This window comes from Nicotiana sylvestris, chromosome 8 (genome assembly GCF_000393655.2).
Source record: "Nicotiana sylvestris chromosome 8, ASM39365v2, whole genome shotgun sequence".
Classification (NCBI taxonomy): domain Eukaryota; kingdom Viridiplantae; phylum Streptophyta; class Magnoliopsida; order Solanales; family Solanaceae; genus Nicotiana; species Nicotiana sylvestris.
The window spans coordinates 182,102,025-182,174,113 of record NC_091064.1 but is presented as its reverse complement, the minus strand read 5'-3'; the positions used below and the strand labels follow the sequence as shown (position 1 = coordinate 182,174,113).

Genomic DNA, 72,089 nt, shown 5'->3' with positions numbered 1-72,089 from the left:
TTATCAATTCCGGCAAAAGACTTTTTTGATATTGACCAACACCGTAGACGCTATGGAGCGCTACTTTGGGACTATGCTAGAAAGAAGCAGGAGCATGGGGCAATTAGTGATAGTGAGGTGATAGGCAAATTGGCTAGGAGAAAAGGTGCACCAGCTTTGAATGAGAAAACACGAGTCCAGAGGAAGAAGAAGTAGTTGTAATGTTTTGTATGGAATATCTAGTACAATTGTTTAGTTGATGTTAGTTTAGAAGAAAGATGATAGACAAGTTTTTGAACAATTTTTGTTGTTTTAATTGTAGCTGACTTGCGCTACAACTATAGTAGCCTTTGTTTTTTTTTTCTTATCCAGTATAGTAGCTCAAATGGAAACATTCTGTTGGTTTTATATTAACTTGTTGAATCTTTACAGTACTTGATCTTCATTATTTTTAGCATATAAATCCTTTCCAACTGAATTTTTATACAGTTATTCTGTCAACGCAAAAATATGTAGTTATTTTGTTATTTTTTTGTAAATAAAGTGTAAAAAATAGTAACTAAACATTTTATTGCTTTTCAATTCAATTTGTTGAATGTATAAAGTACCTGATCTACATTATTTTTACCATATAGCTTTTTTCTAGCTGTATTATAATCTAGCTATTATATCAGCTACATATATTGTAGTTTTTTTGTAGTTGTATTTGTAGATAATATTTAACGGTGTGTTTTGTTTCTTTTATTATTTGTTGAATGTAAACAATATTTCATCTACAATATTTTAAGTTTTTAACTACTTTCCTACCGATTTATAATGTAGATACTCTGTAAATTCCAGTTAATGTATTTTTTTGTAGTTTTATCGTAGATAAACTGCAAAAACACATTAACAATTGTGTAAAGGATTCCAGAGATAGTAAAAAAGTTGTAGATTATATATATATATATAAATCATTCATAAACAAATCACTCATGAAAGTATTATCTCAACACAACAAAATCCTAACTAACTACATTATTAAAAAACCTCAACAATTACACATCAAAATCTGTTATCCTGAACTCGCCAACAATATTTATGAAATATTCTGTTAACTACATAAAATTTTATTTCTTTTTGGGTGCATACTTTCAAGATCTTTTGTTATGCCCTTCTCCTCCGTAGTTGCCGCATGAAACCTTATGTTTCTTTGAATTTATTTCATCATATGTTTTGTATCTTTCTTTTTGAGGTCTTCCTGGTTGCCTTTTCCCTCCTTTAGGTGGATTTACTACTTCTTCAGATATATGTTGTGGCACATTCCATTTGCTTTCATCAGGCAGGGAATTTACTGGTATTTCATAAGTACGCAAGAGATTCACCCTTGTGTAATAAGGAGAATAATATTGTTCAAAAGACTCATCCCTGCATCTTAAAGCAGCCAAAGCATGTGGACAAGGAAGTTCGTAAAGCTGGAATTGCCCACAACTACATCTCTTGTTTTTAAGACAAACAATATAGCGACTCACACTATCTAGTACTGTATGGATATAGTCTGTTAAAGCCCTCACCTGTGATTACATTACAAACAAAAAAACAATTCATATACGGTTAAACTCAAACTATATACAAAATATCTACAATATATCTACATTGTCCTGTATAAATTAATTTGATTTAATAAATGATTAGATCTTACTCTAAGCTTGTGCGACAATGTTCTGTTGTCATCCAACTCTTTGTTGAATTTGAACCCAAGGTATGTGAATGTACCCTTTACTTTCAATAACTTTTCCTTCGTCCAACATTCAAGAAGGGTCCCCATATACTCTAATAGTTCTACTATCGGTAGCTCTCTTGCATATTTTGTTACAACATTCAACGACTCTGCAATGTTTGATGTCATAGTCCAAGTTCTGTTCACCGTAGCATGTACTCGAGACCATCTATGATAGCCAATATCGTATAAGTATGCTTTAATACGGGGGTCAATCTCTTCAATCTTTGACATCCTTTCATTAAATTCATCAAGGGTATATGATCGTGCCGTGGCAAAGTATAATTCACTTAACTTTAGATGTCCCTTCTTGAACTTTGCCCGTATATTTGTCCAAATATGCCACATGAAAGAATAATGTGGCATGCCGGGATAAACAATAGGTGTTGCCTTCAAGATACTCTCATTCCAATACGAAACAACACACATATTTGGTCTTTCACCATATGCATGTTTGAACTGCTCAAAAACCATTTCCATGATGCGTCATTCTTTGAATCAACAACAGCATATGCCAATGGTAATATGGTACCTATATTATGTGGCAAAAGATAATTAATTGGCTGCAGAAAAAATACAGAAGAAGACATATATATACAAACTACAACTTTTCTACAATATATCTATAATAAATCTGCAAGTACTAAAAAAACATACATGCTACAATATTTCTACAATAAAACTTCAATACCTGTTGCATCTATTGTACTAGATGTTAGCATTATTTCCTTGTATGCTGACTTTAAGAATGTCCCATCAACTACTACAACTGGCCTACAATATTTCCAACCACTGATTGACGTACAAATCGCAACAAATATATACAAGAAGCAGCCGTCGTCCGTCTTCTTCAATTTAACTACGGACCTTGGATAAGTCTTCTCTAGAATATACAAATAACTAGGCAATTTGCTGTAGGAGTCCATAGGATGACCTTTCAAAAACTGTAAAGCCTTTTCCTTTGCTCTCCAAGCTTGCATGTAGGTTATATTCACGTCGTGTTCAGACAACATGTCAAATTGTATGTCTTTTGGTGTGTAAATTATCTTAGGATCAGAATATTTTGGAATAACCATGTTACCAATTACCATGCCAGTAGGTTTGCGTTGTATGAATGTATTGTCTATTAAAGAGCATGTGTGTTGGCTGTTGAAATTTCTGACCTTGAAAATTGTAGAATCATTTATGCTAGTTGCCTTGAAGTGCCATGTACAGTTTTCACCAACACATATCAGCCAGTAGCTACAACATAAATACAATTTAAACACTAGTTTAAAATGTAGATTTAAAAAGAAAAAAATTATTTTAGCTTAAACGATCACATTATACATCTATATACAACATAACTATAATTTATCTATAATTCTGATAAACATTATCACAAGAAAAAACTGAAGAAGTAAAAAATTACAAATAAACTACAAAATTAAAAAAATAATGATCTTTGACCATTCATATGCTCATACATTCTAGCACTAGATCTTTTAACCCTGAATTGGAACTTGTGCATGACAGAATAGTGCTTCATTGCAGTTGCAATTGTTTCCTTGTCTTGGTATACTTGTCCTACTTTAATAGAACTTGGTGTACTATCTGTTATTATTATACTTTCATATTTCTCTATAACGGGAGATGTTGGCATATTAAGTAACTTTAGTGTTCTAGACGAACCTGTATGAAAATAAATATAAATACTATTATGAACAGTTTGTAGATAATTTGTAGAAAGGTTGAAATTATGTATTTCATATTAATTTTTCAAATGATATGTAGTTTTATTGTAGAATAAATGTAGAAATTTTGTAGATATTATGAAAATCCATACTGATATATATTTACTCTGACATGTAGTTTATTTGTAGATAAAGTGTAGTACATTGGCATAAAACCAGAATTTGATAGAAAAATTAACATCACACACCTGCAGTTGTGTTCTCATTGGTGATATTCAATTCCATATTAAAATCGCGAACAGTTATACATAGCGGATATGATCCTAAGTTTTATTTTTCCCTTTTCGTCTCCATGTATACACGAACACCCATATCATTCCTAATTTCCATTGAAGGACAATGCTCGTTGACAATGTATTTGATTTCTATAATTTTTTTGGATGTATCGATCATTAATTGTTGTGCTATTGTAGAAATCAATAGACTATAACTCGCATCCTCATCGAATACAATGCCATCGACCTGAAATTCTCTAAATCTCTCATAGCTATCCCAATTCCATTCAGTTGTAGCCTAATTAGGATTTTGGACATAATTGCGTTTGTTGTAGAAGAATTGTAGAAGATTTGGTCGTTTTTGATTTGTGAAATCAGAAAAAAGCTTGAAACAGAGTGTGTCGCAAAAACAAAGTATGGAAAATTAGAAATGTGTGTGATTTACGTTGTAGAAGATCTGGAAGAATATTTAATTCTCCAATTTTAGCGCGCCTAAATAAGGAAATCTACAGCTACAATGATTCCTTATTTAATGAATTATCTATATTTTGTAGAAATACTATTAGTATGGTAGGTAATATACAAACTATGAACATATTTGGTAATATAGTTTCCTATATGGTATAGGAACGAAACTTTCCCTACTTTAAATATAGGCCGACAAGTCCATACAAATATCCATACACATGATGTATGTCTACAAGTCTCTAAGAGTAAACACTCATTACAAAGGTCGAGACTGACCCCGTCGTACCAACAAATACGTGTACTAATCATACTGACCAATTAAGCAACTCCGGAGCAATGAAGTGCATCAACATCTTCCGCTGAGCTGATAGCCTACTTGGAGGACTCTCGACCTATCTATCAGGACCTGCGGGCATAAAATGCAGTATCCCCAAGCAAAAGAGACGTCAGTACAAATATTGTACCGAGTATGCAAGGAATGAAAATCAGCAAATAATAGACATGAGAGAAACATGGAGTAAAAGACTCGATATGTAAGTCTGAATAACTCTGTAAATAATGAAATACTCATAGTGTCATGCATATGCATATGTATATCATGTCATGCATAAGTACATGTGTTTATAACATCATCAAGCCTCTGAGGGCATCCCATTATATCATCTCGGCCACTGTGGGCAAATCATTAACGTATACCAGCTGATCAGGTGGTGGTGCATATATAACACCGTAATCTTTTCTCATATCTTATACACACACACACACACACACACACACATATATATATATATATATATATATATATATATATATATATATATATATACACGTATATAACACCACCTGGTCATGGGTCAATGTACATAAATGCCATGCATGAGAAGTACGCCAATAAAATCTTTCGGAGTGTCGTAAAACCATTATGCTTCTGACCAATATCATAAAATCAATTTACATATTTTCTGAGACCCATGAACAGATGATAGAATAATATGACACATGAGAATTTAATAATACAGGCATCTCTAATGCTTCTATGAATAGAGTCATTTATGGAAATTATGCATTTGCTTATTTCGATTGTATCGTACGGATCATGCCAAATGGAAAGAAGGGTTAGCCTTAACATACATGAACCAATTCTCTTGACAATCCTTTTAACACACGTCAATTGCAACAACACGTAACGGCGAATAAGTAGGGGGAAAATCCGTATGCAATCTCCCTAAAACTCGATGTTGTATCTTCTAATCTTAAGGGGGGGGGGGGTAAGCAAACATTATTTGTATTGCTAAAGTGCCTATATGGTGAAACTTACATTTTTAAAAGGCTTACAGAATGCTGGAGTGCACATATTTTGTATCGATCATGTTCAAAAGGTTTAAATATATAGAAATCTTGTTAAATAGTCTAAAATGGTGACACCTTGCCATGTCTTATATTAGTCATTAGTAGCTTTTAAACTCATGGCTGCCACGTTAAAGGTAAGACTCTCAAACTTATCCAATTTTTTTAATTAATTAATAATTTATTAATCTCTCACTAATCAATAATTAACTGATTACCCATATAATTATCTCAAATTACTAAGAATACTACTTGCTTTTAATATACCTTATACACCTTATTATTATCGCCATGGGGTACCTTGTATGGTATTAGTTCATAAATATCGGGTATTTTAGTTCGGACCGTATTTTATCCCAAAATGCCAAACCTCGATGAAATTCATTTTCTTCGACTTTCTTTCCCTCTCAACTTCATGAATTTACTCATCATTTGTTTGAAATAGCATTATGTTTATAATCTCAAAAATAATCTCATTCCTGAACTTTCATTGATTAACTTACGACAAAACTTTAACGTACGAAAATGCGGGATGTGCTATCTCATATCCGAGCTTTCACCAATTTTCTTATGGCATACTTTTACGTACGAAAATATGGGGTGTAACATCATTCTCCCCTTTAGAACATTCGTCCTCGAATGTTGTCTGATGCACTTATCATTCTCATAACCCATAGCTTTTGCGAATACTTTAATACTCTTCTTGCCATTTAGGCAATTGTTCTTTGAATAAATCCAAAGTCCAGGGCATTCCACCCTTTAGGCCTCTTTCTCACACCACGATCTGGGGTTGGAATTTATCTAATCTCGTAACTCTTGCTATCTTCTATCATGCAGCATGTACGATTTTTTCCTTGTATGTGCGCCTATGCGACTATTCTCTCCTTTCTTCTCCAGTTGTTAGCCAATCTCTATGCCTCACTTTGTAAGCATATACAGAGCTTAATAATATGTCCCTCTAGGTATCTATATTGAAGTTCTTCGCTCGATACAAATATTGTCATATCTTATTTTATAGACCTGGTTATTCATCCGTATGACTTTACTGTATCTAGGTAGGCTATACTATACCATAACTCTCACCTTGGTTTTATTATTATCGAGGTCTCCCACTTCTCATCATAGATGTATAAATTCAAGTCCTCCAATGCTTTCTTATTATTGTTTATCTAAAGGATGAAATCCTTAGCTCCTCTCATACGTTGGAACTTTATCCATCTTTTGTCGATTCACCTTAACATTTATCCATAATATACTACTAATAACTTAACCTCTTATGTAACACTGCCGCTAGGGCTCGCGTCTCATTGGGGAACATCTAAAATGATTGAACTGATCCGCCTGGGGCAATACCATGCTTTCATAACCGCATCTCACAACATCCCAATGTGATTCACCTTGCGTGGATATTTTAATTCTGTCCAATTCATGAAATCCCTTTCTTTTCTTTGTCAGACCATTACTCAATCGAAGGCCCAAACGTCGTCCTTTATCTATCACAATTACACCCTTATTCTACTTACTAGGGCAGCATTCCATCTCTTCTAAATGCTATTAGTCTTAGACTCATTTGAGTTCATTCAGGCTATAGTGAGCTTTGTATAACTTAGAGGAACCATCTGCTCTTCTTGTTTTCATGGACTTAATCTTGAGGACTTATTCATTTTTGTTACCTTTTCACTCAGCTTTTTTTATCCTTACTCCTATTTTCTAGAACCTTGTTGCTTCACCATACAATAGCTTGCGACCTACACATATCTATTATATTACTTGCATCCTTTCGACTTGCTTGCATCATAGATTACCTTATGCCATTCTGGAACATCACGCAAGATATCACATCATCTCTAACTCTTCTTTACTCTCTTAATAAGGCCTTCCGATACCTAGAAACCATAGGCTAGAAAACATGCCACTAACGACGCTGCTATCGTTCCTGGATATTGAATCCCACCCTTCTAGCCTTCTATCCAAAGTAAGGACTATTCACAACCTTCTGCATTTGAGTGTCTCGTACGTTAATTCACCTTTACCTTACTCACCTTAAAATCTCGCATCGTATCTTCTATCTCTTTCATGAACTCCCTTCCTCATAGGTATAATCCACGTTCATAACTTGAAGTCCTATTATAATACTTGTACCTCTAGTGCATACACAATCCGGTGGGAGCTTCGTACCGACTTCTTATGAGGCTGGTACTTTTCTAACTGACTTTATCGTAGGACCATTATAGAATATGGTTGTTTTACTATTCCTCTTGTACCTCTGGTATTAAGAGTGATCGTGTAATGTTCTCAATCACGATTTCTATAATTTTTCGGGTCCAATAATCAGATTACTAATTTACTTTGTTAATGTAACTCTTTAGTTTCATCTTCCTTCTGATCAACCCTTATATAGGCTTACGCTATGTTCCAATCTGCGGTGCATGATATTAGTTATTACTTTAGTCTTTCATGGGCGCTATGGAATATCCATGATACAATCTTCTAACAATTCAATCCTTTGCCTATGCCCTAGGCCCAATTCTTTCTTTTAACTTATATCGGAGTCTTCTACAGCTGTATGAATGTTAGTATATATATGTTGCATGGATAACATTCCGAAATCGTAAGTATGCTCATGACGTAACTAACTCTGGATCATTGATTGAATAATTCCTTCCATTCCTTATCAGCTTCCTTTAAACATAAGCAATTACTTTTCCTGTTCTTTCTGCCTCCTTGTTGCATGCCTACTTAGCTTATCTTAGTTCCCACGCATGCTGGAATTTTTGTGCAACTCATATGGTCTTGAATATTACCTTCGATCTTTCCCCCGTTCATTAGCCACGGTAGGTGTCACTTTCTTTTGGAGTGCATACAATTTTTGTTGTAAGACTGCTTTTACATGACCCTTTCTCCTTCAAGATACTATGTTTAGGTTGAAGCCTTCTTCCTTATTTCCTCAGCTAGTCTTCCATTGTAGTACTTAGGAAAGACTCTCTGACTCTTGCAAAGCCGTGAGCTTATTCCATTGTATAATCGACGGACCTCCTGATGTCCTTCCTTGCCTATACTTATCCGTAGTTACTTACCTCCATACCCTGGTGCTTGTGGGGTTGCTTTTGAACTGATATTTTGACTGTCTATCCAGTGGCACTCTCTTTTGTTCCCGTAACATTCATACGGTACCTTTAACTATCCCGACTCCTATCTGTATGTATCTCAAGTATTACAATGACAATACTGCAGGGCTGAATTCTCCATGTTGGGTTTAACTGTGTTTATTTTGCATGATCTGCTGATTTGTCTGTAACCTCTTGTCTAGCTATGACTAGGCTCTTCCTGAATCAACTACTAACTACTCGTTCGCCTATTCTCATATCAATATTCTGCGTAATCTTTCTTGGGTTATTTCTTTTGTCTTACCTTATCTTTTGCACTGGCTCCTTATTTATCAAAAATAACATCCCGGGTAGGAACCCTTACTTCCTTTCCTTGACGTTTGTGCTTGCGTAATGTTCTGAAATCGTAGCATATTTATAGGATTTGGATAAGTGTAATCTCATTCCTTTCTTATATTTTTTTTTTTGGAAATCTTCCTTTACCATCCCATAGTTACTGAACCACTTAATTTTGACTTAAATGCCATAGAACTCCATATTCCCCCTTTAGGGGAGTACTAAGATTTAGTGCTACAACGATCTACCTATATATATTTTACCACTTCATGTTTGGCGTCTTTTCACATCATCGATGACCCTTACTCGCCTTGCGGTAATCCTTATATACCAAGGATAACAAAATTCTTACTCACTAGGGTGACACTTAGCGTAACCGGCATACATAGTCCCTTAGGCTTAACTTTGCTCACATTGCTTGCTTAAGGAAGCATCTTCCTGAATGACATTTAAGGGTTATTCTACTGTCGTCAGTTCTATTAACACCGGAATGCAACCTCTGTATTTCTCATGATATCGACTATTATCAAATCATTCAGTCCCTAATTCATGTTTACTTTATCTCGTTCACCAACCCACACTGATCTCTATTATTTTGGGATCTAGCTTTTCCTACTAGTAATCACGTTAGAGTCACGAATTTATTTCTTGAAATGAGGATATGACTTCATGGCCTATACTCTTTTGTTGTCTTAAGGCCTATCACCTCTCATCTCTTCTTTCACCTGACTATGGACCCGGTAATACTGTCATCTTTTTGATCTACCGTGGTCATCCATGTATCGCATCTTACTCATAATTCTTCCTTATTTCTCTTCTCACTACTCTGCTAATATTTTTGCCTATCCCTTTCTTGTGAAAACTTCAACAAGATATTCTTTTGCTTTTTGCTCCCTTTGCTTCATCCATCGGCTCTTCGGGTTGCTCAACGTCCTCACTCTGCTAGGGACAAGAGTCACACTAAGGTAATATTTATTCCTTTCAGGCTTTTAGTGCCTATCTTCTGAGTTTTTATTTTATTTTTTATCATGCTAGTATTCACATCTAATTGTAATATTCTCGGGTGCACCATCTGGGTTCCTCATAAGAAGATCTATTAGTACATTTGTAATATCCTTCGGAAATGTCAACTAACACAAACAATACATTCACCATTTTCGGTTACTCTAACCCCAGCCGGATCCTAATGTTTTGTCCTTTTCTTAAACTACACCTGTTAGCCCCCATAGGGCATAACTGAGATGGGTGCAACCAATTGTACATACCTCTATTACTGTTGAATATAATTCAAAAGGCTTATATTCCTCTGCCTGAATTATAAAACTGTTAACCTTCATTAACTGGGCGCCTCGTACCCTTCTTCATCTTGCTTCTTTTGCTTGTTGAAACTTGTATTTATCTTATGAATCTCTCATTGTCTTTTACCATAAAGGTGGATAGGTATTTCTTGCCTTAAGGCTCCTTATCAAGAGGCTTACACCTTTCAGTACACACATGATCTGCTGAAGACCTCACATTTACTTATCATAAGCATGATGCAAAGTCGAGTTCCTCCGACTCAATTCTTCCATATCTATATCTTTTACCAATCGTCTTTCTGGATGTAGGTATCATCTTATTACGAATAAAATAAAAGTTAGGAATTTTAATTCTTACAAGTGAGCTCTACCACACAATCTAGAGTAAGAGGAAAGAGTGACAGTCCTAAATGCCTTGTAGCCTCCTGCTTATAAGTGTGGTGCATGACACACCCATAAACAAGACTCTACTAGACATGGCTTGTAGTCTCCCTAGGACAGAACTGCTATGATTCCACTTTTCTCACGACCCAAATCGATAAGCCGTGACGGGCACCCAGTATCATACTCAACCGAGTACCAACGTAATATATCTTTCTTATTACATCATCATAGATAGGTGGACTAGAAGACGTGTCATGATACAACCAGAGTAAACATGAGGGAATACCTGACATAGAATGTCCCAACCTGATATAGAAACTTGTAGCTGTGACATACGGGCGTATAAGGCTAACGTGATCCATTATATACTTTAAATATAGGCCGACAAGGCCATACAAATATTCGTACACATGATGTATGTCTACAAGCCTCAAAGAGTAAATACTCCTTACAAAGGTCGGGACTGACCCTGTCATACCAACCAATACGTGTATTAATCATACTGACCAATTAAGCAACTCCTGAGCAATGGAGTGCATCAACATCTTCCGCTGAGCTGATAGCCTACTTGGAGGACTATCGACCTGTCTATCAGGACCTGCGGGCATGAAACGCAGCATCCCCAAGCAAAAGGGACGTCAGTACAAATAATGTACCGAGTATGCAAGGAATGAAAATCAGCAAATAATAGATATAAGAGAAACATGGAGTAAAAGACTCGACATGTAAGTGCGAATAACTATGTAAATAATGAAATACTCATAGTGTCATGCATATGCATATGTATATCATGTCGTGCATAAGTACATGTGTTCATAACATCATCAAGCCTCTGAGAGCATCCCATCATATCATCTCGACCACTGTGGGCAAATCATCAACGTATACCAGCTAATTAGGTGGTGGTACGTATATAACGTCGTAACCTTTTCTCATATCCCATATACATATAAATACATATATACATGTATATAACGCCATCTAGTCATGGGTCAATGTACATGAATGCCATGCATGAGAAGTACGTCAATAAAATCTTTCGTAAAACCATTATGCTTCTGACCAATATCATAAAATCAATTTACATATTTTCTGAGATCCATGGACAGATGATAGAATAATATGACAAATGGGAATTTAAGAATGTAGGCATCTCTAATACTTTTATGAATAGAGTTATTTATGAAAATTGTGCATTTGCTCGTTTCGTTTGTATCGTACCGATCATGCCAAAAGGAAAGAAGGGTTAGCCTTAACATACCTGAGCCAATTCTCTTGACAATCCCCTAACACACGTCAATTGCGATAACACGTAACAAAAGATAAGTAGGGGGAAAATTCGTATGCAATATCTCTGAAACGTGATGTTGTATCTTCTAATCTTAAGGGGGGAGCAAGCAAACATTATTTGTTTTGCTAAAGTGCCTATATGGTGTAACTTGTGTTTTTAAAAGGGCTTACAAAATGCTGGAGTGCACATATTTTGTATAGATCATGTTCAAAAGGTTTAAATATATAGAAATCTTGTTAAATGCTCTAAAATGGTGATACCTTGCCATGTCTTATATTAGTCATTAGTAACTTTTAAACTCATGGCTGCCACGTTAAAGGTAAGACTCTCAAACTTATCCAATTTTTTTAATTAATTAATAATTTATAATCTCCCACTAACCAATAATTAAACAATTACCCACACAGTTATCTCAAATTACTAAGAATACTACTTACTTTTAACATACCTCATACAACTTATTATTATGACCATGGGGTACCTTGTATGGTACTAGTCCATAAATATCGGGTATTTTAGTTCGGGCCGTATTTTATCCCAAAATGTCAAACCTCGATGAAATTCATTTTCTTCGACTTTCTTTCTCTCTCAACTTCACGAATTTACTCATCACTTATTTGAAATAGCATAATGTTTATAATCTCAAAAATAATCTCATTCCCGAACTTATGTTGATTAACTTACGACGAAACTTTAATGTACGAAAATGCGGGATGTACTATCTCATATCCGAGTTTTCACCAATTTGCCTATGGCATACTTTTACGTACGAAAACATAGAGTGTAACAATATATGAGGAGAGAGAGCTCAGATAAGGGGGGGAGAAAGGAGATGTTACGCCCCGCAGTATTACGTCGATGTTATGCTCTGCGGTAATATATTACAATGATGTTACCCTCTGCAATAGTATATTACGATGATATTACGTCCTCCAGTATTACACTACGGTGATGTTATGCTTCGCAATATTAAGTTACGACAGTGTTGCACCCAGCAGTATTATATTACGATGACGTTATGCTTTGCAGTACTAAATTACGATGATGTTGCACCCTGTAGTATTGTACGTTGAATTTGTCATAAGGTAATTGACATCAGTCCAAATAAAAGATTATTTGGAGATCATAAGGATTATGATATTTCACAAGTGATTAGTAAATTCATGAAGGTGGAAGGGGGAGCAAGTCAAAGAAAATAAATTTTGTCCAAATTTGGCATTTTGGGGTAAAATACGGCCCGAGCTAAAATACCCAATATTTATGGATTAGTACCATGCAAGGTATCATATGACCATGGTAGTATAACACATAAAGTATATATGAAGTATTTTAGTAATAAATAGAATTTTAAGTAATTTGGGGTGATTTTAAATTATGCGGGTAATTGGTTAATTATCGGGTAACGGGACATTATCCGGTTAACTAATAATTGGATAAAATTAACAAGATCATACCAAGGGATGTGACATACCCTTCTTAGTTTTAAGGTGAGTCATAAATCACCTTTACATGTGTCAAGGCTAAATTACAAAGCCTTATCTATAAAGATTCTTATATAGAAAGAAAGAAAGAAAGATAAAACAACAATTTTTACAATCTGATTTTGAACCAAAAAAACGTGAGAACCAGAGAACATTCCATTTTGTCCAAAAGAACTACTAGCCAAAAAGTTCAAAGTGAAATTTCAAATATTCAACAATTAGATTAACCTCATTTCTGTTTTGTTCAAAAACGTTGGAAGCAAAGCAGAACAAGTTCGTCCAAGTATGAATTTCGTCCACATTTCGAAGAAGCAGATCCGTTCGAATAATTCTTGGAACAGGTATGTTAAGGCTAATCTCTTCCTTTATTTTGGCATGATCTCGTCATTATACAAGTTTGATAACGAGGCATAAAGAAAAATTCATATCCCGAAATTTACGTATATTTTGCTAGTCTCGAAAATTGCGTATATTTTCCTAGTTTTGTAAGTTATAATATTCTCCTTATTGGTACTTCATATTCAATTGAGTATTTTCTTATTCTAGTCAAGAGAGTAGAGAATTTACATATATACAGTATTAAAAGTATTTTCATTACCATCGAGCTATAATCGATGGGCAGGCCCCTATTGGGCAACCTCTGATAAGATGGTAAGTTATATACCGATCCTACTGTGGCCGAGCGCTTATGAGCGAGCCCAGTTAGTTGAGATACAGAGCCTAGTATGGACGATCGCTTATGAGCGAACCTACTACGGTAGAGTAGTTATATATACACCGAGCCTTATAGGGCCGGACAACTATTTTATTTACTATATTGAGAGAGTTGATTTAGTATCAGCGGGTAAGTATATCTTCAGATTATCTTTGACTTCCAGCTACTTGCAGTTATTATATTATCAGTTCAGTTTCAGCTTTCAGTATATTGCCTTACATACTCAGTACATTATTTCGTACTAACGTCCCTTTTCTGGGGGTGCTGCATTTCATGCGTGCAGGTCAGACAAACAGACGGGTAGGCCTCTTCAATAAGTGTTGCCCGAGTTCAGCTTGATCGGTAAGCTCCATGCCTTTCGGAGTTTTCGAGTCTAGAGCCCTATGTACATCGTGTATATATATGTATATAAGTTATGAGTAGGTCGGGGAGTTGTTCCGATCACAATATATCCATCAGTAGAGGCTTGTAGACATATCTTGTCAGTTAGTGCAATATGTTGGGCTTGCAGGCCTTGTATGTATATTTGGTTGGTTTGTCAGCTGTAATAGTTATGACGACCTTGTCGGCCCAGTTTTATATTGACATTTAGTCAGCATTCGCAGTTCTTGCAAAGTGGCCCATGGCCAAAGTATGGCATCATATGTTCAAAGTCTCTTAGTTGCAAGTTGATACACAAGAATAGGTAAGGCATTGGCTGCCAGTCTCGCCCCCAGGTTCGGGGCATGACAGGAGAGCAACCACAAAAGAGGAAAGAAGAGGAGTCTCTCGTCTATCATCGCTTACTTCTTTTTCCTTTCTTGGCTCCCTTATTTTGGATGCCTCTCTACTCTAGATGTAAGCTCATCCCTCATATTTGGTGTATGTTCATCTTATTAGTAAATATTATACATTTCTACTCTTGGTTATTTCGCACTTAATATTCTTGGATCTGAAACAAATTATGTTTAGCTAAGATTTGCCTTCTTTATTATCAATAATTAGTTTGACAAAAAGGACTTTAAACTTTTTGCCCAAATAATTTGGCACCGTCTATGAGGATTTCTTAGCCAAATTTCTTAGTTTCATTCAGATCTAAAACCGGTGAAATGTAACCATCCACTCGAAAGAGTGATAAATAAACCTCACATGCTAATCTAGATCAGGACATATTCACCTTGTATATTAACACTCCTATCAATGTGTTCCCACCCTTTGTGTGAGGACGGGTCTTGTTGTGTGGTCCGTTGAAAGAATGGGCACATCCTGCCCTACTTTCATATTCCCTCACATATTGGATGGTCCTTGAGCAAAGTATGACATGTCTCCCATGTTGTGGGTGCAAATTGAACGAGACCGGACCAGGACTTGATCTCAACGTTGCAGCAAGTGAGGTGGGCCCAACTCACGTAAAGCTTAGATGCTGCTAAAAAACGGGGAGCTGAACATTGCCACCAAATCTAAAACCACCATTCCATCAACCATTCAAACACCAGGCAGAGCAAGCAACGCTACTCCCTTTCGTCGACCTGTTGGATCGAGGTATGGAAAATTTCATTTTGGTTTACCCTCTGGTGTTGGTTTAAATAGGAACACGAGCGCCTACGCGGGCAAACGAGCAAAAGAGCATTCCAACTAGAAATAATGGAAGGAAAACTACTACCAAATAATTGAAATGCCGCCCACCTCAAGTATCTCAACTCATGAAAGAGGACGCCTCAGGTCATACTCTCTTTCCCTCACCCTTGGTTTTTCCCCAATCAGGTCCTCGGGGAAATTTCTAAGGGGTCGACGAGGGGGACGTCTCGAAGTTCAAAATATAATTTATCGCCTCGCCTGCCGATGACCTCTCTAGACCAAATGATGAAGGGACTAGATACATGGAAACTTCTCCAATATATGTATGAAACGAACATGTACGACACTCTCCAGTGAGCGAAGCATCAACATTTTATACTCCCTAGCATCGTGTTCTACAATGCAAGAAAAATTGAATGAATTGGGACTTACCTAGAAAACGCATCATATTCTCCAACGCAAGCAAAACTAAGAAAACTAGGACTCGCCCAAGAAGCAGAAGTTAAGCAAAACTTGGACTCCCCAGAGAACGCCCAAAAATTCTCCAAAAAAAAAATACAAAACCGAGTACGCCAGGATCCACTTCGACATATTCATAGAAAATATGATGACATGTGGTTCTCTAAAAGGTGACAATGAAACAACGGGTTAATATTTCGATCTTAGCTCGAAATAACACCCCTACGACCAAGGGTCATCACCAAAAGAATAATTCGACCTCACTCGAATCATAACGGGTTAACATTTCGACCATAGCTCGAAATAACACCCCTACGACCAAGAGCCATCACCAAAAGAATAATTCTACCTCGCTCGAATCACAAAGGGTTAACGTTTCGACCTTAGTTCGAAATAACACCCCTACGGCCAGCCATCGCCAAAGAAACAATTCGACCCCGCTCGAATTACACGGACTAGCATTTCGGTCTTACTCGAAATAACGCCTTTGCGGCCATCGGTCATTGTCAAGCAAAAACTTTTTATTTTCTCTCGAACTTGTCCGAATGAGTCAGAAATCAATTTCGCTCTAAGTCCCAAGTTCGACCTCGTTTGAATACACATGAAAGGGCCCACTTCGCCTAAATCAACAACAGTTCAATTCCCCTTGAATCATTCAAGTCGAAACTAACTTTGTCCAAAACGACGAATCTGAATTCATTCGCGTTTAAATCAAAGATGGTTCCGCCTAAGGCGACAAATCAAAAGTCAACCTCACCTAAATATGCAAATCAGAAGAAACTCCATTCAGACTCACACGACAAGATCCTACTAGCTCCGATTAAAATCAGATTCCCTGAATGAGAAATCAGGGATTTGCCGTACAAAAATTCGAAGGTCTACGCCAAAATAAAAAACGTAAAGCAAGGGGAATGGAGAGAAGCACAAAGGACGTACAACGACGAAACAACTTTTTTATTTATATACTGGCTCAACGGCCGCATCTTACACATGGCCAAAACTGGCCCAATACGAAACACACAAAAAAAATATATAAAAGCAAAACAAAAAACATAGACTAAGGCAACAACTTTTCACTCGGATCCATCGCCACTGTCCTCCCCATCATGTTCTCCATAAAACTCCCCCTCAACATCATCTTCGCCAGCCTCCGGTATCGCAGGGTCGTAGCCGCAGTTAACGCGGGCTTCTCGTGCCTTAGCCCGGGCTCCTTTATAAATAGCTTCAGAAACATTGTCCGTCTCCCACAAACTCTTATATATGTCTCGTTGGGCCTCGGCATGAACTCAGAGCTCATGCAAGTGGCGAGGAAAAGCGGCAGAGGCAGATTCAACTTGGGCCAGCAATTGCGCCTTTTTAGTGTGGTCGTTGCCCTCTCAGATTCCTTCTCGGACTGGAAGACGCGGATAATGTCCTCCAACGCCGCCGCCCTTGCCACAGCCTATGCCTGAGCATTCTCAGCACTCTCCAACTCGGACACTTTCCTCTCCAAATCGGCCAATTTCCCCATCCACTCAGCACTCAAAGCCTCCACTCGGCATTTTGATCAAGTTCAGACTACAACAATAACACCTTCGCCTGAAGATGCCCACACTCTGCAGCGACCCCTTTTCCCAACTTAAGTTCCTCGTCCTTTACACGAAGTAGCTCCTTGAGCTCACTATTCCTGCGAATGGACTGCATTAGCTCCTGGTCCCTTTTCTCCAGCTCCTCTCCGAGAGATTGATTATCGGTGCTTGCCCTGAGCAGCTCATGCATCTCGCGACACTTATTGCGGTAGCACCGATACTTTTCCAACATCATCAGAAAAATCTTGGCCCGATATCAGCCCTGCAAGCACTTTCGATCTCTAGCATGTAAGACTGAAAGACCAAAAAAACAACAAAAAGAAGAGAAGAGAAAAGAGTCGGTAAAGGCCAAGGACGCCAAAAACAAAAGGAACACAAAAAAGAAACAAAGAGGAGAAACTTACCCCCAGGTCCATAGTGGCCACTTCATGCATCAATTCAACGTCACTAACGTCCCGAAGAGCCTCGCACTCAGCCTTGGAGCATAAAAGGTCAAATTGTGGCACCAAACCCTTCGTGTCCCGCAAAAGATTAAGCTTTGATGGAATCTCAAGTATACGGGAGGGACCTCCCGCTCTCACCACAGTACGGATAAAGCCCCCCTCAAACATCCTGACATCATCAAGGTCGAGGTCGAAGTCAGACTCGTAGTCATCGACCACGACCTCATTTCCCCTCTCTGCAGCCGAAGAAGAAGCTCGTTCGGTCCGGAAGATGAAGGTCTGCCCAAAGCGGCAACAACAACCTGCTTTAGATGTAAACTCATACCTCATGTTTGGTGTATGTTCATCTTATTAGTAAATCTTATACATTTCTACTCTTGGTTATTTCGCACTTAATATGCTTGGATCTGAAACAAATTATGTTTGACTAAGATTTGTCTTCTTTATTATCAATAATTAGTTTGACAAAAGAGACTTTAAACTTTTTGCCCAAACACCAATTTGGCTGCCATTAAGTAAATAAAATGAAAAATAATGAAAATAGAAAAAAAGGTAAAAAGACCGAGAGAGAAGAAAAAGGATAGTGTTATAAAATAAAAGCAATGCAGTAAAATGTAAATAAGAAGAGATAAAAAGAAGGGAGAAATGTTTTCTTCTTTCACTTTGGTGTATCTTTCCATTGCAATTACATGGCCTTTTATAGGCACAAAAAGTAAAGATGATGGACATAAAGTAGGAGATTTAATCTTTAAGTTATTCACAACATGGGCATTCAATGTAGCATCCAATGTACAAACTATTTATAACACTCCCCCTTGGATGTCCATGTAAGATAATGTGCCTCATTAAAAACTTACAAAAAAAATATTGGGATGCACATAGTTATTTATAATATGCATTGCTTGCTGCCTCATTAAAAACCTTACCAGGAAAACCCAGTGGGACAAAACCTTGATTAAGGAAAAGAGTGCAGCGTGTAGTTACTCCCCCTGATGAAAAATCACTTAATGTCTCGAAGATGATGCATTCCAATCTTATATATCAACTTTTCAAATATTGAGGTTGGTAATGCCTTAGTGAACATATCAGCCAAATTATCACTTGAATGAACTTGTTGTACATCTATTTCACCATTCTTCTGAAGATCATGAGTGAAAAAGATTTTCGGTGAAATGTGTTTTGTTCTATCTCCTTTGATATATCCTCCTTTCAATTGAGCTATGCATGCAACATTGTCTTCATACAATATTATTGGAATATTCTCTTTCGAAGAAAGACCACATGTTTGCTGAATGTGTTGAGTTATAGATCTCAACCAAACGCATTCTCGACTTGCTTCGTGAATGACTATTATCTTTGCATGATTTGAAGAAGTAGCAACCATAGTTTGTTTTGTCAAACGCCATGATATGACTGTACCTCCACTTGTAAATAAATAGCCTGTCTGAGATCGACCTTTGTGTGGATCAGACAAATATTCTGCATCTGCATAACCAATCAATGATGGCTTGGATTCATTTGAATAAAATAAACCCATATCAATGGTCCCTTAGAGGTATCTGAATATATGTTTAATACCATTCCAGTGTGTTTGTGTTGGCGAAGAACTAAATCTTGCCAATAAGCTTACTGAGAAAGCTATATCTGGTCGGGAATTATTGGCAAGATACATTAATGCCCCAATTGCACTAAGATATGGTACTTCGGTACCAAGAAGCTCTTCATCATTTTCATGAGGTCGGAATGGATCTTTCTTTATATCAAGTGATCTCACAACCATCGGGGTACTCAATGGATGTGCTTTATCCATATAGAATCGCTTTAAAATCTTTTCGGTGTATGTTGATTGATGGACAAATATTCCATCTTTCATATACTCAATTTGTAGACCAAGACAAAATTTTGTCTTTCCAAGATCTTTCATTTCAAATTCTTTTTTCAAACAGTCTACTATTTTTGGAAGCTCCCCAGGAGTTTCAATGATATTTAAATAATCAACATATACGGCGATTATAATAAATTCAGATCCAGACCTTTTTATAAAGACACAAGGACAAATTGGATCATTCTTGTACCCTTCTTTCAACAGGTATTCACTCAGGCGATTGTACCACATACGACCTGATTGTTTCAATCCGTATAAAGATTTCTGAAGCTTTATTGAACAAGTTTCTCGAAAACTTTTATATGCTTCTGGCACTTTAAATCCCTCAGGTACTTTCATAAAAATTTCGTTGTCTAATGATCCATACAAATAGGCTGTAACAACATCCATTAGATGCATATCAAGTTTTTCTTGCACTGCCATATTTATGAGATACCTGAAGGTGATAGCATCCACTACAGGAGAATATGTCTCCATATAATCAATTCCAGGCCTTTGGGAAAACCCTTGTGCCACAAGTCGCGTTTTATATCTAACGACTTCATTTTTATCATTTCGTTTTCGCACAAAAACCCATTTATACCCTACTGCCTTTATGCCTTCAGGTGTTCGAACTATGGGTCCGAAGACTTCACGTTTTTCAAGTGAAGTTAACTCTTCATGGATAACGTCTTTACATTTTGGCCAATCATTTCTCTGTCTACATTCATTGACAGATTTTTGTTCAAGATCCTCATCTTGTTGCATTATTTCAATAGCAACATTATAAGCAAAAATGTTATCGATAACAATATTATTTCGGTTCCATTTTTTTCCGGTTGAGACGTAACTTATTGATATCGCTTCATCCTCATTATTTTCAGGTACCTGGACCTCTCCTAAGGTCTTATCATTTGTTACGTCTTGGGGCTCTTCTTGAGCCACTACCTCTGTGTTATGTTCACTTTGATCACTTGCTCCTTTCTTCTTCCAGGATTTTTATCTTTAGAACCGATTGGTCTACCACGTTTCAAGCATGACTTAGGCTCATTTGCTTTAATTAATTGTCCTGCCGGGATATCAACTCGAATTGGAGCATTAGCAGCTGGAATATGTGACTTAGTTACCCTTGGTAGGTCAGTGAATGCATCTGGCAATTGATTTGCAATATTTTGTAAATGAATAATCTTTTGAACCTCTTGTTCACATTGATTTGTTCGAGGATCTAAATGAGACAACGATAATGCATTCCAATTTATCTTCTTTTTCAACTGCTTATTTTCTCCCCCTAATGTTGGATATACTGATTCATCAAAATGGCAATCAGAAAATCTTGCCGTAAATAAATCTCCAGTCATTGGCTCTAGATATTTTATAATAGAAGGAGATTCATATCCAACATATACCCCCAACCTTCTTTGAGGATCCATCTTTGTGCGTTGTGGTAGAGCAATTGGAACAGATATCGCACAACCAAAGATCCTAAGATGGGATATATTTGGCTCCTGACCAAAAGCCAATTGTAATATGGAGACTTTATGATAACTTGTGGGCCTTCTCCCCACAAGTGCTGCTGCGTGCAAAATAGCATGACCCCATACTGAAATGAGAAGTTTTGTTCTTATAAGCATTGGTCTAGCAATTAATTAGAGGCGTTTGATCAATGATTCTGCTAGACCATTTTGTGTATGAGCATGAGCAACCGGATGCTCAATTGTTATCCAGTTGAAATACAATAATCACTAAAGGCTTGGGATGTAAAATCACCAGCATTATCAAGATGAATTGTCTTAATTGCATAATCTAGAAATTGTGCTCTTAGCTTTATTATTTGAGCCAACAATCTCGCAAATGCCATATTGCGAGTTGATAGTAAGCACACATGTGACCATCTTGTAGATGTATCTACCAAAACCATATAATATTTGAATGGTCCACATGGAGGGTGAATGGACCCACATATATCACCATGTATACGTTCTAGAAATGCAGGGGATTTCATCCTAACTTTAATAGTTGATGGTCTAATAATTAATTTTTCTTGAGAACATGCAGCACAAGAGAATTCCTTAAATTGAAGAATCTTTTGATTCTTCATTGCATGTCCATGTGAATTCTCAATTATTTTACGCATCATATTAGAACCAGAATGGCCCAACCGGTCATGCCAAATAATAAAATTATCTTGATTAGTAAACTTATTGTTTACTACGATATGTGTTTCAATCCTGCTAATACTTGTGTAATATAAGCCGGAGGAAAGAGCAGGTAACATTTCAAGCACATATTTCTTACCGGACATTATTGTAGTAATATAAAGATATTCAATCTTTTCATCATTTGTAGTCTCAATATGATAGCCATTTTGGCGAATATCTTTGAAACTTAATAAGTTTCTTTGAGATTTACTACAATATAGTGCTTCATCAATAGCCAAATTTGTTCCTCCTGGTAGTAATAAATTGGCTCTTCCAGAACCTTCAATTAATCTTGTACTACCGGATATTGTATTAACATTCGCTTCTTTCATTACCAAATAAGAGAAATATCTCTTATCTTTTAAAATAGTGTGTGTTGTAGCACTATCCAGAAGACATATATCATCTTTATTAATCTTGAGTCCAATTGAAGACTGGGGAATTTTCATATTCTTCATAAAAAAAGACAAATAATACATCATAAGAAATATGAAAGACAAGCAGGAAAAAAACATTAAGAAATACATTAGGAATGTAGAAACTAGCAACACGTGATGCATTAGGAAAATACACTCAAGAAAAATAAACTAGTTGCAAACATAAAAATAACAACTTTTATAGCTTCATTCCCCAGTAAGATGATTAGTTCTTCAGTCAATATCCTCAAAGAAGTCTCCAGCTTCTAAATGAGTAATATTTGTTAGGCCTTCAAAATCATCATCTTTATATGCAAGATGTGCCTTAGAATCATATTTGTTTGAGGGACCTGCTTCATCATCATTATTTTGAAAGGTCAAGTGTGCCTCCACATTATTTTCTTTTTTCCCGAGGGAGGCTTGATAAAGTTTGACAAAATGTTCTGGCGTACGACAAATGCATGCCCAATGACCTCTCATACCACATCGGTGATACATACTAGTTTTACCTTTTGAATGATTCATTTGAGAACCCTTATTGTTCTCCAATTTATTTCCACCATAATGACGATAATTGTTTCACCCCTTTCCACGTCCACGTTTACGACTATGTCCACGACCACGGTAATTATTTTGTTTTCTTTCAAACTTATCATATGTTGCTACAACATTCACTTCCGGAAATGGAGCTGACCCAGTGGGACGGGCTTCATGATTTTTCATTAATAGAGTATTATTCTGCTCAGCCACAAGTAGGCATGTGATTAACTCAGAATATTTCTTAAAACCTTTTTCACGGTATTGTTGTTGTAGCACCACATTTGAAGCGTGAAAAGTAGAAAATATTTTTTCCAATAAGTCCTCATCTGTGATAGTGTCTCCACATAATTTTAATAGAGAACTTACTTTAAAGATAGCAGAATTATACTCACTTACGGTTTTAAAGTCTTGCAACCTTAAATGTATCCACTCATACCGAGCTTTCGGTAATACCGTAAGTTTTAGGTGGTCATATCGATCCTTCAAATTAATCCATAATTCAAGTGGATCTTTTACGGTTAAATATTCAGTTTTTAACCCTTCATGTAGATGATGACGAAGGAAAATCATGGCCTTCGCTTTATCCTGATTTGATGCTTCATTTCCTTGTATAATAGTATTTCCAAGACCTTTAGCGTCAAGGTGAATTTCAGCATCAAGAACCCATGATAAATAGTTCCTCCCGGTGATGTCAAGTGCCACAAATTCAAGTTTTGATAAATTTGACATAGTGAAAACTATCATAAAAGATGAATAAGTTAGAGAAATAATTATAATAATAAACAATTAATGAAAACAAAATGATTAAGGTAAAAGAAATGAAAATAGAGCTATATCAGGTTAACAATCTACTATTTCATTTTATTCTTGCCATAAAGTAGAAATTACTTACTTGTTTCATTTTATTTTATATTATTGATTTATATGTGTTAATAGAATTGAATGTGACTAACATTATTTATATGTTCCAATAAATATAAAGTAATTAAACTATAAAATTATTGTTTGTCAATTCATTTCTCATAGTTTTTCAAAATGCCTTAAAGATATGTTTTGATCTAGGGAGTCCATGAATATTATAAGTATGACATTAGTGCATAGCTAGTTTGATGACTTTGAGGTCCTTTAAGAGTTGAGCACGGAAGGAAATAGTTATTTTATCACTACAATGTACTTAAACTATTTAAGATGCCCAAGCGCACAAGTAATCTGCAAACAGTGAGCATATGATATGTACTGTCATAAATAAAATGATTATAATGATACATACCTTAATAAAATATGGCTATTTCCAAGACCTTTAGCATCAAGGTAAATTTCAGCATCAAGGACCCATGATAAATAGTTCCTCCCGGTGATGTCAAGTGCCACAAATTCAAGTTTTGATAAATTTGACATAGTGAAAACTATAATAAAAGATGAATAAGTTAGAGAAATAATTATAATAATAAATAATTAATGAAAACAAAATGATTAAGGTAAAAGAAATGAAAATAGAGCTATATCAGGTTAACAATCTACTATTTCATTTTATTCTTGCCATAAAGTAGAAATTACTTACTTGTTTCATTTTATTTTATATTATTAATTTATATGTGTTAATAGAATTGAATGTGACTAACATTATTTATATGTTCCAATAAATATAAAGTAATTAAACTATAAAATTATTGTTTGTCAATTCATTTCTCATAGTTCTTCAAAATGCCTTAAAGATATGTTTTGATCCAGGGAGTCCATGAATATTATAAGTATGACATTAGTGCATAGCTAGTTTGATGACTTTGAGGTCCTTTAAGAGTTGAGCACGGAAGGAAATAGTTATTTTATCACTACAATGTACTTAAACTATTTAAGATGCCCAAGCGCACAAGTAATCTGCAAACAGTGAGCATATGATATGTACTGTCATAAATAAAATGATTATAATGATACATACCTTAATAAAATATGGCTATTTCCAAGACCTTTAGCATCAAGGTAAATTTCAGCATCAAGGACCCATGATAAATAGTTCCTCCCGGTGATGTCAAGTACCACAAATTCAAGTTTTGATAAATTTGACATAGTGAAAACTATAATAAAAGATGAATAAGTTAGAGAAATAATTATAATAATAAACAATTAATGAAAACAAAATGATTAAGGTAAAAGAAATGAAAATAGAGCTATATCAGGTTAACAATCTACTATTTCATTTTATTCTTGCCATAAAGTAGAAATTACTTACTTGTTTCATTTTATTTTATATTATTAATTTATATGTGTTAATAGAATTGAATGTGACTAACATTATTTATATGTTCCAATAAATATAAAGTAATTAAACTATAAAATTATTGTTTGTCAATTCATTTCTCATAGTTTTTCAAAATGCCTTAAAGATATGTTTTGATCTAGCGAGTCCATGAATATTATAAGTATGACATTAATGCATAGCTAGTTTGATGACTTTGAGGTCCTTTAAGAGTTGAGCACGAAAGGAAATAGTTATTTTATCACTACAATGTACTTAAACTATTTAAGATGCCCAAGCGCACAAGTAATCTGCAAACAGTGAGCATATGATATGTACTGTCATAAATAAAATAATTATAATGATAAATACCTTAATAAAATATGGCTCAACTTAACCGTGGTTAAGAATAACAGATAGACATTTACTCCGTTGATTTGAATAAAGAAATGCATATGGCACACATGCGTGTTAATGACCCATGTGAAGTGGAAGGATAACGTCTTAAAATATCTCACTCCAATCCTACGTACCACTACCTACCATTGGGAGGAAAAGTAAAAACCCTACCTACCAAGCTTCGTTACATGCTAACGAAATAGATCGAGTATGATCCCTTCAATTTGGAATTAGATTTACTCAGTAGGCGTTTGAACATAAAAATTATAACCTTTAGAAAAAATAGTATTTGAATTGAAATTATGTTTGGACATATATTTCACTTAAAAAAATATTGAGTTTTTTGAGTTGGATGTTTTTTGATTTTTTTTCCAAAAATCTCTAAAAACTTACAAAATTTCATGAATAAATATATATTTTTTTAAAAAAATCAACAAAGAAAAATCTATGGACAAACTATCCTTAATCTTTCCTATGGAACACCAAATTAAGCTCAAGTTTTGGTATAACTATTCAAGGGACTCGAGACTTTTAAGTATTTTTGATCATTGCTTGCGAGGATGTGACCAACACATTATATTTATAAGCTAATTATATATGCCTATTCCATAGCACCTAATAGCTAAACCGATTGACAGAAGATGAGTAGATAACTCCACCAAACTCGAGAAACAAGTTTCTCTATTTTTTTTTTAGTGTTTTAAGACCATTGTAGACCAGCGTATATAACTAATAAATTATTCTTAAAATACAAATACTAATGTCAAACATAAAAAATATGTCACCTAAAATCAGAATAGAGCACATAATCTTATCTTTAGGAACAAAATTACAGCAGTAATATTGACATGTAAGCAGCAGCCAACAAATCACAAGGATCAAATTAGCCATGTCCATGTGAATCGGCAACTTATTGGTTATATAGAAATAAACATAATTTTGGATCACACGTTTTATTCATTTCATTTCAACTAGTACGATTCCAATTCCACGTGTCATTATAAGCGTTGAATATTCACCCTGCACCACTACTATACATTTTCTTTTCTCTTTCCTCTCATCTGCATTTCTCTATTTCTCCGATTCCTACTCCGCCGGAGAAACAATGACGGCGAATATCCTCCGATTCTCCCTCTCACCTAATCACAAACTCACTTCCAGCTTCAGTCACTCCAATGTCAACCACCAACGACGTCGTATCAACGGCCATCACTTCAATCCTCTCATCCACCAACGACGTCGTAGCGGTCAGCTATTGCTGCGGCGCAATGCCGTATTCGCGAAGGCTGTTGAGTTTAAAGCTCCGGCGAGCGGAGCTGAACAGCAGCAGCAGTTGAAGAAAGATGAAACGATAGTACTACTCGACGTGAGCGGGATGATGTGTGGCGCGTGCGTCACACGCGTCAAGTCGATCCTCTCCGCCGACGACCGAGTTGACTCGGCCGTGGTCAACATGTTGACCGAGACAGCTGCGATAAAGTTGAAACCGGAGGCCGGTGAGAGTTTTGCGGCCGCTGAGGAGTTAGCTCAGAGGCTGACCGGATGTGGTTTTCCGACAAATAAGAGGTCGTCGGGGTTAGGAGTAGATGAGAAGGTGAAGAAGTGGAAGGAAATGGTAGAGAAAAAGGAGGCATTGCTTGTTGAGAGTCGAAACAGAGTGTTTTTTGCTTGGTCTCTGGTCGCTTTATGCTGTGGAACTCACGCTACTCATATATTGCACTCTCTTGGCATTCATATTGGTCACGGTAAACTAGCACAAAAATGCATTTCATTTCTTTTTACAATGAAAACTGAAGCTCAAAAAATTTAGAGCCTCTTCGTGAGTGAATGACATTCTTGCTAATTAAAAACAACTAGGATTTGAACACTTGATTTAACCGTTGCAAGAAATGTTAAAAAGGAAAAATGCAAATACTTTGTTTTTATGTTAAAAGATTTGGAAATGGTTACTGATTAAGTCATAGGAATACATCCGATACCATAATGCTCAATATTACATTGTTCTTTTTTTTTTCCCCTCGAAATTATGTCTTTCAGCTTGAAAACATCTGTAGGATAGTGTTGGATGAAATTTTCTGTTCTGGATAACCAAATTAATTGAGAAAAATTGGTACAGGTTCAGTGTTGGATGTACTGCATAATTCTTATGTCAAAGCTGGATTGGCAATAGGGGCTTTACTTGGACCTGGACGAGGTTAGTCGTTACTTGTTTATTAGATTCTCTTTCTTTTTCTTTCTTCATTAGCAGTTACTTTCTACTCTCTTTATGTTTTTCTTTTCTTATTTTCTTTTATTTTAGGTTACTTTATCTAGTTAACCATGGAAGTTGACTAAATCAAACAAGTGTGATTGTGATAAAATTGGCTCCAAATTTTGATTTTTTTTTCTTCTTCCTGCCGATTAAGTCTTTAACAAGACTCAATATCTTAAAGTTGTTGTGGGTACTATAAAGAACCCTTTTTCAGTTTGCAGGTAGTAGTGTATGTGGAAATAGAAAAACATTTCATTGACTTAATTAACAATGTACAACATTGAAAGTACAAGCAGAGGGGGAGGGGGGGGGGTGAATTGTAAAAATTCTTTAGTCGACTAGGTTACTTCTTAGTCAACTGCGATTATCCTGCAAGCAATAGTTAACACAACAGATATATATGTAATAAGATATGAGTTAGCACAACGATTATCCTGCGATTTTTATACTGGTTCGTGTACCGGCATGGCACCTACATCCAGTTCCCTTGGGTCACAAAGGTTCTCTTAGATCTTCAATCGAAATGAGTTACAGATGAGTGTGTGGTTTTCTTTCGTGCACCACCAACGAGTTACAATAGTTGTTCTTGACACAACCTTTTACTTTCTTTTTTTCTCTATCTTTTGAGACACTAGTAGACTTAGGAATACAATATTTTTGCAAAGAAGTGAAAAGACTGAAAACTATATGAAAGTTGCGTGACGGTCTTCAACTCTTCCTACTCTTTATATACTCGCCAATGTATTTGATGTGTTCTATCTTCCTTGTGTTGAGAGATTGAAAAACTCAAATCCCTTTGATTGTGTTTTTCCTTTTGAGGCAGTTATATTTTAAGAGTAGGCCCAAGAGATGCCTCTTGAATCCAGCATACGGATTGTGATTGTGACTGGATTCATTTAAAATCAATTTGCTCGTCAGATCCTCTTTGATAGAGACAATCTTGATCTTCACGATTTCTTGGCAATCTTCCTCTATGCATATAAATGCTGATTTGAGGTCCTTCTTGGCAATCTTCTTTTATGCTTATTTTTTTTTAAACCCCTCCCAAATTAGGAGGATCTATTGTGTTTCCACACTTCTCCTCCGGTGTGACTCGAACCCAGGACCAAACGTTCGTGGTTGAAGGTGCTTTTATCAACTGAGCAAGCCTTACTTGTCTCTTTTATGCTGATTTTGAAGCTCGTGATTGATCTTGCAATGTTGATTGATCTTTTTCCTTCTCTGCTACCCTGATTTGTGCCTTGATAATGGTCTATACTTAGCTGTTATCCAGTAGCAAGTTGGCTTCTTGTGTCGTTCTTTTTCATCCTGGTTTAGCTGCCCTGCACATGTATTTCTTGCATTAGTAGTATGCACTTGACTCATGTTTTGGTCATCATTAAAATTAAAAACCTGACAAACATGTGCTCCTTATATAGAAGTTTTAGGCTATATATTATATGATTGGTAATCAATCGCTATTCATATAAAATTTTATGTATATAAGGAAAATCATATAGAACATTTTATAGGATACCTTGGGATTAATAGCGATTGATTACCAAATATATAATTTATAGCCTAAGACTTCTATATGTGGGAATATTCATATACTACTTAAGTAATTAATTGTTTTACAGAATATCCTAAGATATTTATAGAATATTCTATATGATTTTGCTTATTCAAGTACAATGAACTTAGACATTTATGAACCTAGACACATATATAGTTGATATTCAACAGTGTCTGGTTAAAGAGTTTTTTCCTTCTTTTTTTTTTCATGTTAAGAGTTCACATGAGAGATTTTGGGATGTTCATAGATTATAAGCATTTGGCAATCTATCATAAACATAAAACATGATTCCGTGATCTTAGTACTTATGATTTGCAGAATAAATGTAATATGCTTTTATCAAGAAATGTAACTTGATCCATGTCAAATTGTTGAGTAGATGTTGAATATTGACGACTTTTTGTTCTTCATAAGCTGGGAAAAAATTGTGTTTTCCTCCCTTTGCCCATTTTCTTTCACGTAATGTTATAAGTGTGAAAAACAAAGAATAATAATGCCACTTATGTGGCATTGATACCTAAAAAGAAGGGTGCCAAGGAGTTGAGGGATTTTAGGTCAATTAGTCTCATAGGTAGCATTTATAAACCGAACTCTAAATTACTCACTGAAAGATTGAAAAGGTGGTGCACCAATCGGTAGATTCACAGCAAATGACATTTATAAAAGGAAGACAAATCACAGATGAAGTTTTGATTGCGAATGAGTGTGTAGATTCTAGAATCAAGGAGAAAGGCCAGGAATTATGTGCAAGTTAGACATTGAAAAGGTATATGGCCATGTTAATTGGGAATTTTTGCTTGGTATTCCCCAAAAGATGGGTTTTGCTTGGTGAAATTGGTACCATTCCAACCACTTATTTGGGGATGCCTTTGGGTGCAAAGAGCAAATCCAAAGATGTCTGGAATGGAGTCTTGGAAAGATGTGAGAAAAAGTTAGCAAGATGGAAATCAAATTACATCTCTATGGGTTATGGGTGGTAGATTGATTCTCATCAACTCTGTGCGAGATGCTCTCCGTACATATATGTTGCCCTTATTTCCTATACATGCAAATGTAGAGAAAAGGCTGGACACCTTGAGAAGAAATTTCCTTTGGCATGGAAATAAAGTGAAGGGTTTTCATTTAGTCAAATGGAAAGCTCTGACCTTCAGCAAACAACAGGGAGGTCTAAGGGTTAGGAACTTGAGAATGCAGAACAAAAGTCTCCTGATGAAGTGGCTTTGGAGGTTTACCAGGGAGGAACAAGCTTTGTGGGGCAAGGTGATAAAGGCTAAATATGAAAAGGAAGGATTTTAGATGACTAAACAGATGAACAATTCTTATGGTACCAGCTTGTGGAGAACTATAAGGAACCTGTGGCTAAATTTTGCTAACAGGCTGAAATTCATTGGAAGGATGGTAGGAAAATTCTTTTTTGGGAAGACAACTAGTTGGGAATTGGTTGTCTCAAGAATCTTTTTCCAGCCATTTATAACTTGAATCAACAGCATAGAGCTACAATAAATGAACTTTGGGGTGCATAAAGATGGAGTCTCTCATTCAGAAGATCTTTTTTTTTTTTGGGATAAGGTATTCAGAAGATCTTTATATTATTAGGAGTTGCCAAGAATAACAAATTTCTTTAACACTCGGGAGCTATGCAAAGGATGCAGGAGGGTGAAGATACACTTAGCTTGGAGTCAAAATTACAGTAGGAAGTACACAGTCAGTTCAGCCTATAAGCACCTAAACCAGGGTGGAGGACAAGGCAATTTATGGTGGGATTCCAATTTGCTTAAGATACTATTTATGTGGTCAAGAGGTAGAGACAATCAGCCATCTGTTTCTACATTGTAGGGTGACTAGTCAGCGGTGGGATTTATTCATCAACCTCATGGGTATTAGGTAGGGGTGGGCATAAAATCCGGAAAACTGAATTCCGAACCGAACCGAAATAATTCGGTATTTCGGTTTCGGATTTTTTCGGTATTTCGGTCTAATTCGGTATTGCAATTTCGGTATTTCGGTACGGTCCTCGGTATTAAAATTCTACCGAAATACCGATTTTTAAAAGACATTTTCTTAATAACCCAGCCCACTGCCCATCGCCCCAGCCCCAACGCCCAAGCCCAAACCTTTCTTTATTTAATTCCCAACCCCAGCCCATCTACCCAGCCCACTCTAATTTCTAATTTCTTAATAACCCAGCCCCATCCCATCGACCCTTTGGCCTATAATTCTAATTCCCAGCCCCAGCCCCAACGCCCAAAAATTTTCAGTTTGCACTTTGCAGTGCACTGGAGTTATTTGGTGTTTTAGCCTATACTTTGATTAATAACTCAATTCTCTATTCTTTATAGTTCGGAGCAGATTCTTTCACAATTCACAGTGAAAGTTTCAGTTGTGCATGTGCACTGTTAGCATTGATTATTCAGCGATTATTAAACCGAAACCGTACCGAACCAAATTAAGAAATACCGAACCGTACCGAAATATTTTGGTATGGTATTTGGTATATACAATTAATAAACCGAATACCGAAATACCGAACCGAAATTCGTAAATACCGAACCGAAATACCGAATGCCCACCCCTAGTATTAGGTGGACAATGCCAAGAACATATGAACTTTTGTCATGTTGGAATGTAGGGGGAAGTGCACTACTTCAAACAAAGACAAATGGAAAATTGTCCCTGCAACTATTTGGTGGACAGTTTGGAAGGAGAGAAATTCAAGATGCTTTGAGGATACAATTAGCTCTACCCAGAAAATTAAGACGAATTATATTCTTCTATTTTGTTTTTAGTGTAAAGCAAAATTTATTGATGATTTAGAGTCAATTTTACAAGCCCTAGACTCCTTGTAAGCAGATCAAGGATAGTAATAGTGAGACTTGTAGTTTTTTGTAAACTTCATCTTTTGGCTTCCAGCACAAGCTTTGTGCTGAAGAGTTATGAATATACTGATACATGTTACATTTTCAAAAAAAAAAGAAAGAAAAGAATAATAATGTTTTTTTTTCCTGGTAAGGTCAAAGAATAATAATGTATCCTGGAGTGGAGAGAAGAAGACCATTTATCTTTTTAAACTTTACTCTATCCAAAAAAAAAGACCATTTATCCTTACTTCCCTAACTTGCTTGGCATCGAGGCATAGTAGTTGTTGTAGTGGATAGTTACTTGCTAAAAACTATTTTTCCAAAAATGACATATGGCATTTGAGTTTTGATATTCAATTAAACAAATAAAATAATGGGGCAAACTAGGATAAGTGCAGTGGTACAATAACTAATGGATCACACCTAACATCTGGCTGGACCATGGTTTCTTGGCCTGCTAAATCTATTAATGCAGATTCTGCTGCAGGTTTTGACACCAAAGCGAGTGCTTATGTCATTTAGAAAAGTATAGGTTCGCTGCTAGCCTTTTTTGTTCATTATGTTTGGTGCTAGCGTGATGTCACTTCTCTATATCTCATTTCGTTGCTGTTAAATGTCTCGTTTTTGAATTCTTTATTGTTTCCTTGTTAGCACATTCTTGGGCATGCATTTTAATATCTTGGAAACTTTGGAGCACTGACACTGTTAGGTAAAGCTAGGAGAAAAACATGGAAGCACTCCACGAAATTCAGTGACAGCCTATCATAAAAAATAAAATATTGATTTTTGTGGGATTACACTGGGTTGTCGTTGTTGTACTATCACTAATATTATTAATCAAGTAGTTTCTCTCAGTTAATGCATCCAGCTTTTAGATCTTTCTCTGGTTTGGACCATACTAGGTCTTTATCATCCTAGTTCATTAACGACTGAATAAATTATGTACAGACCTGCTTTTTGATGGTATTCGGGCATTCACAAAGGGATCACCAAATATGAACTCTCTTGTTGGCTTTGGATCGATTGCTGCTTTTGCAATTAGTTCTGTAAGAATCAATTAAAGCTGGGCATTTTATCTTGTTAGGAGCTCTTAGTTTACGATTTCAATGCCTGTCTTCATAGTTTTTTGTGAAACTCATTACTTTCTTGAGTTAAGACTGGTGTGCTGACAAGTTCTTCTCTTTCTTAGGTCTCACTACTTAACCCTGCCCTTCAATGGGAAGCAACATTCTTTGATGAGCCGGTTTGTCTTTTCTCACTATCCTTTGTATTTCTCTGAAAGCTTAGATTTTTTTTTCCTTCCATTTTTTCTTTCTGTGTAGTTTTCATTTGCTTGCTCATATGTACTCCTGCTTTCTGCTGTTTAAGACGGTCAGCAGATTGTAATCTTTAACAGCAAGTTTCTCTGTCTTTATTATTTGTTTCTGAATTCTAAATTTGGCTTTTAGCTGAAAGGGTCTTCATTCCACAAAGTTCAAAATAATAGGTTGTTGCTTTGGTGCCACAGATTATTGAGCCTTATTGGGCTCAGGGGTCTTTTCTAGCATTTCAGAACCTCAAATTTCAACATAATGCCATCTGAAGTCCTAACAAAATTTGGATAATGTCATCAGGACTTCACATGGTTTTCTATTCCGAATCTTTAATCGTATTTGTCTTGACTGATCTGATGTTATTTTGAAATGTATAGCTAATCGGTGAGTCAATTTTCCTCCTGCAATGGCTTAATGGTGAAATTCCATAAACCTATTATAATTCTCCGTATAGCATTCATTAACTTTCATTATGTAGTTTTCATTTGTAGCTATTTTCCAATTCATTAAGAAATTGTCTCTGCTCTGTGATACTTTCTATACGTGCTTCTATGATGGTCTCTATTGAGCAAAATCTGTTCAGTATTATTAAACTGTTTGACTTTTTTTAGCAATGAATTCACTCATTGAGAAATGTTGATTTTAGTATGCAGGTCATGCTTCTTGGGTTTGTACTACTCGGACGTTCTTTGGAGGAAAGGGCAAGGCTGAAAGCATCTAGTGACATGAATGAGCTATTAGTAAGTTGTTTCCGTGTTATGTGATTTAATAGAGTTATTTTTCATTTGTCGGGGGCTCAAGAAGTGGACAAGAAAATCGCAAGCAAAATATGGGCTATAAGACTGTTCAGTATTTGATGCTCTCCAAAAGTTGAAAAATCTATTAACTACTGGAGTCTAGATGTTTTACATGTTGAAGTTTTCTGATACAGTAGCGTCAATGAATTTGTTGTAACCATTCGTGAGACTTCTAAGCTAAACCACCTATTTAATCTTGTTATTCAACAATACATTATCCCTGATAACATGAAATCTAAGTATTAAATGTTTTGTTTTTCCATTAGTCCTCAAGACTTTGAATTATGTGCATATACTAGTTAATACATTTGAGATAAGAAATGAAACATGCCCGTTATCAATTTTTCTCTTATTTTATTGATGCATTTAAGAGTTCCTTTTTCCAGAAAGCTGCTATTAGTTACTAGCAGTGCTACTTTTGGAGCATGTATATTACGGAAGATCTAGTTATAAGTGTTAGATAGTTATGTGTAAATAGTCCTGGTCCTATATGTAGTAGGAGTAGAATGTCCTAGTCCCATAAGTAGTAGGAGTATAATATGTCCTAGTCCCCATATGTATTAGGAATAGAATATGTATTATATATAAGGCTCATTGTATTATTGTTAAAAAAATAGATTTTTATCCCGTGCATTCTCACACAGGGTATCAGAGCTTCAGCGAGAACATTATCGTTGTGCGTCATTCCAGCGACATCGGGGAAGAAAGATCTCACTGCTGTGCAATTTTCCGGCAACTTCGTCTTGTTCCCAGGGTTCGTTACTGCTACAGTAGTACTGTACATATACCAGTACCACCATCAGATCCGAAACCCTTGTGCGACCAAACCCCAGAAATTCCAACAAAAAAGTTAGTCACCGTGCGTTTTTTCGGTTGACGACTCAAAATTGATTTGCGTTATCTCCTCATCGGTAAGTATTGTGCGAAAACCAACACTACCATCTTGTTCGAAAAAGTCAGGCAACAAAACCCCAATCAATCACTCCGGCAAAAAGTCATGCGCCTCCACGCGCCGCCAGAACTAGGGTTCCGACGAGCTATAGTAACTTTTCCGGCTCGTGTGAGCCGTTCCGGTTACTTTTCGACAGAACATTTTCAGGATAACTTATCCGTCTAGTGATTTCGAGCCTACCCATATAAATTACATCAAATTTTGATAACTTTTATTTTTTTCCGGCGTGAACAATGCACTTTTCCAGCATGAAAAATGATATTTCAGGGGAGACTAGTGGCCTTATATGTCGAATGATCAACTTGCAGATATTTTCACCAAGTTCCTCACTGGTCCTCGTATTAGTTACATATGTAACAAGCTCGGTACATATGATTTGTATGCACCGGCTTGAGGGGGAGTGTTAGATAGTTATGTGTAAATAGTCCTAGTCCTATATATAGTAGGAGTAGAATATGTCCTAGTCCCATATGTAGTAGGAGTAAAATATGTCCTAGTCCCATATGTATTAGTAATAGAATATGTATTATATATAAGGCTCATTGTATTATTGTTAAAAAAATAGATTTTTCTCCCGTGCATTCTCACAATAAGAGTTGCATAAAAGCTCTGATCTGTTATTTCTGGTGGCAGCGAGATTATTAGTTCTGAACTGCAATCTTGCTGCCTTTGTTTTCTGTTCATTCATTTATCAAGACACATCTATGGAGGAATTGCCATATGTTTAGTGGTGTGAAAATAATGCTACCTAATAGCTGCACTTAGCAAAGAATAATATTAGGTTACTTTCTGGCTACTTTTTTCTTACTTCGTTGAACACATCAAATAAAGGATACACATGGCTACTTTCTATTTTTTATCTAATGAACTAAAAATTCATTTACACTATTAAGACAAGATCCCCCAGAGCTTGGAATTGAAGTACATTTACTCCTTTGTCTTACAAAATATTGTTGTGGTTCTCTTGGCAGTCGCTTATATCCACTCAGTCTAGACTTGTGGTTACTTCTTCCGGCAGTGGTTCCTCAGCTGATGTTGTCGGCTCTGATGCAATATGTATTGAAGTTCCAACTGATGATATTCGAGTTGGTGATTCTTTGCTCGTTTTGCCTGGAGAAACTATACCTGTAGATGTAAGTCAAATTTTCGCATGAGTACTTTCTTTTATTTAGCTCTAGGACGAAGGTCTGAAGAGCTTCAGTAAAGCAGAATAGAACCCATGTGCTAATTTCCTCGGATTTCATTGCTCCAAGCATTTAGGATGCTAATGCTAACCTATCAGCTTCTAAAAGCACAATATGGAACCATTAGACAAGGAAAAAATTATTACCTTAGTCTATGTTGTGGGGACTCTCCAAAATGCTATCACACCCGTGTCGGATCCTCCAAAAATGCACTACCTTTGGAAGATCTGAGACGCACCCGGCGATATTTTTGGAGAGTCTGAGCAACATATACCTCAGTACTTCTTAATGGTGGTTTCTAGTACATTTTTTCTTTTGCACTTTCAGCAGATTTATGGCAATTTTAGATGCTGATCTCAAGAAACAAATGGAATATTTCTTTGTTTTTCCTAGGATTGAATAGGTAATTTTGGACAAATGAGAATTTTGTCCTGTTTGAACTAGTAACAATTAGTTAATACTAGTTTAAAACATTTGTGGTACCTTTTTCAGTCTTCAAAAGGAAGAAACTGATCCTCTTTTGCTTGAAATGTTGAAAATACAAATATCTGTCCAAGGATGTAGTGTTCTGTTTAAAATACTTGTTTCTCCTGTTATTTGGTAAAATGCAACATCTTAAATTCTCAAAAAAATAAATCAAATTGCCTCTGCAGGGAAGAGTCATTGCAGGTCGAAGTGTTGTGGATGAATCTATGCTTACTGGAGAGTCTCTTCCAGTGTTTAAAGAGAAGGGCTTTTCTGTCTCAGCTGGTACAATAAACTGGGTATGGTGATGTCAAGATTCAATAATCCATTAAATATGATAATCCCAAACTACTAGGGTTAAGCTATATGAATTCTCTACATCCATTATGCTCTCTTCAGACATGGTGCAAAGATATTACGTGTAAAGATATACTAAATGGTTTTTGCAGCTTTTCTGGAGTGAACTACATTTCTGTCCCTTTGTGTCACCTATAAAGAAATGAGGTTTGAATGGCCTTTTAGAACTAATATTCATTCTTATTGTTAAAAAACAAATACAGGACGGGCTATATATTAATTATATCCATTCTAATCCTGGTGAAACATTAGTAATCAGTTGCATCCTCTGGAAGCTACATATAATGGAATTTACTTTACCTGATCAAAAAAATCCTGGTGAGACATTACTTTATCGAAAAAGATAATCCTGGTGAGATATTAGGTTCAAATATTGACATGATCCTTGTTAAGGTTGCATGAACAATAGCACATTAGATTTGTGCCCCACATACCGATAACTTTAGTTGGTAAATACCTTATGATAGTAGAACTGGAATATTTGTAAGCAACAATGGTTGGAATTACATTTATTTTTGTACTTTTATATTCAAGTCTTTGTTCTTATGTTTCAGGACAGTCCTTTAAGGATTGAGGCCTCTTCCACTGGTTCCAACTCAACAATTTCCAAGATTGTTAACATGGTCAGCACACTGTTTCTTAGTGATGTTTTCTCTTCCAAGTAATAGATTGCTGCCTGGAACATTTTCTAGCACTTAGATATAGTGCCTTGAGGAGGGAAAACAGATATCTTAGAATGTTTCTTTATTGGGCTATTAAAACTACTGTTTTCTTCTTGATGTAATGCATAGAACTTGAGAGTGCAAACTTGATCGCAATATCTGGAAATTTATTAGAAATGATGTATAAGCTAAATTCCAGTGGGTTTTCATTGAGTTTAGTGGTGGAAAACCTGTAGACTGTGAACTTCCTTGTTTGGTCAAGTAAATATTATCCTTTGACCACTTGAATCTCACTGGAAATCTTTGAAAATTGAAATCCTGGCGGAAAAGTTTTGTTCAAAAGAATGGTCATTGAAAGAAGTCGCGACTTCACTAGAACAATCACCAAAAAGTGATCCTTGTCAAAATGGTTACCAAAAAGGTGCGGTACCACTGGAACAGTGACCAGAAAAAGAAAAAGGTACAGTGCCGTTAGAATGGTCATTGAAAGTAGTGTTGTCTCTAGAGATCACTGGAAAGTGGCAGTGTAACAGTCCCCAGAAAGAGGCGCAGGCTGCCATAATGAACAACTCAAATTAGCACGGTGATCAAGTACAGTTACCAAAAATAAGATTGGTATCACTAGAACACTCACCTTGAAAATGGAAGACTATTAATTCGAAGAAGATTGAAAACTTGGGCTAGACAAACAGCATAAGGCAGTGCTGGTAGGCAGAAGTTGTGTGATCTCCACCCAGATCATAGAGGTCTTGAACCATGTGAGAAAATAATATAGAGAAGAAATATATTTATAACCTGATGAGATGGAATAGACGACACCTATTTGTAGTTGTGGTACAATTCAAATTTTATATTTAATTGATAAGGGACCGACATAGTAATGGCACTTGACACTATTATATTCTAATAAAGTATCTCTTCTAACATCCTCCAAAGGTGCCAAAGTGGAATAATTTTTAACATGGGGAATATGGTCTATTACTTTTGACTCTCTCTTAGCAATTAAAGAGGACTTTGGGACTTCTAATGGAGATTATGATAACTGTTTGTGGAGTTATCTGACTCCCTTTTTGATGTTTGACATGTATTTTTCGTTGTTTGCAGCCTTTATTTCCTGAGAAAATATTATTTTCTCTATTTAGAAATTTCTACTTCTGAATAACCCTTTCTAATATGAGGGGGTGGACAAAAGTGTATTTGTACCCTTTTTTCACACAATGTGGCTACTGATCTTAAACTAGAATCAGCAGATATGTGTAGGGACACCGCCCTCTAATATTAATTTGTGAAAGTTTAGGAACTTATGAACTTCTACATAAATTTTCTAATCTTCCAGGTTGAGGATGCTCAAGGCCGTGAAGCACCAATTCAGCGACTAGCAGATACAATTGCTGGGCCATTTGTTTACAGTGTGATGACATTATCAGCTGCAACATTTGGGTTCTGGTAACACTATTGTTCTTTCCTTATGTATCACAAATATATTTAAGAAACAATTGACTGCTCCTTTAGGTTATTAGGTATAGGTAGACAAAGGATAGGCACACATGAACAAACTGGAAGAAGAGTTCTTACTGGGAGATCTGAACAACTACTTTTTAGCCTCTAAAATGAACGGAATAATGGTTTAGCAGTGGATTCTCATCGATATGATGTTAATGGAGTGTGGTGACTCATCGGTCAAAGTTTGCATGTTAATTTATGTGCCTAGATCTATTTCTTGAAGCCATATTTTCCTCCTCGCCATTCACAAGCTGCTATATTGTAAATCTATGTTCATCCATTCCTATGAGTTATAATTGCGTATAATTGCATGCATTTTCTATTACAAGGTGCACTTGGAGCACTGTCAAAAGTAATATAGCCTTATCATGTCACTTGGCATCGCATACGGCACTGATTCACTTCAATCCACCTCCCAGAATTGAGTCAAATCTGGATCAAGTTCAATCAGGTTATTTCCAGACACCTAGTTCACTCGACTATTCTGAAGAGGTCACTACTTCCATAATATTCAGATTATAACATTATAATCATTAATATAGTTGTCTTTTTTCCTTAGCACAGTTATTTTCTGGGATATCCAATTTTGTATTTGAAGACAAGGGAGGGAGAGTCTAGCAGTAAGGGCCTCCACCTCAACGATGAGGTTGGGGGGTCGACTCACTGGGGGAGCAAAGTAGGAAAATCACTGTTGTGCTCCTAGGTAGGATGGGTTTGAGGATGGTACTTACAATATCTGAAAAAAGAAAAACATCTGTGTTTGAAATAGTACACTAGTGAGTAAACTGCTACTTGCTTTGGGCAATGGAGTTGTTGATCTTCCTTTATTTTCTGCAAGTAACATATTATTTCCTTGAGACTGAGTGTTACAGAATTTACAGGGATTTCCTTGGAAATCCAGCACTCATGTTCCCTCAAAAGCTGTTTGAGAAAACCCAAGGCTCAAGTGAATTCTTAATTACAATGAAGTATTGGCAGAGTTCTACAGCTTGAAGCTCTAGATAAGTACAATGTTCATGGATTTGGCATTCAACGGTCTGATTCCTGTTTTCCAAAATACATTCATTCTGTCCTTCTGGTAAATAGGCGGTGTCTAGAGCAATCTTCACCAACCATTTCCTCCAGGTCTTTTCATATGCAACAAGATCCACAGAATCTCAAGACCTTTAAGGCATCATCTGATTAGGAGCAACTCTAAGCAGCAGCCATTACGAGCATTGGTATAAGCACTCAAAATATAGATGATCGATGATTCTGCAGCAATTTGGCTGCTGCAGCAATGAATCCTTGATACTCTTATTCGGTTACTTTAAGTCTCTCTAACAATGATAGCTTGGTCTGTTACTGCATATATTTCATGTTAATGAGTAATCGTATTTACTGCTAATTAGCTTGGTCTGTTACTTATAATTTTCTGTTGTTTTGTATTTACTGCTCATTATATAGGTATTATGTTGGATCACACATCTTCCCAGATGTTTTACTGAATGATATTGCCGGACCAGAAGGAGATCCTTTGCTTCTGAGCCTGAAACTTGCTGTAGATGTATTGGTGCGTCATGGTGAACTGATGATCCATCTTTTATATCGATGCCTTCCTATCTAATCTGAATTACCTCTCCATTTTCCTGCCATCTTTTGCCTAGAAAACATTTAGTTATTCTCTATTCTGTCAGATCTTGTTAGAGGCTGCTAGTTTATCAGAACTTATAAATGTCAAACTATAACTTTTGGGGTTAGGGAAAGCCACTAAAGTTGAGTGCGACATACCTCTGAGTTGTTACATTTTAACTTGTCCAAATCTTTGTGCTTTGTCTGCTGTCTACTCTGTGCTTCTCCATTTGCTCTTATGATATTACTGGTAATGGAAGGTTTGGCCTATTATTTTAGGGAGAAGGAACTTGTAGGAGTAGTTCACTTTTAGCGGAAGCTATGGGATGATCCAAGTAGAAATCAAGTTGTAAAGTTTAAAACAGAGGACATCTGTAGTATATTGGATTACGGCAGAAAGGCAGTTTTTTCACGTTGTTGCTTCATGGTGAACTGATGTATTGGTGCGTCATGGTGAACTGATGATCCATCTTTTATATCGATGCCTTCCTATCTAATCTGAATTACCTCTCCATTTTCCTGCCATCTTTTGCCTAGAAAAACATTTAGTTATTCTCTATTCTGTCAGATCTTGTTAGAGGCTGCTAGTTTATCAGAACTTATAAATGTCAAACTATAACTTTTGGGGTTAGGGAAAGCCACTAACGTTGAGTGCGACATACCTCTGAGTTGTTACATTTTAACTTGTCCAAATCTTTGTGCTTTGTCTGCTGTCTACTCTGTGCTTCTCCATTTGCTCTTATGATATTACTGGTAATGGAAGGTTTGGCCTATTATTTTAGGGAGAAGGAACTTGTAGGAGTAGTTCACTTTTAGCGGAAGCTATGGGATGATCCAAGTAGAAATCAAGTTGTAAAGTTTAAAACAGAGGACATCTGTAGTATATTGGATTACGGCAGAAAGGCAGTTTTTTCACGTTGTTGCTTCATTAATACCCTGGTATCATACTATCATTATTGGTAAAAGCACAACATAGCTTGGCTGCACGCAGAAGTTTGTGCTATTTGTGTATTGAGTAAATAATCTGTAGTGATTGTGATACCACTCGTCCAAGCTTACAGTGGTCAGCTAGTCCGTTCCTAATTCTAATGCCCTGGCTTGTTCTGGGACTTGAAAATTCGAGCATATGTTCCTCCACTTATAGATGTCCTAAAATGGCATGTTGTTTATTTGGATTGACAATATTGTCTTCTTTTTGACAGGTAGTCTCCTGCCCTTGCGCTTTAGGCCTTGCAACACCAACTGCAATTCTAGTTGGCACCTCACTAGGTACATAATCAGATTTAAATGCTTTTGCTGTAATTCTCGGTATTTCCTCCATTCTCCCTCATACGCAGCAATTCAAGACATACCTGTTACGTTCCTTATCCTCTTTTGGAGATTGCCCTTTCCTCACGACACCACTCTTCTTTTGATGCATCTTTTGCTTTATAAACTAAAATGCTAGACTGAGATTTAGATGTACCAATCAACAAGAAGAAAAGTGGGGTCTTCGGGTATCAGAGATACCAATACTACTAGCAATTCTATAAACTTTTCTGGCTGTCATCCGCTCATCCTAGACATATATTTAACAGTTGAAAACGAGAATATTTTTAGAATAATTTGGAAGCTAGGAGTCTACCTTGAGTATGTTATGCTAGCAGGATTATTGATGCTTAGGATCATCTTTGAAATAGTACATCTTTTGAACACTGAGCAAATTTGGGTCTAAAGAGCAGGTTAGTTAAGTCAAATTACTGACTGCAGAATTGCAGTTCCCCAATGAGGAGAGAGCGTAACTAATGTATCCCTTAATAGCTGCATTTCGCTGTTGCAAAGGTTGTGGTGTTGGGTCAGTGCTCTGAAAGGTGCACCCAAGGCTCTCTATAAACGCAAACAGCCGTAGTGGTGCATTCCCAGCCTCACCCAACACGCACTAATGCTTTGTGCCTTAGTTTATCCCTGAAATATCATCAATTATGCCTCAAAATCAATTCCATGTTGACTTTCAGAGATGAAGAGGAGCAATTGACATTTGTGATTAGAAATTTTAATGTTGTTGCATGTGAGGAATCCTACAACATGCAAGGGCTGTTACTTTTCATGATACTATTGTTATTATGTGATGAAATCCCCTTCAGAAGTGTCAAATCCTATATTGGTTTATGGGAATGGGTTGTGGTCTCCTTATATAGTCTTAGGCAATCCTCCCTTCATGAGCTAGCTTTTGGGGTTGAGATAAGTCCAAGGTCCATTTCTTCACATGGTATTAGAGCCAGGCCCATCGGCCTCTATTGTGTCATGTTTTTCAATGTTAGGCCCCCGTGTTATGTTTTATACGCTCCAGTTGTCTAGTCTTGGCGTCTGGGCATGTGGAGTGTCAAGTCCTAAAATTAGTTGAAGGAATGGGTTGTGGTCTCCTTATATGTTGTTGGTCAATCCTACCCTCATGAGCTGGCTTTTAGGATTCATTAGATTCAAAGTTCATTTCTTCAAAAAATGCAACTAAAAGAGAAGAGAATGTCAAACCTTCACCTTCCAAGATCGGTTAGGACTTGAATACTTCAAATTTAAGATGCCAAGAGACTCACCATGTGGTACGCAAATGCATTATGAGTACTGGGTGGTTGTGTAGAGATTAGAGAGTTTGCTGGATAACATGGAGATATTTGTAGAGCCTCCATGGCCCAAGTTTTTATGAGACCTCTGTGACACTTCTCATTTGGGGCATTAGGTTTATCTAGTATGGTTATTTATGGCTTCTTGCATAACTTTTACACCTTTTACTGCTTAGTCAGTAAAAAAGAGGAAGGAGCAAAGATAAAATAATACAAGATGAAGAAGAAGATAAAAGGATTAGTGGCAAGACTCATTAGATTTAGTTTTTAATGTAATGGAAAGTTCGGTCGCTCATTTGGCAAGAGCACTCCACTTCCAATCAAGACATTGGAAGTTCAAATTACCAAGAGAGCTAAGTGAAAAAGGGCCATTGTTGACTCACGGGCAAGAGGCTTGGGGAAATACATTAAAAACAGTAATATCGTGGGGCTTATGTTTAAGGTGCTTGGCATGAGTAAAGTTGGCCAGAGTTGAGGAGTCTCCTTCAGAGAGGACATTATCCTCTTGTTCAAAACATTCATGCAGACATTCAGCTTACATGTGCGATTCATCAAACGGTAGTCTGCTTTGGGTTCGGAAAGACTGGCACAACCAACATTCAGAAAACCACTTCTTGGATTATATACTCGCCTTTTTTGTTTTCCCCTAGTTTAATGGGCATTTTTTTTGTCATTATGTAACCTAATAGATTGTCAAATTACTGAACTAGTATTTTTCTGTTGAAACCAAACAGGAGCAAGACAGGGGCTTCTTATTAGAGGAGGAGATGTACTGGAGCGCTTGGCAAGCGTGGATCATGTCATGCTGGACAAGGTGCTCAATAGTTCTTCAATTGAGTAATTTGTTGCAATTTTTACTTCCACAGCTAAAATCAAAAGATCTGTAGTAATTTATTTGTAATAAAAACATGATCTCTGCCTGTAATTCTCAGACAGGAACTCTGACTGAAGGAAAACCTGCTGTCTCTGCTGTAGCGTCCTTGGTTCATGAGGAATTAGAGATTCTTCAAATAGCTGCTGCAGTGGAGAAAACAGCATCTCACCCCATTGCTCATGCTATTATAACCAAAGCAGAATCGTTGGATTTGAGTATCCCTGTCACACGTGGACAATTAGCTGAACCTGGCTCTGGAACCATGGCAGAAGTAAATGGGCTCTTGGTTGCAATTGGAAAGCTGAAATGGGTTCAAGAACGTTTCCAGCAAAAAGCAGACCTTTCTGATTTGAGGAGTCTTGAGCAATCTGTGATGCATAAATCATTAGAGGACAGGCAATCATCTAACCATTCAACCACAGTTGTATACGTTGGTCGGGAGGGAGAGGGTGTGATTGGGGCTATTGCGATCTCTGATAAATTACGCGAGGATGCTGAGTCTACCATAAGAAGGTACTCTCTGACGAAGATGATTTCAAATGTAAATTTTAGATGCATCTTAAAAACTACAATCATCATTAGTCCCCCATGACCCCACACTATTTTCTCCTTGCTACATATGTGTTACCATTGCTTCTTTAATGTGTGGTAGGTCATTAGCTTCGTCTTAATTCTATTCTTTTGAAGAAGTTACCGTAAAGTGGGAATTTGAGTTTATCATCCAGTTTTCACTTTTCAGCCTTTTGAAGAAGTTATATGTACCTTTAGATTGACTCGCCTCTCGCAGTTCTACAGACTCTAGACTTCTATGTACATTTTTTTATGTTGAAACTCAGATCATAAAGATTTTATAGATGTTTCCATGAGATTACATTTTCCATGGATTCAGTATGTAGAGCGTCACACCAAACCTGTTCCACCACCCTCCGATTGCGCATCCCTTATTCTTTTCTTCTAACTTTCTCTAGTAAAACATCGTAACTTTATTCTTCTTTAGTTTTCTCATATCTTTCTCATTTTTTCAAATTCTTACCAATTGAAGGCTTCAGGACAAGGGAATTGAAACAGTACTGTTATCGGGAGACAGGGAAGAGGCAGTTGCAACTGTAGCAAAGACGGTTGGCATAAAAGACAAATTTGTCAATGCATCTTTGACACCCCAGCAGAAATCTGCTGCCATCTCAGTTCTTCAAGCTTCAGGCCACCGTGTTGCCATGGTAAATGCAAATCTGGTGAAACCTGATATTTCTACTTGTTCCTCAAACATATATAAGTTATTTTGTCCATGATAGCATGTGCAATTGGCTGCTACCTTTCTCCCAAAAAAGCTCTGCTTATAATATACAAAAATTGACTTCTATATATATATATTTTTTTTGATGAAGTAATAATAGATTTCATTGCTGGCATCAAGAAGATGCATAATAATACAAAAGTTATGGAACCAAAAAAGACACTGTTAGCTCAATTACAAAAAGACTATTCTAGTACCAGGGAGCTAACGAAGTTCAAAAAGTTGTCAGGAGAATCTAAGTGGGAAAGGTAATGCCAACTATAAAGATACAAACACAGACTCTTTTAAGGAAACTACTTCATGGCACACATCATCCAGTAATTGGGCTGTCCTATTTGCCCCTCTAGCAAGTGTTGTCATAGTTCTTTTCTTTCTTTGGGGCTCTTCATTTCTCTATTCATCTCTCAATGAGTATTCGTTTTTTAACTGTATGAGCATATGATTTACTAAATCTCAGATACTATGCACAGCTATCTAACTGGAAATTCTTGCATACTGAAGGTTGGTGATGGCATTAATGATGCACCTTCTCTTGCTCTTGCTGATGTGGGGATTGCTTTGCGAGTTGAAGGACAGGAAACTGCTGCTTCAAATGCAGCATCTATTATACTCCTCGGAAATAGACTTTCACAGGTAATGTTCCATGTCATCATATTCATACAAAAAAAGTTTGTTCGATGTCATCACAGTGAGGCTTTTTTTTTTAAAAATTAAATGTTTAATCATCTCTTCACATATTAGTGTTGACCGTATAAATTGTGTAACCGTTACCAAGTCAGTTTTTATTTAATAAGTTTGTAAGGTGTAGTATGTCATATAAGAAGATACAACTATTTAATCACTATCCTCTTATATCTTGTTTCTGGTTTTCTTTTCACTGAATAGTCATGAGAATATGGATTCAGAATTTCCCTTATCAAGGGAAAAATAGATGGGTTCAAAACTTTTTGTTTGTAAAAGTGCTGTGTATCATAGCACAAAGAATAACATACAGAACGCTTATTTCACACTATAGTTCTGAGAATTAAGGTCAAGAAGCTATGGTTAGGTTCAGGGGAGTGAAAGCAGACTGTACCTACGTACTCTTTTCTCAAATAGAGTGAAAGCAGACTGTATCTCCCACTATGTGCATATCAGCATTTTCTATGTGATGAAAAATAACAATGTGCCTTCCTGCTAACAGAAATGCAAATTCAATCTGGATATCTTATAATTGGCTAATGCTTCCTTACTTTTTGGCAGGTGGTGGAAGCTCTTGATCTTGCACGGGCAACTATGGCAAAAGTTCATCAAAATTTGTCTTGGGCGGTTGCATATAATGTTGTCGCAATACCCATTGCAGCTGGGGTGCTACTTCCAAATTTTGATTTTGCAATGACACCATCTCTTTCAGGTAAATAGCATCCATATTGCTTGTTCAGCCTTCTTGGTCCAAAGGATTCAAGATGCCCTGTTACCTATCAATTATTTTCTGTCTTGGTGACAAATCTCTGGAGATTATAGCCAATATATATACTTTTCGTGAAAGATAATTAACAACTGTTACCTTTTTCCTGACAGGAGGATTAATGGCTTTGAGCTCAATATTTGTCGTCTCCAACTCACTGCTTTTACAATTCCACGGTTCTCAAAGGAAAAGAAAAGAGAACCTTACCTATAAACGCGCTCAAACAGAGCTATAACTCTTGCAAATTATGGAGCTGGCATGTAAGAATCTGAATCTGTGTAATCTTTTGTGCTACTCATTCTTCGACTTTGCTGTTATGTCAGCTTCATGGGGGAGAAATCTGGGAGGAGCTAGTGTCATAATATACTAGTATAGAGCATTGTCAAACTAGCTTCTATTTGAAAACCGGGACAATAGACAATGGTGTATTAACACGAAATAAACAAGTAAATAATTATTATTTGAATTATGAGTTCAAATCCAAAAAGAAAAGAAAAAAAAAACAGGCACAGGCACAGGCACAGGCACAAAAGATCAACAACGATAATGGTCCTTACTGATTTTACATTAAATCGTACTAATTACTTTTACTTCTGTTGCAAACACCTCGAGCAAACTAAGTGGTACTTAGAAGAAAGATAGGACTGTGAGGCCGAAGTTATGGGCCTCAACCTACTGCCTTGGTAGCGGCCCATGCTATATATTGGGGATGAAATAGGGAGAAATTCAAAAATAGCCAGATTTACAAGTGGTCATTCAAAAGTAGTCACAGTTTCAGAAGTAATCGAAATTTAACCACTTTTCATGTAAAGATAAATCTGAACAAAAACACTGTTCAAAATCCGAAAAATACTCCGGCATAATATACTGGAGTTCCAATATAAGTATACTGGAACTCCAACATATTATAATGGAGTTCCAGCATAAGTGTACTGGAACTCTAGCATTATATACTGGTCCAGTATAATATACCGGTCCAGTATAATATGCTGAAAGTTCATACATAGGTGCTCCAATCTCCAGTATATTATGCTGGAACTTTTCGCGTGTTGGAGTTCTATCATTATATGTTGGAAGTTCATACACAGGTCTACCGATCTCCAGTATATTATGCTGGACCGGTCCCTGTTGCAGCAAAATAATGACTATTTTTCAATGACTTTGCAAACGCTGGCTATTTTTAAATGACCAGTCCAAAAATTGGCTAGCCCGTGCTATTTTAACGATGAAATAGTTGATCCTGCAATACAACAACAACAACCCAGTAGAATTCCACTAGTGGAGTCTAGGGAAAGTAGGATGTATGCAAACCTTACCCCTACCCGAAGGGATAGAGAGGCTGTTTGCGGGAGACAAAATGATCCTGCAATATCTCTATAAAAATAAAGATCTTTTACTATTTAGGAGATTTGACACAAAACTAAACAAATATTAATGAGCTATAAAACCATTGACTACGATTAATGCTACTAATACTAGTACTAAGGCATCTCCACGCTTATCGAGTTTTGTTTTCCGCGTCAATTGGATTAGCTTTCCGTTGAAATTGGATGTGGATAAATTGTGATTTAAGCAGAAATTTTCACTATTAGGAATTGGAATATTTACCTCCTATGACAAAGATTAACACCTTATTTATTTTAAATAAATACCATTTAAAAAAATTATATTCTATAGATATCTTTTAATGTTTATAGCAAAATATTTAATTGGTTAACTCCTACTCCTAAGCCACTAAATACGCTATTCAGTTACAATATTTTCTTTCTCTCTCTACTTTGATACAACTTTTACCTCAAATTTTTCATAAAGAGCTCTACAATTGCAGAAGATCCTTACATCTCCAATAAGAGCAACAGTAGCGCCAAGCAAGAGAAATAGCTCTCCATATGAAATTCCCAGCATCTCTTTTTTCACTTTGTTTCTGTCGTATGTTTGAAGAGCAACGCGATAGGAGATCGTAAAAAAATGACCCGGCCTTATCGGAAATTTGGTCGGAGAATTTGTCAGGGAGTACCCCGTCGGTCCATGTTAGAAGGGAAACGAGCCATGACTTCCTGTTGTTGTTGCTGCTTCTGACGTTATTGTTGCAACTGCTGCAATAGGAGTAGCTGGAAATTAGGGTTTGTTCTTGAACAAGGCCGACGGATTTTGGGGCTGAACAACTTGATTTTCTATTAATATATTTCAATGTTTTTTCAACGTATCACGCTGTATTTTTATGTATTTCATTGTATTCGTTGTCTTTTTTTTTTTCCATTGTAATTCAATGTATCTTGTTGTATTCCATGTATTTCATTGTATTCACTGTTTTTTTTCTCATTGTATTTCAATTTTTCCGTTGTATTCTATGTATTTCATTGTATTCGCAGCCTCGCTATATGCCATGAATGTATTCATATATTTTTTTTAATTAATATAATTTATGTATTCAGATGTATTATATAATTTACACTATGTTTTTGGGGTATTTTTCGGTTGAGAATTTTTTTTATAACTGAAAATACAAAATTTGTGTGTTGTAATTGAGTTTGTTGAGTTATATTAGGAGTCTATTATGTTAATTGATTCAATTTCTATTTTAAAAACAGTGTAATCCCCTATTTCACGCTATGAATACAGTCGAATACAATAATCTGTCCAGCTGTAATCCCATGTTTCACTCCATGAATACAGTCGAATACACTTGAATACAATAACTGATTAGCTGGACTTCCCTCATTCACGCCTATTTTTGCTACTGTATTCATGAATACAATAGTTTAAATACATCAAATATATCTTATAACTACAGAAAAGGTATCTATAATCCGTAATATAGCAAATGGTATCTATAAATGACTAATTACTACTAAAAGATAGTGCTTTATGAAAATTTCTCTTAGAAATTCCATGATAACTACCCTTTCTGTTTTAGTTTATGTGAACCTTCTCTAGGTCAAACTGGTTAATTTTTTGTGTGAAGTCGGCGATAAAGTTTTCATAAAATTTACATATTTAGTGATTAAATAAAAAGTAAATTACAATAGTTAATAATTTAATATAATTACAAAAATTGTAAACATATGATGAAAGGAAATCCTGTTTGACTTATCAAATTGTAATAGTTTCACATTACGCTATCCAACCATGTAAAGACGACTCAGTGTTTTGGTTTACAAAAAGCAGCACTCTTAGGATTCGAGTTGCAGAACTTGGCCCTGTATCATGTAATTGTAAATTACAATTATATCGTTTCCTCTTGAAATAATTTTGTTTTTACAAAAATTAGAAGAAGAGAAAAAAGAGCGCCAACTAATTGTTCTTTGGAACAAAATTCGTAAAAAGAGAACAACGTTCTGATAACGTCACAATACGATAATTCAATTGCTGAATCTATTATTTTTTTTAAACGTTTATTTTTATGATTAATTAGCTAAAAAATATATTTAAGAGATCCTTGTTGCTGTACTTACCTTTTCTTTTAAAAAAATACGAAATTCTATTACATTGGAGGAAGAGGGGCAGTCCGATTCCAATCCACATCTATTATAGGAGACGCTTGCTAGTATCACTAGATTTTAAATTTTTGTAGACTTACTGTTTGTCTTTCATATTTTATATGAAACTTTAGAGAGTTACATAGTTTTTCTTCCCTGAAAAACAGGGGGAATGTTAGGGATATAGTAGATATGCCCTAGATCCAATATCATATTTGATGATTTGAACATATTTTTGTGAACGTTATTTGATATAAAATATATATGACATTTGATATTCTTTTATCATATTTATTATTAATTGTTTGATTAATTTGATAAGGTCCTTAATTAAATTTTGAGACTTGTCATCGTGATAGAGATCATGATAATGAGAGCAAAGTCTCTTACAATTTAATCTAAATTTATTCTTGATCGTAGGATTATTAATTTGGACATTAGTAATCCGGTTAGATCAATATTTATGTAATCGTCTTTATGGGATAAAGATTAGTTGATCTCATGAACTAAATCACATAGATAGATGATGCGTATAGAGATATGATCATTAACCGATTCATTGGATAATTCCTAATGGTTAGAATTACCATAAACTGTCAATAGGATATTCTCTTGAAGAATGTGATGTAAGAATTTCCTTTGACCTGAGATCGTCATAGTAATTGACAAGTTATTTGTTGTGCTTTAATACTAGACACCTATGGCCCTAGGGCGATAGTTGAAAGGATATTGAGTACGATTGAATACTTGTAGAATTAATGATTGATCAAGATGGAATCTGTCAACTCTTGGTAATGAGTTTAAGCTTCATGTTGTCATGAATTATAAACGGCCAAATTAAGACCTTGGCCAGGGCAATTGAATGAAAGAAGAAAAGAGTTTCTTAGGTCATTCAATGGTCGATTATATTTGACATGAACACATAGTTGGTCGCCTATTAAGATTTGACAGTTGAACCATATCCTAGGGTGATCCAGAGCTATAATGACTGAAGGAATTACTACATTATTCTTCTACGGGTTCTTGAGAATAAATTGTATACTTCATGCTATCCGGTCGTTAAGGAGTGTTGCTAGACGCCACCCTTGATTAGTATATTGATATGATCAATTTACTACCGGTTTAGTATTGAACCTATGGGGTCGCACACTAACGAGTGTTCTGATCTTTGCTAAAGGATTAATTAACTTATTATTTGATAATTGAATTAAAGAATTTAATTAGTCAAATAAATTTAGTTATTAGTCCAAATGAAATATTATTATATTCTTTGCTAGTACAGAGGATATAATTAATATTGTGAACAAATTGAAGTTTTCTATTTGGAATAGAAAATTAAATTATATCTCTTGGTTGAAATATATGCATATATATAATTAACATGGATTAAATATTAAGTTGCATATATAATATTAATTAGTTCTATAATCTAATTTAGAATTGGATTAGAAAGTGACGTGTGACTTTCATGAAACCCATTTGAAATGGGATTAAGTTTTCCTACAGGAAAATACTAATCCAATTATGAATTGGATTAGCAATTGAAAGTTCATAAGGACTAACCACGCCTACCGTCAATCCTTTTGATTGGAATTGAAATTTTCCTACGGAAATTTATGGTAAAGTTTATTATTGGAATAAACTTTTACCCAATAAATAATTACCTCAATCAAATAGGAATAGAGTTTATAGGTGATGCTATATAAAGGTTGATGGAGAAAAAAATTTGCTATTATTAATTTCTTGAGAAGAAAAACACTTTGTGAAAGTGATAGTGCAATACAAAGCCAAAAGAGAAAATACAATTACAAGAAATTGTTTCTTGTTCTTTTATCTTTGAGTTGAGATTTTGAGAAAAATTTCAACACAATATTCTTCGTTCAATTTGTTCGCGGGTTTCATTGATCAAAGAGTTGATAGCAAGGATCGGTCTTGGTGTGGATACGCACAGAGTCTTCGCACTATCGAAGAAATTAAAATTCTGAAACGAGGCTCTCTTCACCAGGTAGGTCTCAGATCCGATCTTTGATATGTAAATAAATTTTAAACACGAAAAGATATTCCTAGGATTGTTATTGTCTTCTACTGCGTGTTACGAACACCTAAACACAATCCTTCAGTGGTATCAGAGTCGTGGTTTATTGTGTCTAAAAGTTATTTACGAAATATTTTAAGATTATATTTAAAGAGTTCAAACCATAATACATGTGTCTTGTGCTATAGTCAAATTGTTTGAATGCATATGGATTGATATTATTTTATTGTGAATAAAATATGTATACATATAAGTTAAACTATTGAGATAGTTCGTAACTTAAATTTGAAATTTTGTATTAGATACGATGGTAATCTATAATAGGTTATTGGATTCTACTGTTATTTTAATTGTTATTAGTTCATGAGATGTTAATTAATAATAATATTCTGGCATGAATTCTTTTTATGTGATATATAAGATAAATATGTTAGAGGATGTTTTCGTTTTTATGTCATGTGCTTGTTCATTACATAATTTTGAATTATTTATTACATATGATGTAAATTAATTTAGGACTAAGCATGTAGACAACTTGAACTAATTCACATGTTATAAAAGATTTGATCTTCATGTTATTAAAAATTATTTTAGTTACAATTCCCTCTTACTAAAATTTGAGTTCTTAAATAATAAAATATAAGATATTTTATAAAATATAAGATATTTTATTATAGAGCTATCCATCAAGGTAAATAATTTTACTTATTTCTTGTTCATAAGGAGCGGCCTGACTACCAGGAGACTTATAGTTCGAGAATATATTAAAATTATTTATTGCATTAGATGTATGGATTGAAAGAATTATTCAATTTTACACTAGACGCCTGGACCACCCGGGGAGTATAAAATTTAATAAGTTCTTTGCTATCATGATGGTTGAACTCAACTATGCCAATAGGATCGACCTGACTACCAGGGGACTATTTGACATAAAGCTATTTAAGGAAATTGTATGGGGATACAATTGGTAAGAGTACCTACCTTTAAAATATATGTGAGAAACGACTTGACTTCCAAGGGGCTCATACATATTGTTAAAGGATTCCTTTACTCCACTAATATAAATAAAGATTTCGTAAACTATAATGAGGGTAAATAATTTAAAATAATTAGTGAAAATATCATTTAGATAAAAGTCCATGTCTTTATGATATATGCAAATATGTTCTTATATTATTGCCTTTTCTTTTCTATATTTTAGATTTCTCAATATGTCTGTTATATCACTGCGTGAAATACTTGAGACCAACAAGTTGGTAGGACCAAACTTTAATGACTGGTATAAAAATTTTGAGAATTATTCTCATGCATGAAAAGCTCATTGATGTGATCAATAAGCCTGCAAAGATAACCCCACCCGAGAATGATGTTCAAGGCACCAAGGTTTATCAGAAATACTTAGAAGAGTGCCTTGCTATTAAACACATCATTCTCGCTTCTATGAGTTCTGAACTCCAGAGGAAACATCAGAATATGGATCCAATTGCAATCATTGAATATCTTAAGAAGATGGTTGATACATAGTTGGACATTGAAAACTCTCTAGTTGGACCCCTTGTCAATCATATGATTGTTCTTACAGAAGAAAATGAGAAGTTGGGGTACAAGCTTGGTAAAGAGCTTTCTGAAGATTTGATCTTACAATCAGTATATGATGCTGAATGTTTTCACTGTAAGAAGAAAGGGCATTGGAAGAGAAACTGCCAGGAGTATCTTGCAACTCTAAAGGACAAAGACAAGATGAGATATTAATGAAAAATGTTTTCAAGGTTTCTTTAGCTATTACTAATTCTTCACTCTGGGTATTAGATACTGGCAGTGGTTATAACATCTATAATATGTTGCAAGGGTTCAAGATAAATAGAAGGCTAAAGAAAGGAGAAGTTAATCTACAAGTTGAAAATGGTGCAAAAGTTGCGGCCGTAGCTGTAGGATCAATTTCTTTAATAATGCCTACAGGCAAAGTACATATGTTGGATGATTGTTATTATGTTCCTAAATTTGTTTCGAACATAATTTCAGCTTCTATGTTAGACAAACGTGGTTTTCACATTAATATAGGCAATGGTATTTGCTCTATTTATTATAGTGATAATTTATATGTAAATGACTATCTCCAACATGACGTTTATGTCTTACCTAATGTGAATGCTAATTCGATTATGCATGTTTCAAGTCTTAAGAGGAAAAGAGATGATCAAGTAAATCATGCACACCTTTGGCATTGTAGGCTTGGTCATATTGGAGAGAAAAGAATTAACAAGTTGTACAAGGAAGGGTACCTTGACAAATATAATTTTGAATCATATCCAACTTGTGAATCTTGTCTCAAAGGAAAAATGACCAAATCTCCATTTACTGGAAGTGAAAAAAGAGCTTCTGAATTATTGGGACTAATTCATACAGATATTTGTGGGCCCATGAAAATTCAAGCTAGAGGTGGATATTCTTACTTCATCACCTTCACTGATGATATGTCAAGATATGGATTTGTGTATCTTATGAAACACAAATCTGAATCTTTTGAAATGTTCAAAAGGTTCCGTAAAGTTGAGAAACACACTGGTAAAAGTATCAAAGTACTAAGGTCTGATAGAGGTGGAGAATATCTTAGTGAAGATTTTACTAGCTATCTCAAAGAGAATGGGATTCTCTCCCAGTGGACACCTCCAGGGACACCACAACACAATGGTGTGTCTGAAAGGAGAAATCGAACCTTATTAGATATGGTGAGATCTATGATGGAGTTCACTGATCTTCCAATAAATTTATGGGGATATGCTTTGGAAGCAGCAACATACTTACTTAATAAAGTTCCCACTAAGTCAGTCTCTACAATACCATATGAGATATAGAAAGGATGTAAGCCTAACCTTAAACATATTAAAGTTTGAGGTTGTCCAGCTTATGTTAAGAGACTACAGTCTGATAAATTTGACTCAAGATCTGATAAGTATAGGTTCATTGGGTATCCCAAGGAAACAATGAGATATTATTTCTATCACCCTTCTGACAATAAAGTGTTTGTGGCCAGATGAGCAACCTTTTTGGAAAGGGAATTTCTTTTAGAAGGAAATTATAATGGAGAAATAGAACTTGATGAAGTTCAAGAAACTAATGAATCAACACAATGTAAATATCACGAGACCCAAGTTGAAGAACCTTTATTGGACGTTTTGAAGTTGCCAATGAAGTTGCCTAAGACCTATGAAGAGGCTATACAAAGTTCTGATTATGAGAAGTGGCAAAAGGCCATGGAATCCGAAATGGAATCCATGAAGGAAAATTGTCACGACCCAAAAATCCATCCGAAGGAGTCGTGATGGCACCTAGTCTCTAAACTAGGTAAGCCTAACATATAACTGAAATAACATTGATATTTATTAACTTCAAATGAATTTCCTCTAAACAATTTAAACTTCCCAAAACCGGTAGTACAGGTCATAAGCTTTTCTAAGAGTAGTTATACAAAATAAATACATCACTATTCTGAACAAAAGGAACATATGGAAATAAGTACAACTGAAGGTGACTCCGAGGACCGCGAATGCTGTTGCAGGTTTACCTTGAGTCTCCACCGGAACGAATGGCTACTATCGATCAAATACCTGGATCTATATACAAAAATGTACAGAAGTGTAGTATCAGCACAACCGACCCCATGCGCTCGTAAGTGCCTAGCCTAACCTCAGCGAAGTAGTGACGAGGCTAGGACCAGACTATCAAATAAACCTATGCAATATATCATACAAAATAATAGGAAGCAGATAACAATGATGGAAACTATGATCAACCAGTGATATAAATAGCAGGCAACAAGAACACCATAAATGCTTCTCAACAAATAATAAATATAAGTGTAATCAATTAATTGAGTCCTTCAAATATAAATCTTTCGCTTATAAATCCTTCAAGTAATAATCTCTAAGATAATATGCTTTCAATAAATATATTTTGAATATATTTCCTTCAAATAAGTATCTTCCAAGTAAGCATCTTTCGAATATAACTCTTTTGAGTAAAGGTCACCTTGTGACGCCTCATTTCATAATCATAAATATATAGGTCTCAAGCCACTTTTATATTTTCACGGCACCTCGTGTCCACATAATTTATGTCTCACATTGCGCAAAAACGTTCTCAGGTTACTCAGTTTATAGGGTCCATAACCTAATACAATTGAGAATGTTCACGGAGCCACATTTACTTAACAAGAAGTAGAGTGCAACTTCTAAACCCATTTGAAACTCATCAAGAAAAGATGAAGTTATTTTTAGAAATCATTTGAATAAATAAAGTACCATATTTCAATTAGAATACAACATCGAATGAATTATTACTTTTACCAAAGGATTTGATAAATTAACTTAGTAGAAATTCCTTCTTAAGTAAAGTACAACCGCAAACAGTTTAAGGAAAATTTAGTTGAGAAATCAATTGAGTTAAAAATGTAAAAATTGTTGAAATTTGAAGTATTAAGTATATATAAAACAAATAGGGCGAGGTATTGTCAACACTATGAATTCCCACACAAAGGATCACACCGTAAAGGAATCTAAACCATTAAAAACACTTGAATTGATAAAAACAATTACAACGGAGACAAAATAATCACGGAAGGAGTACAGCTCAACACAGAGATAACAATCGAGGATCTCCCAGGATACCGTCTTGTAGTCCCCAAATATAAATATCCAGTGGATCTCCTGGGTGCAGTCCCATAGTCCAACTCATAACTGTGCAGGGGGATCTCCCGGGAATCTAACCCGTAGTCCCAAAGTAAATATGCAGGGGATCTCCCGGGAATCTAACCCGTAGTCCCAAAGTGAACAAACAAGGGGAGCTACAGGAATTCCACATCCGTAGTCCCAAAATAAATACATAACGCAACCAACAGAATCAACAATTACATCACAACAGAAGGATCGAACATCACCGCAATATATATAACAACAATAAATGACAATAATACAAGGTAAGACAAGTAAATCAACTCAGGGGCTGTAAATCACGAGAAAATGGTAGAACCAGCTCAAAGGAATAACCACAGAAAGAATACTGGCATAAAGGAAACAATTCAATAACGGGAAAACTAACACGTAGCAACGATCCCACGATATAGAAGTCAATAATAAGGAAATCAACACGAGTCAACTAGTTATGAAAATATAACATAACAATAGGAGAGGCAAAACTCTTCAGTTAAGTCAAATAGGAGTCACATTAATCAAAGTATAAGACTCACGGGCATGCTTGATACCAATGTATAGATACTCGTCACCATGCCTATACGTCGTACTCGACAAATAACCCATAACAATTATGACACAACTTCTAGTCCCTCAAGCTAAGGTTAGACCAAAAACTCACCTCGCTTTGCAACCAATTTAGTCCACTAGTAGGCTTTTTCCTCGATTATCCAACTTTGAATGGCTCGAATCTAGCCAAAAAAATTATTTGATACGGTCAACAAAAATTATAGAATTCATCCCATATGAAAATATATGTTTTTCCAATAAAATCCGAAATTAACTCAAAAATCGCCCGTAGGGCCCACATATCGGAATCCGTCGAAAGTTATGAAATATGAACGCTCATTCAACCACGAGTCTAACCATATCAAAATTACTAAATTTAAACCCTCAAATCCTCAAATCTATCCGAGAGGGTTTTCAAACTCTTCCAATTAAATTCACAAATCTAATGCCAAAACTAGTAATAGATTCGGATAATCTAACAAAAATTAAGTTAAGAACACTTACCCCGTTATTTTCTCTAAAAATCTCCCGAAAATTGCCTCTCCCCGAGCTCCAATTTGGTAAAAATGGAAAATGGGACGAAGTCCCATTTTCAGAACTTGAATTATAATCTGTCCAGCAATTTTCGCATCTGCGGTACTGTTCACCGCAGATGTAGTACTGTTCACTGCAGATGCGGGATTACTGTTCACCACAGATGCGGTACTGTTCACCGCATCTACGAAAAAACCAGCAATTGCACAGAAAATTTCAGCAGCTTTTTATTTCACTAAAAATGCTCTAACTCCATCATACAAACTTGGAATTCGACGATTCTTGTTCCTATGAGTCACAAATAATAATACGAACCTATTCTTTCAATCGAAACTAAATTCAGAGCTCATTTGCTCAATGTGATACCTATTTCGCTCGTTAAATAATTAACTCATGTTTCGCGCTAAAAACTCAATCGCGACTTGATGAAATTAGACCAAACTTTCCATATCACTCCTATAATTCATTATCAAAATCCATAAAGTCTCGAAATTAAATTTTTATTTCTAGAACTAAAAATGGACCTTTGGATCACTACGTGCTTATGCTCAAAACACCGAACTCTTCCAAAAACTCTTCCAAAACTCATCCGAGACCCATGGGATCCCAACGAAGTATACTAACAAGTCCCATAACATGACACGAACTTAGTCGATGCCTAAAATTACATTGAACAACACGAAAACATGAATCGCACCCCAATTCAAGCTTATTCAAAACTAATAAATTCCAAATTCTACATTCGATGTCGGAACTTATCAAATCAATTTCGATTGACCTCAAATTTTACACACAAGTCATAAATGACATAACAGAGCTCTTCCGATTTCCAGAATCGGATTTTGATCCCGATATCAAAATGTCAACTCCCCAGTCAAACTTTCCAGAAATCTTCTATTTTCCAACTTTCGCCAAAATGTGTTAAATTGACCTACAGACTTCCAAATCCAAATCCAAGCATACGCCGAAGTCAGAAATTACCATATGAAGCTATTGGAGTTATCAAAATTCTATTCCGGAGTCGTTTGCTTAAAAGTCAAACTCCGGTCAACTCTTTTCATTTAAGCTTCAAAAATGAGAGTTATTCTTGCATTTAAATTCCGAATCTTCAAAAAAATTCAAACTCAACGATACATGAGGGTCATAATGCATATTAAGAATCTTCTCAAGGTCTTAAACCGTTGAACGAGATGCTAATTCTTAAAACGACAGGTCGGGTCGTTACATTCTGCACCTCTTAAACAAACGTTCATCCTCGAACGTACTAAGAATCATTCTAGGGTTCCCAAATTGATGATTTTACTTTTGCACATATACTCTCGGTTGATCTCACGTTACCGCATTCGACATAAGTCGGACAACAGCACCTCAGTTGAGATTATTTTCTTTATCCATGTTTGTAAACTTCAAGACCAAATTTCTTACTCTCCAAACATTTTCAAAATGGTTAAATTTTTCAGATCAAGATACAATATTAGTCTTATGTCCACACACATCAACTTTTAATAGTGCTTAAATACTTCGAGACTTATGTTATATTCTCTCCCACTTAGGGTCATTCGTCCCCAAATACACAACTTAACTTATCTCTTTCTTCGCATCTCTCAATGTCCCAAATTTTTCTAACTCCCAAATTTTTCAGAAATTTCGGCAGAGTCTCCCCGGTAATTGGGACTATCCACCTGACAGAGTAACACCAAAACAACTACTTACAACACATCCACAACTCAACAATTCACCACAATATATATACCAATAACACTAATCTCCGTATTACAGGTGTGGCATTATCATGAAGATATCTGGACATGAAACACATCATATGCATGACCTTAACCACATCTTTGGTTTTAATAGTTGTACATAATCGATTACAAAATTGCCAATTAACCTCAGGTTACTCATTTCAAACCTTTACTTTACCAACAACGAGGCATGAAAACCTCATAATTACTTACACAAATTAATGACTCACATTTAACGCCACTTGGGCACTCACCTCGTAGGCTAAAATACAATAATTACAATACAATTTGGCAAATTATACACAGAGATATTCATTCAAGAATTTCAAATAAGCCTCATAGGCATGACTCTCTATAAGTACTATAGTACAAATTTTTAATTTCACAAGGGAGAATTTAAACACATAAATTTCTCACCACAAGGACCTCGTCCTTATATAACATCCATCGCAACATGTAGCCCGGTTTAAATATTTCATATCATATAAAAATGTGAGGATCTCGTCCTCAACTCTGAATCACAAGTATTTTGTACATTGTGCCAACTAAAATTTTCCATTTCCTTTCTTCCTTCTTTCAAATAATTTCCGTCAAACAAAATCACACATATAATGAACCCTCATACTGGTAGGGCATATAATTCACAATTGAAATTAATTATTTAGAAATTACATCAAACTCACCAAAATGATTAACAAAAGTCACTTTTGGGGTCACAACTATTTTTAGTGACCGACACATAATGATAGATATAGCTATCTCCATATAATCTCCCAACAGAAGTATTCACATACGTAAATTTTAGAATTACGAAGCTCACTCATAAGCGGATCATATTAGGAGGACTTGCCTTGATACTCAGAACCGAATCAAGTTAATGAAATTGTTACTCTATAACAACTCGAGATCGTACTTATAACGACTCCATCTAGTGTAGCGACCTCAGCTATACCATAGCAAATATATCAATGGGTCGGGCCTCCACCTCTTAGGCACCATCTACCCGCTTTTCCTCCACCCTTAGTTGGTAGTATAAGTAGAGTAGTAACTATAATGGAGTACATGGCACGTGTGCTTTGATGGAACAACTTTCTCCCAAGTCTAGGACAATTTCTCAAGATGTTCCTAGTATCACCATATTCATAACAACCCATCCGCAGTTCGACTGCTCATACTGAGTTCGTACCGGATAACTTAAATAACCATTGCAGGAAATTCCATGCCACTGGTACATTAAAAGATTACTGCCCCTCGCGAGTGTTGTGATTAACTTAAGCACTACTAGTATACTGAATATGTTTCCATGACCCCGCTGATACTAAAACGTAGAATTATTAAGGACGCGGGAATATCTTAAGTCTCGTCATCATCCTATTCAAATCTCATCTATTGATCATATACAAGTTTTGGAAAATCTTTCAATACCATATAAATACATCTCAGGCCAAAATTAGTATAACACGTGACCCCACAATTTGATCGTTGATAGTGGACTCCCTTCAATTGGCACGAAGCCATAGGTCACAACGTTCGATAATCCACAATGTTAACCTTCACAACTCATATAAGTCAACCCGGCGCCAGGGCCCATTGCACCCCTACATGATTCACTGGGTGATCTCTCAGTACTTCCGCATCTTCAATCTTGGAAACACGTGGTAACAATGATTGAGCAATCCTGGCTCCCTTATAACCCATCTGTGTTACCACTGACCATTGGCGCATAGTTATTATCGAGTGCACAATTTCATACACGAGTGGGTGCAAAACAACATAAGTTATATGCTTCAAGTTGAATAAACGTCGCACGATAAGGAATGAAAGAAGTGAGGTTATCCTAATAGTTCTGTAGCCTCTTGAAGATAAGTACAGACGTCTCCGTACTGATCCGCAAGACTCTACTAAACTCCCTTATGACTTGTAGCACCTATGAACCTAAAGCTCTGATACCAACTTGTCACGACCCAAAAATCCATCTGAAGGAGTCGTGATCGCACCTAGTCTCTAAACTAGGTAAGCCTAACATTTAACTGAAATAACATTGATATTTATTAATTTCAAATGAATTTCCTCTAAACAATTTAAAATTCCCAAAATCGGTAGTACAAGTCATAAACTTTTCTAAGAGTAGTTATACAAAATAAATACATCACTGTTCTGAACAAAAGAAACATATGGAAATAAGTACAATTGAAGGTGACTCCGAGGACCGCGAACGCTGTTGCAGGTTTACCTTGAGTCTCCACCGCAACGAATAGCTACTATCGATCAAATACCTGGATCTGTGCACAAAAATGTACAAAAGTATAGTATCAGCACAACCGACCCCATGTGCTGGTAAGTGCCTAGCCTAACCTCGGCGAAGTAGTGACGAGGCTAGAACCAGACTACCAAATAAACCTGTGCAATATAGCGTACAAAATAATAGGAAGCAGATAACAATGATGGCAACAATGATCAACCAGTGATATAAGTAGCAGGCAACAAGAACACCATAAATGCTTCTCAACAAATAATAAATATAAGTGTAATCAATTAATTGAGTCCTTCAAATATAAATCTTTCGCTTATAAATCCTTCAAGTAATAATCTCTAAGATAATATGCTTTCAATAAATATATTTCGAATATATTTCCTTCAAATAAGTATCTTCCAAGTAAGCATCTTTCGAATATAACTCTTTTGAGTAAAGGTCACCTTGTGACGCCTCATTTCATAATCATAAATATATAGGTCTCAAGCCACTTTTATATTTTCACGGCACCTCGTGCCCACATAATTTCTGTCTCACATTGCGCAAAAACGTTCTCAGGTTACTCAGTTTATAGGGTCCATAACCTAATACAATTGAGAATGTTCACGGAGCCACATTTACTTAACAAGAAGTAGAGTACAACTTCTAAACCCATTTGAAACTCATCAAGAAAAGATGAAGTTATTTTTAGAAATCATTTGAATAAATAAAGTACCATATTTCAATTAGTATACAACATCAAATGAATTATTAATTTTACCAAGGGATTTGATAAATTAACTTAGTAGAAATTCCTTCTTAAGTAAAGTACAACCGTAAACGCTTTAAGAAAAATTTAGTTGAGAAATCAATTGAGTTAAAAATGTAACAATTATTGAAATTTGAATTATTGAGTATATATAAAACAAATAGGGCGAGGTATTGTCAACACTATGATTCCCACACAAAGGATCGCAGCCGTAAAGGAATCTAAACCATTAAAAACACTTGAATTGATAACAAAAATTACAATGGAGACAAAATAATCACGGAAGGAGTACAACTCAACACAGAGATAACAACCGGGGATCTCTCAGGATACCGTCTTGTAGTCCCCAAATATAAATATCCAGTGGATCTCCTGGGTGCAGTCCCGTAGTCCAACTCATAACTGTGCAGGGGGATCTCCCAGGAATCTAACCCGTAGTACCAAAGTAAATGTGCGGGGGGATCTCCCGAGAATCTAACCTGTAGTCCCAAAGTAAATGTGCAGGGGGATCTCCCGGGAATCTAACCCGTAGTCCCAAAGTAAACAAACAAGGGGGAGCTACCGGAATCCCACATCCGTAGTCCCAAAATAAATACACAACGCAACCAAGAGAATCAACAATTACATCACAACAGAAGGATCGAACATCACCGCAATACATATAACAACAACAAATGACAATAATACAAAGTAAGACAAGTAAATCAACTCAGGGGCTGTAAATCACGAGAAAATGGTAGAACCAGCTCAAAGGAATAACCACAGAAAGAATACTGGCATAAAGGAAATATTTCAATAACGGGAAAACTAACACGTAGCAACGATTCCACAATATACAAGTCAATAATAAGGAAATCAACACGAGTCAACTAGTTATGAAAATATAACATAACAATAGGAGAGGCAAAACTCTTCAGTTAAGTCAAATAGGAGTCACATTAATCAAAGTATAAGACTCACGGGCATGCTTGACACCAACGTATAGATACTCATCACCATGCCTATACGTCGTACTCGACAAATAACCTATAACAATTATAACACAACTTCTAGTCCCTCAAGCTAAGGTTAGACCAAACACTTACCTCGCTTTGCAACCAATTTAGTCCACTAGTGTCACGACCCTAGTTCACCAACCGTGAACATGTCATGAAGGCACCTAGTCTCCGTGACCAGGTAAGCCTAACACTTGCAGAAACATAATAATTGCGGAAAAATAGAATACCATATTTAATTATCTAAAAAGGAAATTGTACTGAATGTCGCTCGGCATATATGACTCAATATCTCAAGACTAAAACAATCCCAAAATCCCGGAAACTCACGGGAAAACACAGGCTACAGAAATGTATAGTGAGGCTCCAAACTCCAGAATATCTAACAAACGGAAGGAAAGAGAACTAAGTACTAAAGATAGAATAAAGAGGGAGACTCGTCGGTCTGCGGACGCAACAGATCTACCTCGAAGTCTCCGTAGTCCTCCTGCCTCACTGATAGTACGCCTGAGTATAGGTACCTGGATCTACACATGAAAAAAACATGCGCAGAAGAGGCGTGAGTACACCACAACGGTACTCAGTAAGTGCCAAGCCTAACCTCGGTTAGGTAGTGACGAGGAAGGTCAAGGCCCTACTGAGGTTATATAAAATATAAAGATGGCAGGATAAGATAAGCAGTGCAATTGAGAACCTACAGTAAGAATCTATGCAGGATAATAAGAGTACAATAACGGAAACAATGATGAAAGCAAACCATAAGGAAAGTAACCGGGGATCTCTAAGTATCCCGAGGATCTCTTAGTATCCTCGACATGTACTAGGGATCTCTTGGTATCCCGAGGATCTCTCAATATCCTCAATATAAGCCAGGGATCTCTTGGTATCCCGAGGATCTCTTGGTATCCTCAATATGTACTAGGGATCTCTTGGTATCCCGAGGATCTCTCGGTATCCTTAATATATGTACGGGGGATCTCCCGGGAATCTAACCCGTAGTCCCAAAGTAAATGTGCAGGGGGAATCTCCCGGGAATCTAACCCGTAGTCCCAAAGTAAATGTGCAGGGGGAATCTCCCGAGAATCTAACCCATAGTCCCAATTTAAAACACAGAGCAGCAACACAAGAATATTAAATTAAACGCTAATTTCGTACCAAGTAAACATTTACTTCTAGCCTAACATGCTTCACGTAATGCAATTTAGGCAATTTAAGCAAATAGGCAATTAAGTCAACTAAACATGCCTTTCTAGACTAGCAACATGCTAAATTCACAAGTAGAATAAAACAAGAAAAGAACTCAATTGAAATACTTAAGGAAAAACCGGATTTTCAACAATTAGCTCAAGTACGCGCTCGTCACCTCACGTACAGGGCATTTCAATTATCAAATATAGCACATCCTAAGGGAAAAGGTCCCCCACACAAGGTTAGACAAGCCACTTACCTCGAACCGGCTCAAAATCAACTAAAAACCACACTTTTGCCACGAGTATCCGACTCCAAATGGCCCAAATCTAATTAATTCAATTGCATATCGTAAATATCATCTCAAACAAATGATCCTATGTTTTAATTCAAAGCTAATACGCGAAATTATGGAAAATGACCAAAACGCCCCTCGGGCCCACGTCTCGGAATCGGTAAAAATTTATATTCTCAGAAACCTTGCACTCTCACGAGTCTAACCATATGAAAATTATACAATTCTGACACTATTTGGTCCTTTAAATCATCATTTTACATTTTTAAAAGGTTTCACAATTTTCTTCCCAAATTCCCTCTCAAATCACGAATTAAATGATGAATTCAGTGTTAGATTCATGTATTCTAGCCAAATCTGAGTTAAAATCACTTACCTCGATGAATTTCTTGAAAATCCTTTGAAAAATCGCCAAAATCCGAGCTCTCTAGGTCAAAATATTAAATAAAACCCAAAACCTCGTATTTATAGGTACCCCTCAGGTTTCCAGCTACTGTGGGCCGCACCAAAACTCACGCGGTCCGCGCAAAGGCAACGTGTGGCCGCACAGGCCTCCCTCTGCAGTGATAGGCTTTAATATTTTGGCCATAACTTTTGCTACAGATGTCCAAATTGCGATATATTTACTTTCTGGAAACTAGACACGAAGGGCTACAACTTTCGTTTTTGAATCACCTCAACATTCCTTGTAGATCAAAAGATATGATCTTCCGAAGTAGGACCAGCGGGAGGGCCCTTCACCGCGGCCGCGCCCCACTTTGTGCGGACCGCGTGAGTGAGTTCTGGGGCCTACAACCCCTGTAGACCTGCTACAGCTATGATTTTTGCACTAAAACATCCCGTAACCTACCCGGAACTCCTGGAACTTTAAACCAATTATACCAACACATCCCATGACATCGTTCAAACTTGATAAACACTTCGGAACGCTTATAACAACATCAAATCACCAATTTCACTTAGGATCCAAGCCTAAGAACTCCAAGAACTCTTAAATTATGTTTTTGATCAAAAACTGTATCAAATCTCGTCCGAATGACCTGAAATTTTGCACACACATCCCAAATGACATGACAGAGCTACTGAAACTTCCGGAATTCCATTCCGACCCTCGGATCAAAATCTCACTATCGGACCGGAAACTTCAAAAATTCAAACTTCGGCATTTCAAGCATAAATTAGCTATGGACCTCCAAAACATATTCCGAACACGCTCCCAACACCAAATTCACCTAACGGAGCTAACGGAACCGTTGGATTTTCATTCCGAGGTTGTCTCCCCACTGTTCCGACTTCGGTCAAATTTCTAACACTTAAGCTCTCATTTAGGGACTAAGTGTCCCAAAACTCCTCAAAACTCAAAACCGAGCATCCCGGCAAATCACATTAGCAGAAATAAACTTGGGGAAAACAGTTAATAGGGGATCGGGGCATTAATTCTTAAGATGACCGGCTGGGTCGTCACATCCTCCTACACTTAAACATTCGTTCGTCCTCGAACGAGCATAGAGACATACCTGAAGTAGTGAAAAGATGAGGGTAATGGCTGTGCATATCCTGCTCGGTCTCCCAGGTCGCCTCCTCGACCGGCTGGCCCCACCACTAAACCTTTACCGAAGAAATATTCTTTGACCTCAACTTTCTAACTTGCCTGTCCAATATTGCCACTGGCTCCTCAACATAGGATAGATCCTTGTCCAACCGGACTGAACTGAAATCCAGCACATGCGACGGGTCACCATGATACCTCTGGAGCATCGAAACATGAAATACTGGATGCACTCCTGCCAAGCTGGGAGGTAAGGCAAGCTCATAAGCAACCTCCCCAACTCGCCTCAATATCTCAAAAGGGCCAACAAACCTTGGACTCAACTTCCCTTTCTTCCCAAATCTCATGACGCCCTTCATAGGCGAAACCCGAAGCAGAACCCGCTCACCAACCATATAGGAAACATCACGAACTTTCCGGTCCGTGTAACTCTTCTGTCTGGACTGGGCTGTACGGAGTCTGTCTTGAATCACCTTAACCTTTTCCAAGGCACCCTGAACTAAGTCTGTGCCCGATAATCTAGCCTCGCCCGGCTCAAACCAACCCACCAGAGATCTACACTGTCTCCCATATAAAGCCTCATACGGTTCCATCTGAATACTGGTCTGATAGCTGTTATTGTAAGCAAACTCCGCCAATGGCAAGAACTGATCCCAAGACCCTCCAAATTCAATCACACACGCGCGGAGCATATCCTCAAGAATCTGAATAGTGCACTCGGACTGTCCATCCGTCTGAGGGTGAAATGTTGTACTCAACTATACCCGAGTACCTAACTCATGCTGAACGGCCATCCAGAACCGTGATGTGAACTGAGTACCTCTATCTGAAATGATGGAAACCGGGATACCATGCAGACGAACAATCTCCCAGATATAGATCTCCGCCAACCGCTCTAAGGAATAAGTAGTACACAGAGGAATAAAGTGAGCGGACTTGGTTAGCCGATCCACAATCACCCAAATAGCATCGAACTTTCTCAAAGTCCATGGGAGCCCAACTACAAAGTCCATGGTGATCCGCTCCCTCTTCCACTCCAGAATCTCTATCTGTTGAAGTAACCCACCAGGTCTCTGGTGCTCACACTTCACCTGCTGACAATTGAGGCACCGAGCTACAAATCCAACTATATCCTTCTTCATCCGCCTCCACCAATAGTGCTGCCTCAAATCCTGATACATCTTAGCGGCACCTGGATGAATAGAATACCGCGAACTATGAGCCTCCTCCAATATCAACTCCCGAATACCATCAACATTGGGTACACAGACCCGACCCTGCATCCTCAATACCCCATCATCACCAATAGTCACATCTCTGGCATCACCGTGCTGAACCTTGTCCTTGAGGACAAGCAAATGAGGGTCATCATACTGCCGCTCCCTGATACGGTCAAACAAGGAAGACTGAGAAACCACACAAGCTAGGACTCAACTGGGCTTTGAAAGGTCCAATCTCACAAACTGGCTGGCTAAGGCCTGAACATCCATTGCCATAGGCCTCTCTGATGCTGGTAGATATGCCAAACTCCCCAAGCTCTCCTCCCGGCGACTCAAAGCATCGGCCACCACATTGGCCTTGCCTGGGTGATACAAGATAGTGATGTCATAGTCCTGTCACACCTCCTTTTTACCTACACCCGCAAGGGCATAAGAGAGTTTTTCCAACTAAAGGACAATCGAAACGAGATTTTATTTAAAGATTCAGAGTCGCCACTTGGGAGATTTATGGTGTCCCAAGTCACCGGTTGAATCCCGAATCGAGGAAAAGATTGACTCTGTATTACAGTCCGCGAACTAGAAATCTGAGTAAGGAATTCTGTTAACACGGGAGAAGGTGTTAGTCATTCCCGAGTTCCGTGGTTCTATCACGGTCACTCAACTGTCATATTCGGCTTATTTATCTGATTTTAATACATGTTGAACCTATGTTCAAATTCTAACTTTTTACCGCTTTATTATTATTATTTTAAAAGAGAATTGCAACGTCGTAAAAACGCATCTCAAATCATGTCACATCAATGTACCCGTGGTTGTTGACACATATCGACTCCGTTGAGATTTGGATTTAGGTCACATAAATATGCACCCGAGTTTAGGGAGGTACTGTTATTAAAATACGCGCCTAAAGAGACCAATGCATTATTATTTTGGGGAAGGCCGTAAAATTCACTTAACGGCCCATCCCGAATTCTAAATGTTTTATTTTAACCATTTATTGAGGGCCCCGCAAAGTTGCATTTTTATTTGGCGAGGCTCGTCTCATTTTTATTCAAAGGTCGATCCTAAAGTGACTATGATTTTCTATTTTTGTCTCTCAAAGAAAAAAAAACTAATTAATTAAAGTGCTCAAAAGCTTAAGGTCCAGTTTAAGAAGATGTCTGAACTTAGTCACATTAATGGGCATGGTATTGGGCTTGAGACGGGACCCAAGTTGGATGGGGCGGAACCGCCCAGGAGAGGTTAAGGAGTCGAACCCTTGTAGCCGGGTAAGCCACGAAACGGCTCACCGATGTGTTCGTCATTTAATCAGACATAATTAAGCAATGGACTAATTTTGCTTTGTAAGTTACACTTTCTTTTTTCGGCTTCCAGTTATTAGAGCAGATGTGAAATGAGATACCCCAAATTCCTTTTAATTACAAATAAAAGGAAAGATAACTACTGAAAGTTTATCTTATTGTTGGTTTGGCTTTTCAAACATATTTACAAAGGAAGCACATGATAGGAAACTGGCTGAAGCTAACCTAACTTATTATACCAACTTATATTGAACCTAATTACAACTAAACTCAAACTAAAGTAGAAAACTTACATACATTTCAGGGCAAAACAATTAACAGTCCTTGCTAATACCAACAGTTTTTCAGTTTATTGTTACATAACTAATTTCAGTCCTACTAGTACAACTTCAAGCAAAGGTCTTAATACATTAAGAAATCAAACATTCTGACACATAAATCAAATGACTAAATCACATAATCTCATGCTTCAGTTTCTATGACATTCTTCACATTTCAGTTCACAATTAACCAGGATCAAGCTGTGTACCTGGAAATGGCAATACAAGAAGAGGAGAAGGAATAGTCAGCAGCAACAAATAACATAGCAACAACAAACAACAATCCACAAACAGCCCAGTAACATATGCAGCAAACCCAGGTGAATTTGAAACCAGTCAAAACCGGGACACTCAAACTTAAACAGCTCAAACGACCTCAGAAATGAAATCAGAAAATACACTACTGCAACACTACACCCAAACTCATCTCAATCTGTCTCAAAACCTTTGAAATCTCGACAGCACCAAAACTCAATCTACTCAACTTTGACCAAAATTACTCAGCATGAAACTCTAAACCAATGTAACAATATTTTTTTATGAAACAGTAGCTCCTTTCAGGGTTGAATGCTATAACTTTTAAGAATATTATCTAAGACCTGGCTTGAATGGAACAGTAGAACCCAAGTGTGTATGCCTATATTCTCAGCCTGTTTTTAGCCTCAAAGACTCTGTTAACAATGCTCTTACAATACTCTCCAAAATGTTCTCCTCTTCTCTTTTTTGATCCCCCGTATTTGTACCCAACTCTTACCCCTTTTTCTCTTTACATTTGTAAAAGAGATCTTTTATCATTGCCCCCATGTTTCTTTTACTTTCCTGCTTGCAATATTCCTCTACTATGTGTATCCTTTTAGCTTTTATCATTACCCCCATACCATTATGTCTTGTTCCCCACTATCATTAAGCAAATAGAATAATTTAATGGTCCATTAGTACTTCCTGACATAATATTCAACTAAGCCATTTTCTAATTTCAAACTTCCCAATTACCCCATGAGTTACCTGGAATTCCTATCCTACCCCAGTTATGCCCAATTCAACTAACCATTAACTACACTGATTCCTAATTCAATTATCTAAATGAACTGAATTTAAAACTCTAAACGCCTCAGCTATAACCAATCCAGCCTATCAAATGCCTAACAACTAAATGACTAAAGCTGAATTATAATTGGAACAAATGGACTGAATTTAAATCAAAATCATATTAACACCACACAGAACCCAACAGAATCATTGAAGCTGAAGCTGAAACTGAATCAAAATCACGTTGATATAGGGATTAAGCTAACACAATTCTAAGTCAAATCTATACAAAATGTAGGATCACTATCAGTATATTGACAATGAGCCCTGAAGCTAAGTGTCTAAGGATCAGTACCTACAACACTCGACATCAAACCATTTGACGAAAACTACTGGTCTACAAACAAGAATAAATTAATCGACGAAACTATTTATAACATATGTTATTAATTGACAGAAGAAAACTGGACTAAGTAAATGGTCTGATGGAGAAGGGAGAAAATAACGGACAAAGACGAATTACAACGAACCTAATTTAAGCAAACGAATAATCGATTGAACTACCCAAACGAACATTAGAGTATTTAATCTAACCAGAATCAGAAAAAGAGGCGGAATAT

At 36.4% G+C, this 72,089-nt stretch overlaps 3 protein-coding genes across 3 annotated transcripts; 1 reads left to right on the top strand and 2 right to left on the bottom strand.

Moving 5' to 3' along the window:
* Nucleotides 1–1,112: 1,112 nt before the first annotated feature.
* LOC104216503 (uncharacterized) lies at nucleotides 1,113–2,218 on the bottom strand. The gene is made up of 2 exons (XM_070154992.1): nucleotides 1,661–2,218; nucleotides 1,113–1,532 (listed from the first exon to the last, which is right to left on the bottom strand). The coding sequence occupies exons 1-2, from the start codon at nucleotides 2,216–2,218 to the stop codon at nucleotides 1,113–1,115; spliced, it is 978 nt and encodes a 325-aa protein (XP_070011093.1).
* Nucleotides 2,219–2,409: 191 nt separating this feature from the next.
* Nucleotides 2,410–3,696, bottom strand: LOC138876097 (uncharacterized). The gene is made up of 3 exons (XM_070154991.1): nucleotides 3,660–3,696; nucleotides 3,205–3,409; nucleotides 2,410–2,980 (listed from the first exon to the last, which is right to left on the bottom strand). The coding sequence occupies exons 1-3, from the start codon at nucleotides 3,694–3,696 to the stop codon at nucleotides 2,410–2,412; spliced, it is 813 nt and encodes a 270-aa protein (XP_070011092.1).
* Nucleotides 3,697–26,824: 23,128 nt separating this feature from the next.
* LOC104218677 (copper-transporting ATPase PAA2, chloroplastic) lies at nucleotides 26,825–47,982 on the top strand. Its single transcript, XM_009769217.2, has 17 exons — nucleotides 26,825–27,538; nucleotides 27,910–27,987; nucleotides 33,406–33,503; nucleotides 33,647–33,700; nucleotides 34,424–34,510; nucleotides 36,491–36,652; nucleotides 37,357–37,467; nucleotides 38,080–38,148; nucleotides 39,524–39,633; nucleotides 41,137–41,242; nucleotides 42,504–42,570; nucleotides 44,636–44,715; nucleotides 44,834–45,288; nucleotides 45,818–45,992; nucleotides 46,571–46,702; nucleotides 47,312–47,462; nucleotides 47,630–47,982. The coding sequence occupies exons 1-17, from the start codon at nucleotides 26,899–26,901 to the stop codon at nucleotides 47,749–47,751; spliced, it is 2,697 nt and encodes an 898-aa protein (XP_009767519.1). The 5' UTR covers nucleotides 26,825–26,898; the 3' UTR covers nucleotides 47,752–47,982.
* Nucleotides 47,983–72,089: the final 24,107 nt, after the last annotated feature.

Bases quoted from the DNA above. Each gene is read 5' to 3' on its own strand.
- LOC138876097 (XM_070154991.1), bottom strand. From the start codon at position 3,696: ATGGAATTGAATATCACCAATGAGAACACAACTGCAG. The intron at 3,410-3,659 runs GTGTGTGATGTT...ATTTTCATACAG, and splicing joins CAATGAGAACACAACTGCAG to GTTCGTCTAGAACACTAAAG. The intron at 2,981-3,204 runs GTATGAGCATAT...TTTATGTTGTAG, and splicing joins AAAAGATCTAGTGCTAGAAT to CTACTGGCTGATATGTGTTG.
- LOC104216503 (XM_070154992.1), bottom strand. From the start codon at position 2,218: ATGGAAATGGTTTTTGAGCAGTTCAAACATGCATATGGTGAAAGACCA. The intron at 1,533-1,660 runs GTAAGATCTAAT...ATGTAATCACAG, and splicing joins CATTGTCGCACAAGCTTAGA to GTGAGGGCTTTAACAGACTA.
- LOC104218677 (XM_009769217.2), top strand. From the start codon at position 26,899: ATGACGGCGAATATCCTCCGATTCTCCCTCTCACCTAATCACAAACTC. The intron at 27,988-33,405 runs GTTAGTCGTTAC...AATTATGTACAG, and splicing joins TTTACTTGGACCTGGACGAG to ACCTGCTTTTTGATGGTATT. The intron at 45,993-46,570 runs GTAAATGCAAAT...TGCATACTGAAG, and splicing joins CAGGCCACCGTGTTGCCATG to GTTGGTGATGGCATTAATGA.